We start from the raw sequence: 70,464 nt of genomic DNA on the forward strand, positions 1-70,464 counted from the left end.
TATAGCAACATTGATTTGGTTCATCAATTCCTCTTATTTAAATTTACTATTACTTGTATATTCACTAGTATTAGAATAAATCACATATCTTTAAAACCACAAATTATCTTTAATTATTACCCCATCTTTCGAGCTAAACAAACATATATACAACTAACAAGTTACATATTTTTTCTAGTGCATACAAGTTATATATAATTGTATGTAAATTGTAGTTTTTCCACTGAATTCTATACAAAAAAATTATATATAAGTTATATGTAATTGTAGATTTTGACCAGATTATGTACAACAAAAAATTATAGTAGCTTTTTACTGGATTTATATATATTCTATAATAAAATATTAGTTACTTTTACTAAATAGAAAAACTTTGCTAAATCGAGTAAATATTATTCCGTTTTTGTCTATGTACGAAAAATTCGTGAAAATAGCACGGTATAGTCAGTTTTTGGATTGGTCATTCAAAAATAGCCGGAGTTTACGAAGAATGAAAAATAGCCACTATTTTGCTGCAACAGAGACCGGTCCAACATAATATAGTGGAGTTCGGTGCACCTGTATATGAACTCCAGCATATTATGCTGGACCGGTATACTTTATTGACTCCAGTATAATATACTGGAGACTGGAGCACCGATGCTCCAAACTTCAGTATATTATACTGGACAATTATACTTGCTGAAATTCCAGTTTATTATGCTGGAGTTCTAGTGTACTTATGATGGAACTCCATCATATTATGCTGGAGGTCCAGCATACTTATCCTGGAGGTCCAGCATACTTATCCTGGAACTCCAGTATAATATGCTGGAGTTCAAGCATACTTATACTGGAACTCCAGTATAATATACTGACGTATTTTTCAGGTTTTGAACAGTGTTTTTGCTCGGATTTGTCTTTACATGAAAAGTGGCTAAATTTCGATTACTTTTGAAATTAGGCTATTTTTTAACGACCAGTTGTAAATTTGGTTATTTTTGAATTACTCCCAAAAGATCCCTAGATTCAGCTAATGTTGGGCCTAACAAGAAATTGGATGATGCTGGGTCGAAACAGTAGAGTTCAATAACAACAAAAAAGGGAGAATGACACAGTTACCCAAAAAACAGAACTATTTACCCTTGTCTATCCATTTATTTTTCTACCCACAAACTAATTACATTTCCTATCCATAGTAGGTTTTATGGGGAATTTTCTCTTTTTTCTCCAATTCTTTTTTATTTCTATGTTTCTTTTCCTTTTTTCTTTCTTTTCTCCTTTTTTTCTCTCATTTTCTTCTTATTTTTTTGTTTTTTTCTTTTCTAATTTCATTTAACTTCTTTTTATATATATTCTTTTCTCTTCATAATCTAATTTTTGTTCACCCTTTTTTAAATATAACTAGTATAATATACCTTTTGTCTTTTTTCTTATTTTTTAAATTCAATTGTTAAATTAAATAATATTAGTTGTCACTTGATCTAATTCACTTAATATCACACTAACTGCTGCTGGGCACCATAAATTACATAATCAGATTCTAAAAATCAACACGTGATTGCCATGTAATAAATTATAACATCATATTGTATATTATAATAATATATTATTGTAATAAACTATATACTATTGAGTTATATATTATATACCAAAATAGCATACAAATATATGAAAATGATATTTTATGTTTTTCATTCAACATTATACTATTACATTAAAATAGTATACTATAATGGCATATTGTATACTATTACAGCATACTGTTGCAATATACTGTTACAGTATATTATATACTATAATAGTATACAGTTGCATTATAGCTTTATACTCTTACAGTATATTGTATACTGTTAGGTAGCTGTATTCTTCTTCGATTATTATAGTATACCGTTGCAGTATATAGTATACTATAATAATATGTTGTTACAATATAGCTATATAATCCTACAACTTATTGTATGTCGTAGCAATATACTATTAAGTAATTGTGCTCTTCTTCGATTTTCAGTGAAAAGATTCGATCTCAATCATCTCAAATCAACTTCAAATGTGATCAAATTTCAGTATGAACTTTCAGAAGGTACTATAAGCAATATTTAATAACACCCACTTTGAATCAAATAAGAAATCTTCAAAAACAATGATTGAGATTCAAGCCAACAATGGTGGATAATCAAACACACATAAAAATTCAGATTTGGGAAGCTTACTCGAAGGTACTATAACCAATATTTTATAGCACCTACATCGAATCAAACAATAAATCTTCAAAATAAAATTTCAAATTTAGAAGCTTCAAACTCAACAATGATGGGTTTTCATACACACAAAAATCATAAGGAAATGAGGTAGAGCAATAGCTTGGTTTGACCATCTTAATGAAGGTCAATCTAACAGAGAAGAACTAAATTCATTCAAGTCCACTACTAGGTAATCTTGTAAAAATGAAGTCGAATGTTTTTAACATTCTGTACTTCAAATGAGAAGATGGGTGGGTCGGGTAAATAGTTTGGGCTGCATAGGTAGGAAAAGTAAATAGTTTAGGCTTGGGCATTAAAGGGTAAATAGTTTGGACTTAATGAGTATAAAGTGAGATTTTTCCAACAAAAAAATGGTGAAAATAGCACGGTCTAGCAAGTTTTTGGAGTGATAATTAAAAAATAACCAGCGTTTGCAAAGTTATTGAAAAACAGCCACTATTTTGATGCAACACAAAAAATTCCAGCATAATATACTGGAGATTGGTGCACCTATGTATGAACTTCCAGCATATTATGCTGGACCAATATATTATGCTGGAATATTTTTTGAATTTTGAAAAGTATTTTCTTTTAGATTTATCTTTACATAAAAATTGGCTAAATTTTGATTAATTTTGAAATTATGGCTATTTTTCAACTACCACATATAAATCTGGTTATTTTTGAATTTCAACCCAAAAAATGGTGCAGCCCACATCTAGACAATCTTATTTCAGCCCAAAAAGTCAGCGGGTCGTTCAAATAAGCCTTGTTCTTCTATAAATAACACTCTACTAGCGTCTTTTCTAGATCATTTATTTCTCTTTTTTTCCTTTTCTTTTTTTCTTTTTTTCTTCTTCTTCTTTGAGACACTTTCACCGTCCGGTTACCGGAAACTCTATCATCGTCCGATCTCGATCAAGTGGTTAAGAAAATGCTGAATCAGAGGTTAAAGCAAGAACAGCAAGCAGCCTTGATGCAACAAGCTCTGCTTCAACAACAGTCCCTTTATCATCCTGGCCTCTTAGCTGCTCCTCAGGTTCCTTTCTGGTTTTAAAATTTTCCACGTTTTCGTTTATTTGAGTGTTTTTTCGTTATTCTGTTCATATTTCGTTTATCACTACGTTGATCGTTCTAGCCGTCTAGGTTTTATTACCGTCGAATTAATGGGATTTGAGGTCTAGTGATTTTAGGTATTTTAGGGGTCAAGGTCATTGTGTATTATATTTTGTTGAACAAACTTGAAGCGGACCTTTTTGTTTCCTTAATATTATGTTGTTGTTTTGACATGATAGAAACTTAGGGTTCGGATGTATATTGTGCTATTAGCGGCTTTATAGATTTTTTTCCTTCCAATTTCGTTTTTTTAATGACAGTGGTGTCGGGCCTGTGTGAGCACCTCCACTATTTCACCGGCTACCTGCTAGTGGGCCCTAAACTAGCACAGGTACCGTAACTCAGCTCAACAAGGCTTAGGCATGGAATGAAATCACATATTATTATATTTTGCCTCCGTTGGTATTTGAACTCTTATGGTTCTCCTCCCACTTCATTGACCACTATACCACACCCTTGGGTGCTCAAAATTTTGTTTTATGAGAAAACCATCTGCAAGAGTGCAAGAAATCTATCATCTTTGGCAACAGGTGTTTATGTTCTATATTCTAGCTCTTTGACATTTTGTTCTACTCCTACCTAATAACTATATCAAAAGTATTAAAGAATTTCTTTTCTTATTTAATCACTTGCAGTTCTAAAGGTTTATCCTTATAGTTTTATTACAGTTTAGTGATTAACTGAGTTGGTTAATCTGACTTAATTTATCACACGCAGTCATTTATGACCCATGAGTTTACTTTCCTTATTTTAACAACTTTACACAGAGAAAATATAAAATAAGGTTGTCTTGAATTTAAACCTGGCTTCTTGGGGCATAAGAGTTTATGCATTTCATTATCAAGAGGGGTTGCTCTGATGGTAAGCAACCTCCACTTCCAACCAAGAGGTTGTGAGTTCGAGTCTCCCCAAGAGCAAGGTGGGAAGTTCTTGGAGGGAAGGATGCCGGGGGTCTATTTGGAAACAACCTCTTTACCCCAGGGTAGGGGTAAGGTCTGCGTACACACTACCCTCCCCAGACCCCACTAAATGGGATTATACTGGGTGGTTGTTGTTGTTGTTGTTTTCTTTTTCGAGTTGCATCTAGGGTATGTTCAAATAGATATTTTTAGTTGGGGAGCTATCCTTCTTTAGCAAAGCGGCTTGTTAGTGAAGTATGAAGCTTTTAAACAGCTCTTATGATAGTAGGGGAATTATGCAGCTTCAGAGAATGAAGCCAAAAAAGGGAAAAAGAAAAGGGGGGGTGGGGTAGGGGTGGGGGGTTAGTGGATGGGGTAGTCTGGGTATTTGAGGGTAACTGTCAGCAAAGATTGAAAGGATACAACAGCTTTTACTTGGAACGTTTATCTACTCTCTTTGCTTTTACTTGGTACTTTCCTGGGATGTTGTCCCTGGGATTTCTGACGTGGTTCTGTATTTTGTTTATTTAACTCTAATTTTATTTGTACATATTTTGGTGCAGATACCAAGTGGAAATCTACCTCCTGGGTTTGATCCAAGTACATGCCGCAGTGTGTGAGTGCTATTTTTTGTATCATCTCTTGTTTGCGTTCTCCTCTGCTAGACTACATGGAACTTGCGAAGCGTTTCTAATTAACTGATGTTTTTTATGTGCTTCAGTTAGCCACTATATTCTGCTATCGCTTTCACGTTTACATTTGCCTGTCTTGATTTTTGAATAATTACAGTCATGATTTGGCTATGTTGCTCGGGTTCTTTCAAAGTTCCTGGTGATTTGCGTGTGGGTGTGGGATCCACACTAGATTTTTTCAACCTAACTTGGGTGCTTTGACTACACCAGTAGCAAAGAAGAATAGGTCGATCGGGTATTTGGTTGGATTTTGTGTTGATGTCGTATGTGTTTGCATAAAGTACTAGTACACTTTGCTTTTATACAAGATAACTTATGAATAATATATTAAGTGTTCACAAAGAATTTAATTATACTAGTTTTAATTTAATAACTTCAATTAATAGTAATACCTACTTATATATGTGGCAATATACATTTATTAGTTGCATCTTAACACCCATAGCCTTACTCCTATCTGTGTCCCGGAATCATAAGATTTAGGTGATGAAGAATCCAACTTCTAGATCCACAACTGTGTTGGGTGCCCACACTCGTATCCAAGCAACATAGAATTTTGGTGACAAGTTAATATTCATACTGTTGGGATTTAATTACTGGAGGGGGTCCTTATAGTTTAAATTATTTCTTTTTTTGTTCTTTTTTCTTTTTTAAGATTTCTTAGTTTCCTCTTTTCTGATTAAATGCAGGTATGTCGGGAATATTCATCCACAGGTGGGTGAAACTCTTCTTCAGGAACTTTTTTCATGTACTGGTCCGGTTGAAGGGTGCAAACTTGTAAGGAAGGACAAGGTACATCTTTTCTCTTCATGCAACTTTGCCAACATTTTCTGTGGCTATGTTTACTATGTTCTATAGGTGCTTCCCTTTCTTCTCCTTGTGTTTTCTAGGCATTTTTCTATTCATATGATTCTGTAATTGACATGGATTTGTCTCGTGCAGTCATCTTATGGTTTTGTTCATTACTATGATCGAGGATCAGCTGAACTTGCTATAGCCACTCACAATGGAAGGCACCTGTGAGTAGGCTCGCTAGCTATGTGCTTTACTGTAGGCCTTTTTCCTTTTCACTGTGGCTCATACCTTTTTACTTTTAGGTTTGGGCAGCCTATCAAAGTTAACTGGGCCTATGCCAGTGGACAGAGGGAGGATACTTCAGGTGCGTTCAGTTTCTGTTTTTGTACAAGTGCAATTCTTGACTTTGCATTTAGCCCATTATGTTGTGTTGGAGTTTGTGAATATCTGTAGTATGATATTCTTCTTTTTGCAGGTCACTTCAATATATTTGTTGGCGATTTGAGCCCAGAAGTTACTGATGCCATGTTGTTTGCTTGCTTCTCTGTTTACCCTAGTTGCTCGTAAGTATCTCCTCCTCCTGAATGCCTCCCTAAGAAGGTGCTCTGTCATGGTTAATATATACTCCCCCTCTTTCAATTAAGATGACACACTTTTCTTATTAGTCCATCCAAAAAGAATGACACATTTCTACAATTGGAAATAATTCAACTTTAAACTCTTCATTTTACCTATTTTACCCTTAATGAGAAGCTTTTATTACCACACAAATATCATGGCCCCACAAAGTTTTTACCGCTTAAGCTTTTAAGACAACAAGTTTCAAAAGTCTTTTTTTTCTTCTTAAACTCCGTGCCGAGTCACACTATGTCATCTAAATTGAAACGGAGGGTGTATTTACTTAGAAAGTGTCAAATACACTTAACAGAAAATAATTATTGTGTACTCAAATGTGTATATATAGTGGCTAATTGTCCCTTCCTATTGATAGTGATGCTAAGGTAATGTGGGATCAAACTACTGGGCGTTCTAGGGGTTTTGGATTTGTTTCTTTCCGCAATCAACAGGTATCCTTTTATGTGCATTTATTTTCAAAATTCTCTCTCGGTTGATGCACCGCTTTGTTCCCATTTAATCTTATTGTTTTTATTCAGGATGCTCAAAGTGCAATCAATGATTTAACTGGTAAGCTAACACAGAAGTTCTCTGTATTCAGTTAACTTTTTACTGATTGATGCACAAGTTGGATTATTTCAGAGCAATTGAGAGCTAGAAGGTCTTATTTTGCCCTTTGTCTTTATGTTGCTATAAGGGAAATGGCTTGGTAGTAGACAGATACGTTGTAACTGGGCCACAAAAGGTGCCAATGCTAATGACGACAAGCAGGGATCAGATGCCAAAAGTATCGTGGAATTAACTCATGGATCATCAGGTGTGTACAATTTTCTGAACCTTAAAGACAAGTCCTTAATTTTGATAAAGAGAATTATCCAATAGCTTGTTTCCGGTTTTGTTTGGAAGGTGGCTGGATTCAGAGGGTTTAGTTCTTGAAATTGATTCTGGCCTTCTTAATGAATGCCTTTTCCTGTTGCAGAAGAGGGTAAAGAGCCAGAAAACGGCGATGCTCCTGAAAACAACCCACAATATACAACTGTTTATGTGGGTAATCTTGCTCCTCTGGTAAGATATTCTTACTCACTTTTCTGCCCGTATGGAAAATGATAATAGTGTAACTTTTTTGGAGTAAACCACAGGGTGTCTTTGCCCTTTGTCCCTGCTCAGGTCTTGAAGTGCCTTTGTGCTTTTGGAAGGACTTAGCCCCTTTACTTTCATTTGTTTCAGGTGACACAACTCGATCTCCATCGCCATTTTTATGCCCTTGGTGCAGGAGTGATAGAGGAAGTTCGGGTTCAACGTGATAAAGGATTTGGTTTTGTGAGATACAGCACCCATGATGAGGCAGCTTTGGCGATTCAAATTGGAAATGCTCAATCAATTCTGTGTGGTAGACAGATTAAGGTACATCATTCTACCTGAAGGTGGCCTTTTCTAGTCTTACAGTTGTTTTGCAAGTCACTGTATTGGATTCTGATATATTCTTCTGAATATAGGATGCTACTATTCTTACTAACCAATTTTATTTGAGCAAAATTTTTGAGCTTGACTTAATGATGTGTGTATTTCCAGTGTTCTTGGGGTAACAAACCAACTCCACCTGGAACAGCCTCGAATCCTCTCCCACCGCCAGCCGCTGCACCATTAGGCCTCTCTGCGACTGACCTTTTGGCTTATGAACGGCAGCTAGCTATTAGCAGGATGGCTGGTGTCCATTCCCTCATGCAACCCCAGGGTCAACATCCTCTGAAGCAAGCATCAATGGGAATGGGTGCCTCTGGAGCAAGCCAGGCTATTTATGATGGTGGTTTCCAGAATGTTGCTGCCCAGCAGCTCATGTATTATCAGTGATGTGTAGAAATTTGGCTTTTGGCATACCATTGCCTTTCTTTGGACTAGATGAATTCTTACGACGTCTAGGTTCTCTTATGCTTTGTTTTTAATTTTACGGGTTGGTAATGTGGTTCTCACGTGTATGAATACCCATAAACTGCGCATTTTGTGTATTTGATTTAGTAGGGTGAGTGTATACTGCAGCGTTTGCACCATTATTCTAGTTGTGTTATGGCATGTTTTTGGAACTTTGATGCAACTATTGGAGCAATCTCTTTTAGTCACAATTCTGTTAGAGATCTGCCTGCTAACTCGTTGTTTTCCATTTAGTGGTTACCCCTTAACAGATTGGTCACGCGTCCTATCTCTCTGAACTTTCAGTACTCGTAAGAGATGACTCTTAGTTATAGCCGTGATAGCATTATTGGCATACTGCATAATAAGTAGTTGCAAAAATGATCTTTGATTATACATGATTTGAGAAGCTGTGGAGAGAGAGGCCAAAAGGTCTCTTGTGGATTCGGCCAAGAACTTTCGCCTGTGGCTGATCCATCCTAGGAAGGAATGCAGCATCATTGCTTGGAATTGGGAAATTGAGGCTTTTTCTTATCCTTGCATATCCAAGATCGCTATTTTGCTGCAGGACTTAAGTTCGCAGTAGAAATGCAATGCATAATGTGTGGATGCACATTATGAGTTCAAACCTTGTCGTGGCCTAAAACTTACTCTATCCGTTCCAGTTTATATGGTGCTCATTTCTTTTTAGGGTTTCTAATAAACAACTTTTTGATTCATAATTTTAGAAATCGGCGTGTCTTTCTAAAACTCCATGCCAAGTCAAATAGTGCCACATAAATTGGGACGGAGAGAGTAACATTTAAGTGGGAAGGCTGATTTTTCATACCACAATTCTAGACTTGTGCTAATGTGCATAATGTGCACAAGGCGGAATGACTTCCTGACCAATTAGACTTGCAGGGCTTTTGAAAGCCGATACATGAACCTTAAATTTTCCCATTTGAACACTCAACTTGACAGAATGAGTACTAATAAATACATCCAGTAGTGTGTGTATATCAATTGCGCTGACATGTACAACACATCATATACTAGACTATTTTGTTACTTGACATGTGTTATTTGTGGGTCCTATTTTTAAATGCTAAATAAGCAAAAAAGAAATTACAAATTAAAAAAAGAAAAAAGAAAGAGAGAAAAAGACCTGAAGCTATTACTCCGTTCATACCACCTCTCCGTTCAATAGGAATCCATGGTTTTAGAGAGCTTCGAAAACCTCATATTTGGTAATATGATAGGACCTTGGATGCGAGAGCTACAAAAATCAAACTCCACCACTTCCGGTGCAACTCCCAGAGGAAATTCGGTGATAATATCTAATAACTTGCAGCACCATGCTTTAAAAGTTCAGGCGGCTCGGAAAAATAGACACCTCACCAGGACTTCTAAAACGTACCGTCGGTTATTTCTCCTTTAAACCCCTCATTGATACATTCTGTTCTAACTTCACCATTGCCCCGCCATTTTTGTTACAGTCGTGGATGTAATTTCAGCACCTGGATGTAATTTTCTTTTCTTTTTCATTTTTTAATTTTTTCCCTATTGATAAAATATTTTCTTTAATTAGAATATTGCATTCACGCACATTTTCTGTGTGACTGACACGCATTGTCCACATCACATTTGTCAGTTGTCACTGTCACATAGCATGGTCAACGGTCAAATGTGTTTATTAGTTAAGGGAATCATGAGTTCGAGTATTCAAATGGGAAAATACAAAGTTCATGTATCGGCTTTCAAAAGCCCTACAAGTCTAAGTGGCCAAGAAGCCATTACGCCTTCAATCGATACCAATTCTTGTGTGTTTTTTGCAATTCATATTAAAGACCCTCTCCTAAGGTTGAGAACCTTGCTCAGTTCTCCATGAGGGAAGGTCTAGTATACAATTTTCTTTCTACGTGATCGGAGCTTTATCAAAGTTTGTAGGCGTGAGTACTCGGATTGGACTTGGAAACCCCGCGGCGTTGAACTAAAACCTAATATTTAGGTGAGAAGGCTAGAATGGTGGGCTCATCATATACTGAGTATCGAACCGCCAACTGAGCACTCATACTTTTCAATGTTGAAGATGTAGATCTGCGTGGTAGCCAAACACGTGCGCTATCGTTCTTTAACTCTCTTCTCCTATTGAGTCTGAAAGCTTTGAAGCTATGAGGCCGTAGTAAGGTAACTTATGAACTGCATCACCTTCATTCTTTCTGAAGTTGTCTTTATGTCCAGCACTAGCAGCAAAGCATAAAGTCTGGGTACACATTTATTGTATTCAGAAAACTAGTTGAGTCGCTTGTATAGAATAATGATATATTTGTTGGTTTTTGATAAAAGAAACTAAGGGAAATAATACGGGAAGATGACAGAAAAATAAAAAGAATATACTGGAATAGATATAAAAGGAACTCTAAAGAACTGAAGCTGAAAATTCTATATTATTTCACTGAATTTGGATTACAATTTATAAGAGAAATACTAACTTAAAAAATTAGCACAAAATCTATTGAAAAAAACAAACTCCTAAAGACTAGTTCAAAATTATTTCAGATTCAAACTAAATTACTGTAGTAAATAACTCTTACGCTGAAACAGTAAAATAATTTTACTGAGAGCATCATATTTCTAACACTCCTCCTTGCTTTTGAAGCTGCAAATACTGAATTTATGCCTTGTAAACCTTTAATTGGAAGCGACTTTGTACGTAAATCTACCAACTTATTTTTGGACTTGCAGTAAATTGAGTTCACTTTTCTATTTTGCTACATCTCATGATTGTCAGTGAAATAAATTGGCTTTTTTTTCTATCTTCATTTGCATCTTGTCTCGAGGCTTGTCAACTTTCTTCCAGATTTGCATTTTTCCTTAAGGCTTGTCAACTTTCTTCCAGATTTTATTTTTTTGAGATATTGACAACTTCTTCTTTGCCTCATTTTCACATATGTCCTTAGTTGGAGGATTATCTGCAGTTTGTAGATTCTTTTGGCTCTATTTTTCATCTTCTGTTGGATCAAATGAGAAGTTTTTACCTCTTATTTTAACCCTTAAAATCTCAAGTCCAGTTACATCATAAATGAAACAATGTTTATCTTCAAAGGATACTAAATCCCTTTTTCATTAGTTGTCCAACACTCAATAAATTTTGATCAATAGCAGGAACATAAATAACATTTGAAAATTTCTTAGTACCTGAATTTGTTGCGATTGCAACAATTCCTTTTCCTTTAGCAAGAATATAATCACCATTCCCAATTCTGACTTTCTTATTTCCCATAAACGTGAATTCTTTGAAAAGATTTCTGTCATATGTCATGTGGTTTGTACAACCACTATCAATTATCCAAAAATCAGATTTCTTGGTCGAAGAAGAGTTTCCACAAACAAATGATCTTCTTCTTCTTCATTGGCGACTTGGGCATCTGCTTCATGCTTTTGAGATTTGCCTTTGCAAATTACAGCTTCATGACCAAGTTGGTTGCAAATTTTGCACTTTGCATTTGGCCTCTTCCAACATTTGAATGGTGGATGACCTTTTTTACCACAGTGCTGACAAGGTGGGTAATTTTTTTTTATTTTTTTTTTGCATTATTACCCTTGCTTTGAGTTTTGTGGTTGACTGCCGAGACTCCTTCAACCATACCATCTTGCCTCATAAGCCTCATTTGCTCTTGTGCCTGCAATGTATTTAACAATTCTGCCAAGGTAATCTTGGATAGATCCTTTGTGTTTTCCAAGGTAATTATAGATACTTCATATTTTTCAGGCACCGTAACAAGAATATTTTCAACAATTCTTGAATCTTTAAATTTAGTACCAAGCAATCTTACCTTGTTAACAATGCCAAGCAACCGATCTGAGTATTCTTTGACGGTCTCATATTCCTTCATTTTCTGTAACTCGAATTCCCTTACTAAATTCAACACCCTCATGCCTCGTGTTCTTTCATTTCCTGCATATTCTTCCTTCAGATAATCCCAAATTTCCTTTGCTGATTTGAGAGCCATAATTCTCGTAAAAATTGTTGCAGACACACCAGCAAACAAAGTTGCTTTCGCCTTTGATTTCCTGGGTTTTTTTCCTTATGACTCTTGATCTGGGCCACCGTGGGATTGTTAGGTAGTAGAAGAACATCATAATTCTCTTCCACGGCCTCCCAAAGATCTAAAGTCTCCAAGTAAATCTCTATTCTCACTGCCCGCAGTTGATAATTTTTACCATCAAAGACTGGAGGAGCCAATTGAGAAAAATTCGCTCACTCAAGATTTTTTTTTACTCAGGTCCCTTAAGAAGATGGCTCTAATACTAATTGTTGGTTTTTGATAAAAGAACCTAAGGGAAATAACACGGAAAGATGATAGGAAAATAAAAGGAATATACTGGAATAGATGTAAAAGGAACTCTAAAGAACTGAAGCTGAGTGGCTGCCCTTAAATACAGGGATATACTTGGCTGCTTCCACGACGAAACTACATCCTACAGCATATTTCTTTATCTGTTTTCACGTGGCTTCTGGTAATGTCGTTGATAGTACAGCAGCCAGAAAGGGTCATTGTCAACTCAAGTTCATTCTTGAGCATTTCAATAACTTGCTTTACCCCATGCTCCCCCTTTGCAGCCAGGCCATACACAACTGCTCGACCAATCTGCAGGTATATTGTTTTAGATTACAGGGAAGGGAAAATCTAAAGCTTAACAAACTGGAAAAATTGAGGTAAGAACTTTCAAATAAGTTTACCAGAACAGCTTTTGCGCCAAGTGCTAAGACCTTGAATATGTCTGTTCCTCGCCTCACTCCTCCATCAAAGAAAACTGGAACTTTATCTTGAATAGCATGGACCACCTGAAACCATTGGAGATTTTAGAACAATTATGTGATTCGCATTGTGTTTCAAATCTAAATTTACTTAGATATCGAAACAAATGCAAATGATTAGACTTGTAAATTTGAAACAAATAGGACCAAATCCCTCAATCCAAAATAGGCCATTTTATCAATTCAGATGACATAGATGACTCTCGCACGGCTAGCTTGATATAAAAGGGAAGCGCGGTGCACTAAGCTCTCGCTATGCGTAGGGTCCGGGGAAGGGCCGGACCACAAGGGTCTATACGCAACCTTACCTACATTTCTACAAGAGGCTATTTCCACGGCCCGAACCCGTGACCTCCTGGTCACATGGCAACAACTTTATCATGCACGACTAGCTTGATATAAGGACCCAATATCATGCTGTGGAGCTCAAACATGACAGGCAGCCCCATTCAACCATGTCCAAGAGTCCTTGCTATACATTTGACAGGCATACAACTTTTATAATTCCTCCAAAGCATGTTATATCTCTGGTTTAATTTTCACTAAGCAAGATCCAAAGCTTCCTTTCTTTTTGTTTTCTATTCAGAAGCTATAAACATAAAACTGAAAAGCCCGTGATAACAGGGGCGGAGCCAGTGTGTTGATTACGCGTTCAGCCGAACTAAGATACTTTGGTTCGAATCCTGTATTTATCTTAAAAAATTTATTGAATATATACAAATTATTAATTTAGAACCCAGTAACTCAAAAGAACTAGAATCTTGAACCCATAAGTTTCAAATTCTAGCTCCGCCTCTGCATGATATTCCATTTTACTTTGAATGTTCCATACTGAAAAAATTTGTGCTAAAATTGTTTACAATGGACTAATATATTTTATTCCATGTGCCACGTTAAAAGTCTAAAAATCTAAACCAGTGAACTTACCAACATTCAGTAAAAGATAACGTCAAATATACCAGGAAGATAGGGAATAACCTCTTCAAGAACAGAAATAGTAGCTGGAGCATAATCTAGTTGCCGAGCTCCATGGTTAGAGACAATAATTCCTGCAACTCCTACTTCAACTGCTTTTATTGCTGCAAAAAGTAGTAGTACATGCCAAGTCTTTAGCCGAAAGAGTCAAATAGTGAGACCTTACAACAACAGTTCGATCCCAAAGTAAGTCGGAGTCAGCTATTTGGATTTCACTATCATTTCATTCTGAAAATTTCTCCTTGAAAGATTTGTAACTATATTTCCTACGTTCTTCATGATGTCTGTACATCTATTGTTTTCTTCCCTGTTTACTTGACTGCACTTCCTAACAGATTTTTGCATCTTATCTTAACCAGTTCCCTTCTAAAGTTCTCATGTATGATTGACAAACACCAACCTTTTCCTTTCATGATCATTTACTTTGCCCATATCCTTATAGACATAATCAGTGAAGAAACCTAAACTATGCAGCTATCTAGGATTCAGTGATAAATACCATCTTCAGAAGTCAGAACGCCCTTAATCAGAATTGGCAAGTTGGTAATTGATTTCAACCACGCGATATCCTGAAAATATTTTGTAGCATAAAGGGATCAAAAGGGAGAACAGTTGATCGTATTTGTAGTTAGTAACAAATGACACTCCCATCCTTCTATAATGTACTTTTGTAGCTCCAGCAATTTTACTTCCTTTAACATACATTGACATCCTCAACCAAAATGTTCCTTCTAGGCTCAAGAGTTTAAATCATCCTTGAGGTATATCATGTGGTAATAAGGAACAAAAGAATAAACCTAAAATTCTGTACCTTCCAACACAAGGAAGCATCAAAAGTTACAGCAGCAAAGGCTTCAATATTTGAGCCGTCGTCCTGCAGAGTTTTATTAGTAGACGTAAGCAAAATCTACACCATTTTCAAGATTATGATGACTAATGGAATTTCTGCATATCAAACTAATGAACGAGAACATGAACCCATATAAACCAGTAGCACACAGATGAGTACAGAAGCATTGCTATTGTACACTATATTCAACAAACTGAAGCAGCAGACAGTGCGTCTAACAACTAGTTGTGATCAGCTAATTGGTAAGTCAAAGCAGGAGCCCCTTTAATGGAAACATAGGCTCTACACTACTTGGGAACAGAATTAATACTTTATAGTTTTTACTTTATAGCCAAAATTGACCATTTCAGTTTGGCATTACATGCACAAAACATGACCTTGTGTTTGGTACTCAAGGAACTTCCTTTTTAAGAGTAATAGTATGTAATTCAGGCATAGCGAATGTTGAAGCTAATCCCTAGCGTCAACCTCCCCAACTCCCAACAAATAGAAGGAGAAAGGAATGAGTCATTCAGAAAGAACAGCAGATTTAGTAGGAATAATCAGCCAACAAGAGACATTTTAGTCCTAGAAAATAAATTCTGTTTCTTAAAAGAGTTTCACAATTCGCCTCTTTCAGTTTAACAAGTGTTTTGTCTGTAAAGCCATAATGGTTTTACTTACAGAAACATATTCAGTTGATATAAGACCTTCAAAGTTCTTCAACTGAGGTGCGACCATCCTGCAATTGTAACTCCTCTCTTTCTAGATTAACACAGGATTACCAATACTGTAGGAATTCTTAAAATTTCTTAAATACTAAATGATAAAACTTATTTCTATCCAGATAAGATTGAAGAAGAACGGCGAAACGGAGTTTAGCTAGACTTGAATGACAGCAAAAAGATAAATAGGTTACTTATTCTTTATATCTGCCTCCCTTCTACCAAGCCTCGGGGTATCAGCAGTAAGAATAATAGCCTTAAACCCATTCCTCTCAGCTCTTTGTACCATAAATGCTGTTATATCCCTCCTTTTGTAAACCTATTGACAGAAGAACCTTCTGCTTCAAAACACCCCCCCAAAAAAAAGCAGTAAAGATACACGGAGATCTCGATGGTTAGGAAGAATAAAATCACATATATTTGGAAGAAGCGAACAGCATTGCAGCTCGATGTAACCTCCTCCACTGTGCAGGTTGACATATATGACAGTCCCTATAACCAAGAGAGTTCAGCACTATCCGCATACAAGAATTGGAAATTGATCTGGTTTAGAACAATATTACCATAATAACATCAGATGCTGCAGCGGCTCTAGCTGTAGCAACTTCTCCTGGCATAGGTATAACCGCTTTCTGGAATCAGAGCTACATAGTATATTCAGCTAACAGACTAGAGTGATAATTAATTTAATATAAACCTTCAGGATGTGCCAATTTATGCATGGCAGTTGGGGCAATCATAATAGGAGCGGATGTCTTGTAACCGAGTATAGCCGTTGACATGTCTATCCTGCTCACATCAACAAGTATTCTAGGTCGAATACTGAGTTTCTGAAAAGTTAGTGATAGATATCTCTGTCTGTTAACAACTATAGAGCAAGAAATTACAAACTTACGTGATTCTACGAAATGCTTCTACATTTTCTCTTAGGGTGTGCTGGTCCTCAGCTCCTCCAGTATAGTAGTTATAGTACATCTTCGGAAGGGCCTGCCTAGCAAGCACTTGGAATTCGTTCACATTAACTGGTTCTGCCATTTTAGCCTGCTTACACAAGCGTTCATATCTTACATTCCTTCATTCTAGAACTTTGATCTTCTGTCTACTTCATATTAAAAGAGACTCGAGAAATTGTCAACTATTTGTTCTCCAAATAACCAGGACTAGGTGGGTGGTAAAATCTCTACCCATTGAACTATTACATAGTGAGGCCAGAGCAGGGGCGAAGCCACACTTATTGACCACCCTATGTCGGAAAATTATACTGTGTATATAGATAAAATATCAGGTTTTAGAGGTACAAAACATATATTGAACACCCTTTGTTGAGAATTGTTTTTACTTTTTCAAGTTTGAACACCCTTAGAGGAAAATCCTGGCTTCGCCTGGGCCAGAGCATTTGCTGTCTTAGGATGTATTCCCTTATTTCATTTTATATGGCGGTATTTGACATGAGTTTAAGAGAAAAAGAAAGACTTGTGGCACATCTCAAAAGTAATTTTACAACTTGTGATCTTAAATATGTTATGCGAAAGTTTAAAGTTAAGGACTTCCCAAATATAGAAATATGCCGTTTATGGAAACAGATTAAAAAGAAAAAAAGGGTTGTATAATATGGAACTGAGGGCGTAATAGATTCCTATTTAAAATTGAAATGTTTGTATGTATACGATTTAATCACTCAAGTGTGTTTAGGTAAAGAACGAATCCTTTGTAACAGTGGTTTTAGGCCTTAAATACATATTAGAGCTTAGGAACTAAAGCATGTAATAATTCAGATTCAGAAATCACATCATGTGATCAGACGAGTTCAACTATCAGACATATCAAAATACTGCAGTAAAGCTCCATTTTTTAATTTTAATTTTAAAAAGAGACCTTTCCAACTAATTCAAACAGGAAAATGGAAGATGGTAAGAAACAATTTTAGTACCTGGACGATACAGAGAAGATTTAGGCAATTCTCCACTGCTTCTTCCTGCTGTTAAAACTTACTTAAACTCACAAGTAGCCTTTTCAAAAGCTTAAATTTTAACGCTTTTCACTTTGGACGAAAAGGGTTCAAAATGCACGGAGCTGAATTAAAAATAATTATTATTTTTTTTATAAAATTTAAAAAAATTATTTACAAAATATTTTTATATTTTAAACTAATGCACCAGTAGTACATTAATTTAGTAAAATCTTCTTCTTCTTCTTCTTTTCCAGTCTTTACAAAAAATAATTCAGTTTTTACAAAAAAATATTTTTTTCCAGTTTTCTTAAAGCATTTTTTGTAAAAACTAAAAAACAAATTTTGTAAAAACAAAAAAAAATGTTTTTAATAAAATATTTTCGTTTTTGAAAAATATATTTTTTTAGTTTTTTTTAAAAAGGAAATGTTTTTTCTTTAAAATAATGAAAAATATATTTTATTAAAAACATTTTTTTCTATTTTTACAATTTTTTTTAGTTTTTACAAAAAAAATGCTATAAAAAACTGAAAAATGAAATAAAAATTATGTAAAAACTGAATTGTTTTTGTAAAAATTTAAAAAAAATAAAAAAAGAAGACCTTACTAAATTAGTGGACTATTGGTGCATTAGTTTAAAAAATGAAAATATTTTGCAATTTTTTTTTTAAGTTTTACAAAAAGAATAATTATTTTAGCCCAATAGGTAGATAAAGGGTAGATAAAGGGTATTTTTAAACCTTTTTCAATAGTTTAGGGGCATTTTGAACCCTTTTCCGTTTAGAGAAACTATTTTTTTCCAGACACAAATTGTTATTGTTAATCTTTTAGAAATATTCTAGGAGCGATCCAATCATTTAGTAGTATTAGTGGGCGTTTGGACATAAGAATTGTAAAGTTACAAAAATAAAGTTGATTTTTTTTCCAAGTAAAAATGGTATTTGAAAATTAGTTAGGGTTTGACCATAAATTTTTAAATTTGTTTTGAAAAATCTGATTTGGGTGAAATTTGATTTGGAGATGAAAATGTGTTTGGACATACGTTTTCAAAACATATTTCCTAAATTTATATTATTAGGGATTTGGCCCAAAACTAACTATTGAACTGGTTTTCGGATTGACATTGTTACATTCTTATACACTATATGAAATTATATTACCCTCCCTACTCAAGTTTTACTATAATTACATTTTATATACACAATTACCATTTATGTACATTCTAACGTATCTTCTACTCCCCCACGTTTCTCTCTTCATATCCCACCCCCTCCCCCCACGTATCTTACACTCACACACAATTTTCTCTTCACAAAATTCAGAATCCCTCAATTAACGCATATTTCCTCTCTTCTTCCATAAGCATTCTTAATTTTTACTCTCTTCTTCAAAAAATCACCTCCATTAACATTTGTACTTTGCTTGATTTTCAATGAAGAAGAAAATAGCTTCAAAGAACAGCCCTAGAAGGGGCAAAAGAGTCGATATTCTTACATTTGATTTGAGTGTTTTCTTAGAGAATTTACCCCAAAAAAATTATTTGTTTGAATTGGATGTTGTTGCAAAGAATTGGGAATTCTCTTTACGTCTCTCTCTATCTCTCAATCCCTAATTTCAGTAATGTAAAGCAAAGGAAAAAGAGCAGCAATTTCATCATTGACAACCATTAAAAAGCTTTAAAGCTTTGAATTCGAATTTGGGTTTTGAAAAATCATTATTTATTTGGATTGGGTATTGTTGCAAACAATTGGGAATATAATTTGGAGTTTATATCTCAATTTTGAGAGTGTTTCGGTGAAGGTTAGACTTGATTTTGGCTGAATTTCAGATTGAAACTCGTCGAAGAAGAAGAAGAAGAAGAAGAAGAAGAAGAAGAAGAAGAAGACATGATATACATTATATTTACGAAATTGTAGAAAAAATATTTGATATATATATATATATATATATATATATATATATATATATATATATTGTATGAAAGTTGAACAATATTGTATAAAAATTATATTTAAGTTGTATGATATTGTAGTTGTATATAACTGAGTAGAAATGCAACAACAACAACCCAGTATAATCCCACTTAGTGCGGTCTGGGGAGAGTAGTGTGTATGCAGACCTTACCCCTAACCTGGGGTAGAGAGACTGTTTCCAAATAGACCCTCGCCATCATTCCCTCCAAGAACTTCCCACCTTGCTTTTAGGGAGACTCGAACTCACAACCTCTTAGTTAGAAATAATGTATGAAAATTGTAGATAAGTTATAAATAAGTTGTAGATAAGTTGCAGTATAATATATAATTAGTTGTATGAAATGTGTTTTTTAGTATGTATAAATCAGATACAAAATATACAAAAGATATATTGTATAAATTTTGTATATATTTTGTATAAAATTTGTAAAAAAGTTGTATGTTATTGTAGTTGTATTTAACTGGGTAGAAATAATGTGTGAAAGTTGTAAATAAGTTGTATAATATATAATTAGTTGTATGAAACTTGTTTTTACTATGTATAAATCAGATATAAAATATACAAAAGACATATTGTATAAAAATTGTGTTTAAGTTGTATGATATTGTAGTTGTATATAACTGAGTATAAATAATGTATGAAAGTTGTAAATAAGTTTTAGAAGCCTATGACATAAGCTTTGGGATTTTTTCGGTCTCTTTTAATTTAGACAATTTGGTATTCGAAATTCATCCAATATGAAATGGACCCAAGTTCATCTGTACGTTTTGGATTTCTGTCCACAGTTCTTGGTAGGTGAGAATTCAATACTAGAAAGCATGAGAGGACCTCAATTTGCAGTTGCATTTGGTGTTGGTGAAGAGAGGCTTAGGAGAATACTGGATGCTCAGCGGGAAGCTGCTACTTTGTCGTCGACGTCCGTTGCTCCAATAGAGCAGATAGATCCGAGAAAGGAGGAGGAAGAAAGAGGAGAAAGGGGGAGGGAGAAAGTGGTTGTAATGAAAATACCAGAAGTGATTAGGAGCTTTAGCAATGACATGATCATGGAATTTGCTTAGAACTAAGCACATGAGGCTATAAATTCAGTTAGGAGTTTTTATTTCTCTGTTCATCTTATGTTTGCTTCCTTGTCGTGTTAGACTTGTCTTTGCTTTTGTGAATAAGAACATGGATTTAGTTTTTCCTCTTGTCACTTTGTTTATTTGTCCTCTTCATTTTTTGTCAAATAAAATTTAGCTCGTCTTTCGCTCTCTGAATTTTATATGTACACAAATTCTAATTTTGTGGCATGAGTTCCTCTTTATACGGTGGTAATTTTCTCGGTTATAATGTATTTGCACCTGAAAGACTTTTGTTTTCATAATTTCTTTATCTCCTTTTCTCCATTCTTTTATGGTTTCTTTGACCCAGCGAACCGATTAGTATAGTGCATCAGAAAAATAAGGAAAGAGAAGAAGAGAGAAAAAAGGTAAAAGATATAGACGGGTTTACATGTTTTGACTACAAACAATTTCGAAAGAGCCCGTAATTTCTCAGATGTTGAGTTTATTGATGGGTTTCGACGAGGTTTTGGTTTTTTTAACTAAGGACTTTTATCTCCTGTTCTTGTCTTATATCCTATATGACCTGGGATGCATTTAAACTCAGCATTCCAAACTCCAATTAATTCATATGCTGAAATCTTCATTACCGTCAAGTTTATTGCTAGAATTTGATATCTGCACAAGAAAAGAAAACTGTATCAATCACGCGATTTACTCAAGTTCTCCCTTTCGTTCTCACCCTTCTTGATCTTTTCCTTGTCCTGTCCCTTTCACCTTTCATTTTCCCCTTTATCTCTCTGTTTCTTTTTCTTCACTTCTTTTGTCTTTTCTTTTCTGTCCGTTTTCTTCTTTTGATTTTTACAATTCTTAGGCAATCACATGAAATCGACAAAAGTAGCTCCACTTGTGGCACGGACATCATATCATATCAAGTGTTACCCTGTTGATGCTAGATCAAAATACTTACTACTATAATATTAAAAAGACAAACAGAAACTTCCAAAGCACAGAGCTAATCATTTACAAGTGTTAAAAAAAGTTATCCAAGTGGCTTGTGCTGTTGTGCACGCAGCGCAATTCAAGAAGGCTATCTTTAAGTTCAACTACAGCCATTAGCAAATTTGAGCTGTGAACTCTTCTCTGTATCCTACAGGTACTGTATGCTTTTACTTCAAAACCTCAAGTTCTGTTTAATCAATATGTCTTGTTTTTAGTGTCTCAAATTAGAGATATTTGACATAGGAATGCTGGTGTGTGCAGGCTAAAATGGCAGGTGAAGCAGTTAATGTGAATGAATTTCAAGAGCTAGCTAAGCAAGCTCTTCCAAAGATGTACTATGACTTCTTTGCTGGAGGAGCTGAAGATCAGTATACACTAAATGAAAATATAGAAGCATTTCGTAGAATCACGTAAGTTAGTATAATTTTTGCTCGTGATTTGGCAACGGAGATTGTAGCACTAACCTTTTCAGAAACTCAGTATTAGGCCAAGAATACTTGTTGATGTGAGCAGAATAGACATATCAACTGTTATACTCGGTCACAAGACGTCGGCTCCCATTATGGTTGCCCCAACTTCCTCACATCAATTGGCACATCCTGAAGGTTTGGATAAAATTAATTAGGGAAAAAGATTTATCCCTCTACTATGTGAAATATTTTAATTTACCATCTGTTATATATTTTACTTCCATTCATACCTTACCATTAGCGAATTAGTCTCCTATTTGCCCTTGACTTTAGTGAAGCTCAAATTGGAGCTATATTAGGGTCAAGGGCAAATATGAAACTGCTAATGGCAAGTGCGAATGTTCCCAATGTATAAAATTAAGATATTTCGTGCAGTCGAGGAGTATTTTTAACCATTTTCCTTATCAATTATAACTACCTAGTATGTTGTTAGCTGAATGTACTATGTATGTAGGTCTTATTCCATAAAGCTGTTGTATTTATGCCAGGGGAAGTTGCAACAGCTAGAGGTGCTGCAGCATGTAATGTTATCATGGTAATAGTTTTCCAAAATAGCATATCCATTCCGAATTCACGGTGTGTGAATATTGAGTTCTCTTGATTCATAGGGATTGTCATTTACGGCCACATGCACCATTGAGGAGGTTGCTTCAAGCTGCAACGCTGTTCGCTTCTTCCAAACATATGTAAATTATTATTCCTGTCTCTCATGATCATATATCATTACTGATTTTTGTGTTTTGTTAACAGATTGCGAATTTTTTCCTTGTTGATAGGTTTACAAAAGGAGAGATATAACCGAACTTATGGTACACAAAGCTGAGAGCAATGGATTCAGGGCTATAATTCTCACTGCTGATACTCCAAGGCTTGGCAGAAGGGAGGCTGATATAAAGAATAAGTAAGTTGTATATCCTTTTTACTGAATTCTTTTCATTGTTCATCTTATCTAGAAGATGTCGGTTCCATCATTTTAGTACTTTAAGAAATTTTATAAATTTTGGGTCCTGTGTTGATCAACTAAGAGTCAGAATTGCAGGATGATTTCACCTCGGTTGAGGAACTTTGAAGGTCTTATAACAACTGAAGTAGTTTCTGTAAGTTAAACCATATATAATAGCTTTTTACCAAAAGCAATTACTTAGATATCAACTTTGAAACTAGTGTAGACTGTGCTTATTAATCCACTAACAAATTTCTGCAGGACAAGGGCTCAAATCTTGAAGCATACGCTGCAGGAACTCTTGATCCTTCGCTTTGCTGGAAGGTACAAGATTTAAAAGTTACATATATCTGTTCCTTAATACCACATTAGAAGATACGATGAAATACAGTCTTGATCCATGAACTCAAAGTATTGATGCCAAAAAAAGGGCAACCCGGTGCATGAAGCATCCTTCGTTCATGCAGGGTCCAGGAAGGGCCGCATCCCAAGGGGTGTTATGTAGGCAGCCTACCCTGATGCTAGCATTAGTGGCTGATTCCACGGCTCGAAAACTCTTGATGCCAACATATGTTAAAATTTGTAAAATTGCTGAGCTACAAAGTATTGTTTTCCGAGTTCAACACAAATATGATCCACTATGTTCTTAAACACGCACATTCTCCAAAAATTTTGCAGGATATAGTGTGGTTAAAATCAGTTACCAAGTTGCCAATTCTGATTAAGGGCGTTCTCACTGGTGAAGATGGTATAATTTTTATCACCCAACCTTAGCTGTTTGCATAGAAAGCTTCAAATTTTCCTACCAAGTCTCACTGAGTGAGCATTTCTTCCTAAGATTTTTCTTATACTATCTTTTGCAGCAATAAAAGCAGTTGAAGCAGGAGTTGCAGGAATTATTGTCTCTAACCATGGAGCTCGGCAACTAGATTATACTCCAGCTACTATTTCTGTTCTTGAAGAGGCGATTTCCTTCCTTACATGATTGATGTCTTGCCACACAAAGCTCATTTGAATTCTTTTCAACTGAAAGTTGAAATAAGTTATTTGAATTCTTAAAAAATTTAAGATTTATGGATTTGAAATCTCCTCTTTAATCCAAATGTCTCCATCAAAAGCGAATCAAAATCCTTTAATGTATATATATTGGCTTCTATATATTCCTTCTTAATTTTCAATGGTTTTAGGTGGTCAATGCTGTTCAAGGCAAAGTTCCAGTTCTTCTTGATGGAGGAATTAGGCGAGGAACAGACATATTCAAGGCGTTAGCACTTGGCGCAAAAGCTGTTCTGGTAAACTTAATGATTTGAATAAGTGGATTTAACTTATATACACAGACAGTGTAAATAAGATTACACTACCAGTATAAATTTAACCTAATTCATATTCGTGCAGATTGGTCGACCGATTGTCTATGGACTGGCCACTAAGGGAGAGTCTGGGGTAAAGCAAGTCATTGAAATGCTGAAGAATGAACTTGAGCAGACCATGGCGCTTGCTGGCTGCTGCAATGTGAATGACATAACCAGAAGCCATGTTAAGACAGAGAAAGAAAGGTTCCTTTGTAGGATGTAGTTTCCATCCTCTATTTCTTAAATGAGTTTAAGTTCTTCGATGTAAAAAACTATTTATAGAATCAGGTAACTCTATTTAAGTAGCATTGATTAGTAACCTATGTCCTATAATAAGCGGTCATATTTCCGCGGACCTACTTAGCTTGTTGGACTCTAACTTCGATTTCCGAAGCAGATATAGGCCAACTGATCGATATGAGATGCTCCCTTTTGCTTAGCATTCTCGTACAACTAATCCACTTTCAGATGCTATGCTTTCCTTGTCACCATTGTAGGATAAAACTTGAAAGTGGAAATTAAAAGATTATGTATTGTCTGTATGAGAATTGGGTTTTTTAGTTACTTGTACTTGTTATTTTTTTACCTGAAAATTTTATTCAGCAAGATTTTAGAAGCCACTGAAATTTTACAGATTACACCCAGAAGATATGATGACTATGATCTGTAAGAGAACAGCAACAACAACAAACTCAGTTTGATCCCATAAATGGAGTCTGGGGAAGGTAGTATGTACGCAGACCTTATCCCTACCTCATAGAGAGGCTGCTTCCGATAGACCCTCGGCATGATCTGTAAGAGAATAACTACAAAAACAAAAATAATTAGAGTTCCTTTTTTTCATGAGCTAATTCAAGGCCACGTTTTCAGAGGGATCTAAGACGTTTTTGGATGAAGAAATCAATCATTTAACAAAGGATTTTCCAGTAGATCAGTGATTTAATATTATGTAAACAAGAAACTAATGATTTATTAATGTGTTAACAAGAAATAACTAAAGCAAATAACAGGAATGAGAGTACATGGATATGCTAAAGCAAATAACAGGAATAGTCCCTCAAACGGTCTTCGTTGATCAATAGACTCAGAGTAGATGAATCATCCAAGGCAATAACAGGTTTGAGTTCCTCAAATGGCCTTGATTGGTTCATAGACTCTAATAGCAGATGGATCAACCAAAGCAAATAACATGAATGAGTCTCTCAAATGACCGTGGTTGATCCATAGGCTCGTTTGGTACGAGCAATAAGGGATAATTAATCGCGGAATAAAATTTGAGATGAGTTTATCCTACATCTGGTTGGGATAAAATCGGGGTATAACTAATCTCGGGATTAGTTATCCGGGGATTGTAGTGTTATTTTTATCCCTATGGAAGGGTGGGATAATAATCCCGGGATAACTAATCCCAGAATAATTAATCGTGGGATAACTTGTTTCCCAACCAAACGACCTAAAAGTATCGCAATGTTTTATAGAACCTTCTGAAAATAAGCTCATAAGGCTTCACCTCCAAAAATATAGAAGGGCCAAATCATCAAAACCTCCTTGATAAAGTCTTCACCTGGATTGCATTTTAAAAAGTCAACATTGCAATCAATTCACACATTGAAATCTTCATTACCATCAAGCTACAGCTAGAATCATAAAAGCGTAATTACATTGCACCAATACGGAGATGATTTACACCACAAGTTCTCCCCCTTCTTTCTCAGTAGTTATGTTCCCTTCTTTCATTTCTTTGACCTGGTGCCTTTCACCTGCCAAGAATCATTTGCAGCCAAATGATTAGTGTATAGACACATGCCTATTTCCTTCACCTCCGGACCCCCACACTTTTGAGTTTTGACTATTGCATGGAAATGGAAACAGATAATCCTCTGATCATTTAAAAGCTGCACACAGCAATTCAAAAGGCTATCTCTAAGTTCAATTACAGCAAGGAGAGATACTGGAGAGTGTGTACTCTTCTCTGTATCCTACAGGTACTAAATTTTGTTGCTTCAACACCTCGAGTTCTGCTCTTAAAAGAAGACCAAAATTCTACAATGAGAGAATATTTAACATACGATTGCTCGTGTATGCTGGCTAAATGGCAGTTAAACCAGTTAATGTCAATGAATTTGAAGAGCTAGCTAGGCAAGCTCTTCCAAAGATGTACTATGACTTCTTTGCAGGAGGAACTGAGGATCAATATACACTAAAAGAAAATACAGAAGCATTTCATAGAATCACGTAAGTTTGTAATTCCTGCTCTTCAGTTGGCAACTGACAGATTTCTAGGACTAACTTTTCATAAAAATCAGTATTCGGCCAAGAATGCTTGTTGATGTGAGCAAAATAGACATGTCAACTGTTATACTTGGTAACAAGACGTCGGCTCCCATTATAGTTGCTCCAACTTCCTCACATCAATTGGCACATTCTGAAGGTTTGAATAAAAATCATTTTAACCTTAAGTCTGTTAGCTGAACGTACCATGTCGCTCTTGTTCCATAAAGCTGTTGTATCTATGACAGGAGAAGTTGCAACAGCTAGAGGTGCAGCAGCATGTAATGTAATCATGGTAATATTTTCCTTAAGATAAAAACATCAGCTTCGAATTCTGGTGTGTGGATTCTGAATTCTCTGGGTATAGGGATTGGCATTTACGTCTACATGCACAGTGGAGGAGGTTGCTTCAAGCTGCAATGCTGTTCGCTTCCTTCAAACTTCCGTAACTCATTATTCCTATCTCTCATGATCTTCATATATCTTCACTTGGTTTTGTGTTCTGCAATAGATAGGTAATTTATTCTTTTGTCAATAGGCTTTCAAGAGAGATATAATAGAACTTGTGGTAAGGAAAGCTGAGAGCAACGGATTCAGGGCTATAATTCTCACTGCCGATACTCCAAGGCTTGGAAAAAAGGAGGCTGATATAAAGAATAAGTAATGTGTATAATGTTTTGTTTGTCATTGAAGTCTAGCTAAAATCCTTTTCATAGTTTATCGGTTTCATCATTCAGAATTATATGATTTTGTGTTAATCTTACTAAGAGTCAGAATTGCAGGATGGTTGCACCTCGGTTCGGGAACTTTGAAGGTCTTGTATCAACTGAAGTTGTTTCTGTAAGTTAAACCATTAATATCCTGGATTTTTACTAAAACCAATTATTAGACAAATTACATGTAAGCTGAAACATGGGTAGCCCGGTGCACAAGGCATCCCGCGTTCACGCAGGGTCCGGGGAAGGGCCGCAGCCAAAGGGGTATGATGTAGACAACCTAATAACCTAATGCAAGCATTAGTGGTTGCTTCTACGGCTCGAACTTGAAACTCCTTGAAGAACAAGCTTATTTTGCAGGACTCCAATGTCACAATTAGTTGGTTCCTCCTACTATATGCATTAGTGTTCTCTTTTATTAGTTTACTACGCGGAAATTCCATAATTCGCCATCGATGTATCTACTTGCAAACATTATAGACTATGCTTGCTAATTAAAAAATAAAATTCTGCGGGCCAAAGGCTCCACAACTGAAGCATACGCTGAAGAAACTCTTGACCCTTCGTTTTGCTGGAAGGTACAAGATTTAAAAGTTAAATATATTGTTACTTAACCCACATTTGAAGATTATACAATGAAACATAGTCTTGGTCCTTGAATGCAAATTTTGCTGAGGATGTCAATGCATGTTAAAATATGTAAAATAGCTGAGCCACAAAATACTTTTGAGAATGATCAGAGTTCTCACAGTTTAATACAATATATGATTCACCATATTATTCAGTAATCCTCACACTCTCCAAAACTTTGCAGGATATAGCATGGTTAAAATCAGTTACCAAGTTGCCAATTCTGATAAAGGGCATTCTCACTAGTGAAGATGGTATAACATCTATCATAAACCTTAGCTGAAGTCAATAGAAACTCTATTGCCTCCATATGTCAATGTACTTGTTTCTCTAAATTCCATATAAGTTTCCATGGAACTGAATATTTGAGATATCGTTTTAACTTATACATACTTGTCAAAGTATATCTTCTAGCAAGCTTCTTTTGCATTTCTTTTTAGATGATAGGAAAAGTTTCAATATGTTTTAACATATATAAACTTTGATTTTTTTTTCTAAAGATTTTTCTTATACTATTTTTTCGCAGCAATTGAAGCAGGAGTTGCAGGAATTATTGTCTCAAATCATGGAGCTCGGCAACTAGATTATACTCCAGCTACTATTTCTGTTCTTGAAGAGGTGATTTCCTTCCTTACATGATTGATGTCTTGCTACACAAAGTTCCTCTTTAATCCGAATGTCTCCACCAAAATCGAACCAAAATCTTTCAATGTATATGTATATTCCATATGTTCCTCCTTAATTTCCAATGGTTTCAGGTGGTCCATGCTGTTCAAGATAAAGTTCCAGTGTTCTTTGATGGAGGAATTAGGCGAGGAACAGACATATTCAAGGCCTTAGCACTTGGTGCAAAAGCTGTTGTAAGGGTGAGTCTGGTGTAAAGCAAGTTATTGAAATGCTGAAGAATGAACTTGAGCAGACAATGGCTCTTGCTGGCTGCTGCAATGTGAATGACATAACCAGAAGCCATGTTAAGACAGAAAATGAAAGTTTCCTTAGTCGGATGTAGTTTCCATCCTCTCTACCTTAAATAAATGGACTGCCCCAACTCAACAATAATGTCACATCTTGCTTTGTAATAATCTTCTTTGTGCAGAGGTATTATCAATGTTTGTATATGATTTTTTATACTTTCCAATAATTAAATCCTTGTATTATTTCCTTATAATACCTGCACATCAGTTGAATGTTCCTTGATTTGCCCAACAATTCTCTGTTAATTGGGGAGTGTAGTGAACATTGGGAGAATTTTCAAGATTCAAAAAACATTTTGGTTGATGGTAAATTGAGTGGGAAATTCAGAACTGTCAAGTGGCTCAAGACTTTTTGTACCTAATTGTTACATAATAATAGGTTAAAAAAAGTTTGTTTGTAAACAAATTATACTTAAATTATAATGTGACGATTATAATACGGGTAATAACGACAAGATTATTCAGCTGATTTACTTTAATAGGATTAAGAAATAATATATACCATATATAATAGTATAGAATATGTGAATAAAACAAATTTGATAATCTTTTATTTGTAGTTTTAACCTTGACTTTCTCATAGGAGTTTGGGAGAAAGATTCGGTGAAGGCCATCTTTATATTTTATATTTTATCCTGAAATTAAGGACCAATTTGTCTATAGATATTCTTTCTTTCTTTTTTCGAAAATATTTTTCAAAAACGTGTTTGTCCATGAAATTTTGTAAGTTTTTTAAAAAATTCGAAAATGAGTTTTTCAAAAACCAACCACTTTTTCAAAAAATTTATAAATTTTTGTTTCCCCACTCATAAAACTGCAACATTTTGTTAAAAAGTGAAATGCATATCCAAACATAATTTCAAATTTCAAATATTATTTTTCAACTTAAATTCAAATATTACATTTTTTCAAACATTACAATTTTATGTCCAAACGCCTACTATAAGTATCCCGATTATTTTCACAAATGTTGCCCGACTTCCTTTATTCACTCTTCTTGCATTTTTGGATTGGAGATTATAAGAGCCCGTTTGGACATAAGAATTTTTTACTTTTTTTCGAAAGATTTTTATTTTTGAAATCAGTGTTTGGCCATAAAATTTTTAATTTTCACGTGAAAGTGAATTTTTGAATTTTTTGAAAATTTGAAAAACTCCAAAAAGTTGTTTTTCAAAATTTTCACTCAGATTGCTCACAAATATTCAAAAAACAACCCAAAATTCTATTCATGTCCAGATACAACTCTAAGCACCCGTTTGGCAATAGATTTTGCCAAAATAAACTTGGGTTTTATTTGGCAAACACATGTTTGGCCATAGATTTAGCTTATATTTTGGCAAAATCTCAAATCCCAAATCCCAATTTTTTCATTCCTATACACTATTGGAAACTTTATTACCCGAAATGTTCATGTTTAGTAAATTAACAGACCTACACAAGTTTTGTTTACAAAATATATACATTTCATCTTAAAAGTCTCCCAATCCATTATTAGTGCCTTCAATTAAGGGATTTAATTATATCTTTGGGAATTTTTCATAAAGCACCATCTTTTAAGTCTAATTAGCCATTTATACCATTTGCTATATTACGTGTTATAGATACATTTTATGTTTTTATACAATGTATTTTATGTATTTAAGCTGTTGTATTCATTAATACAACCAAAAAAAATAGGCGTAAAAACTGGAATTCCAGTTAAGTTTGACATGTATTTAGCTGTATTCCAGCGGCATTAACGTTAAATACAGAAGGTTAAACTGGTTAAAAACGGAAGGAAATCAAATCACATGATATTCTCCTAATTTAACTCCAAGAACTAAGGAAATCAAATCACATGATATTCTCCTAATTTAACTCCACGAACTAAGGAAATCAAATCACATGATATTCTCCTAATTTAACTCAACGAACTAAAACGATCCCTCATTAATCTGTATTTGAAAGATACATAATAAAGATTATAGCTGAATAAAGAGAAATACATATGAATAATACAGTTAAATAGAACTGTATACAGTTGAATACAACAAAATACAACTTAATTCATCTGAATAAAACACTTGAATACAACAAAATACAACTGAATACAGCTGAATAAAACTCTTGAATGTAACAAAATACAACTAACTTCTGCTGAATAAAATAGTTAAATACAACTGATTAAAACTGAATACAAGAGAATACACATAACTTTTTAATACATCTAAAATATATAAAATTAATGCTACTGAATACATGTGAATACAACTGAAATACATTCGAATACAACTGAATACAAATAGGCGATTTGGGCGATCTAGAGAGAGAAGCAGCCTGATGGCTTGGCCGGCCGGCGGCCAGCCATTAATTCCGGCTGGTCAGCCCCTTAACACATCTGCCCAACCTCCTACAACAACTACAAACAATCCCCAACCCTCAAATCCCACAAATGAAGCCATGAATTACGCAAAAGCTATGAACCCTACTTCAACGACCACTGCCAAGCAGAATCGAGCCGCTACAGTTGAACCAATTGCTCTTCATCTATCAAAATCAACGAATTAAACTTACCCTAGGCGATTGTAATGAAGTGATAATGGAGGAGAACTAGAGAATTTGGGTGGGAGGAGAGGTATGAATCGTGGGTTGAGGGAGAAAGAGTAAAGTGTATGCAAAAAGAGAGAGAACGTGGTTAGTCATATTTACTGTGATTATGTGAGAGAAAAGACTAAAAAGGAGAGAGAAAAATAATATTTAGCATATATGGTGCCTTAAATGTAGGATGTAACTATAATTAGATATTTGACTATAAAGTATAAAAGGTATCTATAGGATGTAATATTTTAAAATGATATTTATTTAAAATAAATAGGGTACTAAAGTTTTCTATAGGGTGTAAAAATTCCTTTGTATTTTGCTTTAAATTCTAGAAGTCGTGACCTTTCATCTCTGGAACTACAAATAACCTCAACGGAAGTGCTGAAGTTAACTAACAAGACCCAAGAAAAGGACCATATGTCAAATAGAATGAAAATTGATATCATTTCTGAAAATTTAGCAACATAGTCACGCTTCATTTCCTCTCTTTTACACTAAAAAACTGGCATGGCTCGACCGGCAACCACAGCTGGAAAGCACGCACTACACGTGCTGGACAACTGAACTCTCAGGTGGTCATCTGGGTGACAGAAGGGGCATATCAAAAGTATCTTCATCACTGATCTGCATCTTTATGGCAACATCACCAAATCTTTGTTCTAACCCAGAAGAGGAGAATGACAACTCCAAGGACAATAGCAACGGGTGCCCATTTCCGAATCAAAGCCTAAAGACGTCAAGAAATGAATCAGTAATTAGAGCAATGTCAAAGAACCAGATGCACATGCATAAAGAGAAAAAGTGAGCCGATAACCATCAGTTACATAGGTTGCTCATCTTTGCGTGTATCTGATAACAAGGTACCTAATGGAGAGCCAGAAAGAGAAACCATATATGATAAACTGAAGAGTACTTGCTGATTGAACCAGTCTAAGGCAAAACTAGTCCAGCCAACAACTAATCCTAGTGCAAGTAGAGCTAGAATGGAGTGATTTTCACGGGTGATATATCATGCAAAAGACTATTGTTCACATTCTTAAGCCAAGCTGTGTGATCAGCAAGAGAAAATTCATTCATACTAACAACTGCACAAGTCAAGCCCCATAAACTTCAACAAGGTTTTCATACATGACATTGCTGAAAATACTAATGAACATATGTTTAGCTTCTATCTGCATTTAATTCTTTCTGAAACATTGCAAATGCAGCATGACTAGTGCATTCTAAGGGAACCCAAAAAATGAACACCGAGCTTTATGTTCTTTCAGATCATTGTACAGCCTTACTGTTCCTACTAGCTAAAAGTGAAAGTTCAACTTTCAAACAAAATTATGAGGTCATCATCTAGTGAAGCCAATGAAACTAACCTGACGATTCAAATCTTTCGCTTTATCAGCATATATCCGGGATTCAGATGTCAAGCGACTAGACATCTGACTAACCTCTGCAAAAATTGATACATAGACAAGCTAGTCACCTACTACGATCATAAAGTTTATAGTGAATAGGACAATGAACATGGGAAGGGTGAAAATAGAGGGAGAACCAAGTAGATAAAAAAACCAAACATCATCATAAGTGTCTGATCAATGTCAAAGCTACAAATCCTACAACTGACTAATGCCATGTGCCTTTCGGATCTAGAAAAAAACAAATATTGTCAGAACTGATGCAACTCTTAATTCTATTTGCACAAAGTTGGATTTGGGTCCACTACTTTTACACCAAAACCATCATAATTTTTCTCAAAAGTATAGCCAAAACCCACTTTTCTTTAGCATGGACTTATTGATTCCATAATAAAATCTCATCGAACAAGTTCAGAACCATTCTTACTTCATATTAAATTAGCACAACACTATAACCAAAAATTGTTATTTTCTGTCTTCAATAAAGCATATAACCTGCAGCCTACACAATTATAACTTAAGGGGTCATTTTGTTCACATACTAGTTTTACGGGGATTATAACGCTGGATTATTTATGCGGGATTAATAAAGAAGGATTGTTATGCAGTGATTAAGAATGAGGAGACTGTTATACATGGATTATTTACTTTAAAAGGGCAGTTTTGTCTTTAAACAATTTAATCCCTACACTGCTAATACACGTATTCATATATCCCCCATATGTTAATACATAGATTCTTATAAAACGTAATGCATGTATTATTTAATACCGCTAACCAAACATTGCATTAGTCACATCAAGACATATAAACTGTGTCTTAGAGTTGTGATGATACACTACCAAATAGACACTTGAAGTTCTGGCAGGTAATTCTAGGAGGCATCCATATTTTAAAATTTATAGAGGTTACTATGTGAAATTAAACAAAAAAGTCCATCATTAACTGGTAAATTAGGATAACAATATCAACCAACTATGTCCTACTCGCGAATTAGTATAAGAATCTTTTGTATCCGCTCTCCTCTGTTCAGGTTCATTTCATTCCAATAACAATTTAAAAAAATTAAGACAAATTAAGTTGAAAGAATAGATTCTCTAATTCTCACACTTATCATACATGGACATACAAGTCTCTAACCAGACTAGAAATACTCCTTACAAACACCAGAAATAATGCAAGTGTAATGACACAAACTCAATGTTGATATCAACTGATTGGTATTGCTTATATAATAAACTGAAAAAAACAAATTAACAGCACAATGCTTTTGAGATTATCAAATTGAAGAAATCCAGAACAACGAGCTAATGTTAATATAAGGTACTGAAGATCAGGAAAATGTTAGAATAAGAAACTTACGATCCAACTTTTCACCAACACCAAGAACTTCTTGTACATTTCGAGTCATTATCTGATGAACTTCGTAAAGCTCATCATTCAACTTAGAAATATTGCGTTGAGTTCTAGTATCCTGGTACAGTTTCTTCGTCTTCTGTATGAATGTATCTTTTTACAACAGGTAAAAAATCACATAATGCAAGTATTAGAAAATCCGTGTCAACGAAATATAGTTCGAATGCAAAAGCGTAAAAAGAAAATAATTTCTTACCAAATTTAATAAAAGCATATGGTCTAGCAGCAGTTTCAATTTGACTCCCATTTATACGCTCAAACTCATTCTTAAGGTCCTCCAGATATTGAAAGGCAAGTTTCTTGGGATAAGAGCGATCACACATTGTCAGATAACAAACATGTCCTTCAATGATATAACTGAGAACATGGGTTAAGAGAATACTAGATACATGGAAGGGACTCATTCAATAGGGAGCATAAGAGACAGTAGATCAAATATTACAGGTAGTTCAGAAAGTACACATGACTAAAGAAGTAGTAAAGGCAACAATAGTTACTCCAAAAGATCACATATACTCAGGATTACGTTAATGATTAAGATGCCAAAACATCCTTTAGATTTCATATTCAGTCAGTCATGTTAATGATGAAATTGATGCTACTCATAAATCCAGGAAAAAACTAAAAATACAATGTTTTAGCTGTGAAATCTTATCAGGTGGAAAAACTATTAACCAGACCAAAAGAATGAATGTGCAAAATGGGACCAAGAGTATTTAACAGCTCCTACACATCCAAGGCAAAATCTCATTCATCAAAAGCACTAAGCCAGCCACACTGATCATTTCGGGAAAAAATTCAGAAAACTCCTTGTCTGTTAAATTGCAACCGAAAAAAGAAGTTAAGGACTATGAATGCTGAACATTCCATCAACTACTAGAATTTTCCTTCTAATTGGTATTGTGACTTGGTAAGGTTTTCAAATTGAAATCCCCACAATAACCAGTACCGACAAGGAGCAGAATGATTATTAAAAATGTTAAATATTCATTAAAAGTCTCTAACGAATACCACCCCCTCCCCTCGCAAAACCCTATCACAAGAAATAACTTGTCAAGCTCAGACAGGAAGTTGCCGAATTCTCTTGTGCTTCGAGAGTGAAATCAAAACACATCATAATGTACATCGGAAAGTACATGAATAAAAGGATACTGGAAGATATAAGGTCCAGTTTCAATAGACATCCTTGAAGCGTCATTTTGGCGCATTGACAGGTTCTTGAATAAGGCCTTCACCTGCTGTTTGTAGAAATCTGCATCTGGAACATCACGACTGTCATCCAGGCCCTCCGCTAACGGAAGGCCATCAGTCACACGAGCAATCAGAGTCAACTTCACCATTTTTCTTCCGCAAGCATATAACTACAAGCGAACACAAAAGGTGAGAGTTGAACTTTTTGCCGTCTTAATTTCTAATAGGATCATCTATGTCAAACACACTCCCACGGATGACAATGCATTTACTTTGTCAATGCAAATGTTTGCTTTCTAGGAGTATCGAATAAAGTAAAACACCAACTACGTACAACTTAACAATAGAAGTCAAATTCTATAAATTAAGAGGAGCTAACCCTAACATTTCAAACCTACGACATTCAATTTCTAATGTAAAATAAATAAATTAAATTGAATAAACACAAAATCAGGCAAACAAGTTGCATTAACAGCATAGATCGAGATTACCGATCGATCATATGCGTGCGTGACCCCTTAAATTGCAGTTCCCGATCCGCTTGTTTTGATAAATTTGTTAAGAATTTAAATCGCTAGTTCTGTAATTCTCGAATTTTTCAGAGAAATGAACAGTATATAGTACTGTCGTTCAATATAGCTGTAATAAGTGGGATGGGAGAAAAGATTTCGCAGAGATGGGGGGAGGGGGTGGATAAATGTAAACGGCGTTTCTACATTTGACATAAGCTGTGCTGAGTTGTTCGATTTTGATTGGGAGACAGACGTGTAGTGGGCCCTATGTCTGGGGGTAAGGATGACGGCGTATTCACATTTGACATAACCAATTCGTTATTCGTTAAGTCCATAAACGATTTACCAACCGGGACTAATGCTGCTCGGTGGGCCGGGCCTGAACCGGACCGGACCGGGCCCGCGGTCCTAACGGGCCTGGTGGGCCGGTCCTGGTGGGCCGGTTTTGGTGGGCCTCTGAGCCCGTCACGGGCTGGTCTCCATGGTTGAGCCCACGAGCCCGGGACCGTTTGGCCCGGGACCGGCAGGCGGGCCTGGGCCGGTCCTGGCGGGCCTGGCGGGCCCAACGGCTATTTTTCAAAAAAAAAAAAAAAAAATCAAACGGCCATATTTAAAATCTAGCCGTTTGGGCTGAAAATATGACCGTTTTTTAAGTTAAAAAAATGGCCATTTGGCCCCCAAACTTTATTTTAACCCCAAACTTTATATAATTACACTTTTCCCCATTTCTCAACTATAAATACCCCCTCATTCTTTCATTTTTATTCACCAATTCATCAATATCTCTCAATATCTCTCAATCTCTCTCAATCTCTCTACTACAATTACTTAATTTATTGTTGAAATTTCGTGAAAAATTGTGAAGTTGTTGAATTGAAGTTTTCAAGTGTTCAACGATTTTCAATTTTCAAGAAGTTGTTCGGCAATCCGGTAAACTCGTTTCAACTCTTACGTTTTTAGAATATATTTTTGTGTGGTTTAGTTTGCATAATTATAATTAATATGGCATTTACTTTGAAAAAAATGTTTGGTAAAGGAAAAGATAAAACCGGTGAAAGTAGTGGCCAACCAACTACCCTTCCCCCGGCTCCCCGACCTAGAAAAGATAAGCCTGCATTTACTAATATTTTCCATGTTAGATGTATTTGTCATATTTATCATTTAATTGTCGGTGATGGTATGCGAATATTAAACATAGAAATTGAAAAGGTTAGAATGGCTCTTAATTGGCTTTTTTATTCAAACCGTAGAAGTAGACTTAGAGAGTATTTTAAAAAATGTGATGAATATGGCCTTAGAGAAAGAAAGGTTCCTAAACCTTGCCCGACTAGATGGAATTGTATGTACGAAAGTTTAGTAGTAGCATATGAATATAGAAACCCAATTAATGCAACGTTTAATTCTCGGGTAGGTGGTGAAGATGATGATGAAATGCTTACCACTCAAGATTGGACTAATGTTAAAATTCTTTTAGATTTTTTAGAACATTTTCAAATTGCAACAAATGCATTTTCTGGGCAATATTATCCTACTATTTCAAACTGTTTAGTTTATATTGCAGCACTATCTGATTTGTTTGTTGAATTTAGTGAGGGTGGGGATATTTATGAACTTGCTATAAATGAAATGAAACAAAAGTTTAAAAAATATTTTTTTCCTATCCCTCCTATTTATGGTCTTGCTGCAATGCTAAATCCTACAATGAAATTGGGAGGTCCTCATTTTTGGTATTCAAATATTTATAAGGCTTTAGATCTTTCAAATGAGGAAATTGCGACACTTGCAGATGCAAAAGCTTCAATTAAGATTAACGCTCAAACAGTTTATAATGCTTATCAACTTGCCTTAGAGCATGCTAGGCCAACTATTCCAACCCCTACTTCGTCTAGCTCACAATCCTCTAAAAGAGTTGCGGGCTTAAAAGCTCTTAAATCTTGGACGGAGTTCAGGGGGTCTCAAGGTGAAAATTATGATGAAACTTCACATCTAAATGAGCTTCAAGTTTATTTGTCTCAGGGACTTGAAAAGGAGAATCCAGACGGCTCTTTTGATCTTTTGGAATGGTGGAAGGCAAGGGAAAAACATTTTCCTGTTCTTGCAAGGATGGCTCGGGATATTTTATCAATTCAAGCTTCAACTGTTGCATCAGAGAGCGCTTTCAGTCAAGCAAGACTGCAAATAGGTGATCATAGAGCGTCTATGAGGGATAGCTTGGAAAAATCAGTATTGTTTAGAGATTGGATCCGCTCGGAAAGAAGAAACTTTGGAATTGCAGAAGCACAACCGGCGATAGATGAAGCTTATGAAGAAATGATAGCGGAACTTACGGAGGATTCGGCTTCGCCCGGAAGTGGTGATGAACAAGCTTCTTTTCCACCACCACCAACGCAACCTCCTCCGAACCTTGAAGGATTTATGAGATTTGTTAGAGATAATACATAGAATAATATGTAACTTGTATTTTGGCACATCTTCCTTAGTTTTTTTCCTTCTAATGGTGGTATTAGTACCTTGTTGTGCTCATTCCATTGGGGGAAGGATGACTAAGAAAGATATGTCATTTTTTGGTAATAAAATTTATTGCTTCTACCCATGAGCTTCTTTTCGCAATATTTCTTTGTCTATACTTAGAATTATTTATATGCTACAATATATACATAATATACAATATATATACTACAAGAAAATATATTTATAAGATACAATATATACATAAGATACAATATATATACTACAAGAAAATATATAAGAGAATATATATACATAAGATACAATATAATATACTACAAGAAAATATATTATGCTACAATATATACATAATATACAATATATATACTACAAGAAAATATATAAGAGAATATATATACATAAGATACAATATAATATACTACAAGAAAATATATTATGCTACAATATATACATAATATACAATATATATACTACAAGAAAATATATTTATAAGCTACAATATATACATAAGATACAATATATATACTACAAGAAAATATATAAGAGAATATATATACATAAGATACAATATAATATACTACAAGCAAATATATAAGAGAATATATATACATAAGATACAATATAATATACTACAAGCAAATATATTATGCTACAATATATACATAATATACAATATATATACTACAAGAAAATATATTTATAAGCTACAATATATACATAAGATACAATATATATACTACAAGAAAATATATAAGAGAATATATATACATAAGATACAATATAATATACTACAAGAAAATATATTATGCTACAATATATACATAAGATACAATATATATACTACAAGAAAATATATTATGCGAATATATATACATAAGATACAATATATATACTACAAGAAAATATATAAGAGAATATATATACATAAGATACAATATAATATACTACAAGAAAATATATTATGCTACAATATATACATAATATACAATATATATACTACAAGAAAATATATTATTATGCGAATATATATACATAAGATACAATACATATACTAAAAGAAAATATATAAGAGAATATATATACATAAGATACAATATAATATACTTCAAGAAGTGATATTTATGCATGACAATTTAGTGTTTTACTATTGTTTTGTTATTTTCTTTTTCGTCAAGCACTTTAATAATTAGATATACATATATACTACATATTAATATAGCCATGATACTACAAGAAATTGTCTTAAAAAAAAAAAAAAAAAGCCCGCTAGGCCCGCGAAGCCCACGAGCCCGGCCCGTTAAGCACATGACCATGTGGGCTTAGGCCCGTCACGGGCCGGTTCCACCCATTAGGCCCACGAAGACCGGGACCGCCAGAGCCCGGGACCACGAAGCCCGGGACCGCGAGGCCCGGCCCGTTAGGCCCACTAAGGCCCGGGCCCGGGACAAAATACAGCATTAACCGGGACACACACCAACAAAAAAAAACAAATTATCGACGTGCTGAAGAAATGCCTTGATACTCCGGTGATGAGGTGTGAGTGGTTGGCCGTGGTAAGTATGAGAAGAGGTAGAGGGAGGCCTAAGAAGTAGCGGAGAAAGATGATCAGGACATGGTACGACTGCAGATTTTCGAGGACATGACCCTCGATAGGAAGTTCTGGAGGTCAAGCATTAGGGTTGTAGGTTAGGGTATAATAGAGCTTTCCTTACGTCATATCGGGGGTGAAGCGAGGTTGGATTAGAGTTGATCTTAGATGGCTTGTAGTTTATGTTGAATCCACACTATCCTTGTTGTTTATCTTAGCCCCGAGCCTTAGTTACTGGTTACTGTTATTGCATGTTATTTATCTTTTGGTTGTTATGCTTTTGTTACTATTACGGTTTCTACTGGAGTTACTAATGAATTGTCTTTTCTTGTTTTTCTGTTTTCCGTCTTTCTGAGGTGAGGGTCTATCGGAAACAGCCTCTATGTCCTATCGGGGTAGGGGTAAGGTCTGCGTACGCATTACCCTCCCCAGACCCCACTTTGTGAGATTTTACTGGGTAGTTGTTATTATTATTATTGTTACAATGTCGCATGTACATAAAATTAGGTGTCCGCCGATATTAATTGTATTTGTTAGTCAAAAAGTATATAAAATATATATACAAAATATATATATATATTATCGATTATTAGTTTTAGGAACAACTAAAAATAAACGTTTTCTTAAAAAGAAGAGACATGTCTAACTAATCATTAAAAGAAAAGGAAAAGGAACTGAAAAGAAGAAAGTTCTTCTTAGGTGATCGAAAACATTTCCATTTTCCCACAAGTTTCTCGTCTATTCCCTTCCTCTAATTTTCCTCCTCTCTACAAACCCCCTCCAACAATAATTTTCCAAGGCCAATGATTGGCGGCGGATTTAAGATTTAAAATTTATAAACTTTTATAGAGATTTCAAGTTAATATACAAAAATAATTGAGTTTATAATTAAATATTTATACATATATTTAATAATTTTTTAATACAAATACAGAATATGAGTAAAAGTTATTGCGTGTACTCATACATTATGAGCTAAGTCGGCCCCTGCTTCCACCGGACCAACTTATGAAGCAGCAAAAAAGTCTATGCATTGTATCCGCTTAACAATTTCAAATTTTAGTTAATTTAAATAAATTTTACCAAAATTAAACATACTCTACGTACAAAAGCTAAAAAATCTTTAAGACATTTAGTTCTGATATATTAAAAGTACTTTTCAAGAGACCATTTGGTACCTAGGGTACTTTGGTGGATCTAATCTAGAATTCTATTGTATCCATGGTGTTTAACTCAAAAGATATTGAAATTTTTTTAAATAAATCAATCAAAGATGAATGGGTAAATCTTAGCTGAGAATAATAATCTCTAGAAAGAATGACAGATAAAGAGAAGACGGATCACGAGACTTTATGATCTACTTCCCCCCCCTCTTACAAGGTTATTGTCCTTTATATATATAAAGAGCGAGACTCTTCTAAATAATAAAAGACAAATTACAAGGAATATTCCTAATGTCCCCTAATGAGCCTACATTATTACAAGGGTCGTCCACTCTCTTGTTTGTCTTAAGGTCGTCATCCTCAGGACATCGATTCAAGGAGACCCCCTCAATCGTCGTACTCGTCGTGGTTGGTCAAATTTGGACCCATACACATGGAAATCTGTGAGGACATAAAACTCAATAGATGATCAATAATTCAACCATAAAACTGCTGTTTTATTCTATTTGGTCAGCATAGCTAAGTTGTGCAACAACTAGTAATATATGCTCAACCATTCAACCATAAATCTTTTGTTTTAATCTATTTGGTCAGCAAAGCTAAATTATGCAGCAAAAATGATAGATGTTCAAAAGTTCAACCATAAATTAAACTTTTGCGTTATTCTATTTGGTCAGCAAAACTAAGTTATGCAACAAATAATAGTAATGTCTTTGTTTTCTGTGAATGGAGCGGCTCCAAAGGTGCTGCCGTAGGCGCTAGCACTGACATAACATGAAACTTCAAAAGAACATTTACACTTTGACGGACAAGTCAAAACTATGAGAATGGCACGATAAATTTTGTGAAGGAAGAGACATTTTCAAATCTGACTTCACATTTTTGTATCGCGTGTAAGAAGGCAAAGACTGCCTCAGACTTCAACAGGAAAATCATTTCAATCCAGTCCATTCTTGAGGTCAAATAAAGACAAAAAAACATATGTCATGATCTATCACGACAAAGCACCCTACGAGGGCATGGAGGGGCATGAATGTCTAATTTTTGGGTCATGTCTAACATGTAGATGTAGTTAACTAACATGCACTTTGTTACAAGGAAATCGTTTCTTTTAGTCTTAATAGTTATTTAGTTTCATTCTTTCAATTTAATAAGCAAATTGGCAGACCTAATTAATTTGAGCTGAAAGTAATTAACTGAATAAAGCCTTAGGAATTGGTGAATGTTTTTCCTATACCTAAGTTTTTTTAAGTTTTGAAGTTTTAATTAATAGGCCATAAGGGTGGGTGGCCTGTCTTTATATATTTAGGTTGCATTTGGTAGAATATCTCCTTCTTCCCTTAAATAGTAGACGTCCGGTTTTATGCATTTCCTTTTTGGCTGCCAAACTTCAACAGTCGCCAAAGCAAAATTGGTTTTTATTGCTTGGCTTTTACTGTATTAGAAAACAGAACAAATAATTTGTAAAGAAAAAAACACAAGATCAACTACCAATCTAACCTGAAAAGTACTACCAAGTATTCTTGGTGCAATTCATTTTTTCGAACAGCTTAGTGTTATATATATATATATACAAGCAACATGTACTCTTTCCAGTAAAATTTTTTTATTCAAGCTTACTAAAAGCTAATTAAAGACATCAAAGTTTGCTTGATCATCCACATTCCTTGGTCAAAGGCCTAATGTTTAACTGAAGAACGCAGCAGGTATCTGGCGGATTAGTCGAAATAACGATTTACAGGTGACGGGTTATTTAAGCTGGAGAAGCAGGGCACATGCTAGATTACTCGTAGTTGTATCCTCGGAAAATTTTGCATGTGCCCTCGCCCTCCAGCTTAAACCCCCGCCAATAGTGGCATTCAAATCTTAACCCGGTCTCGAGTATATGGCTACCAAAAAGATTAGACAATATAATGAGCAATGCAGGTAAGTCCTCATTAATTTACTATAGCCACTATTCTTTTTTAAATACATGAAATAATTGCATATAGAATTACTAACATCAGCTAATTGACCACCTTTAAATATATAGCTTATTGCATAATGTTTATCTAAATAGAATATGAAGAACACATCCATTATCATTGAATGGCTGAATCCACGTAAAGCGGTAAACAAGTGTAGATTTTTTGCTTCAGTCGATCAACTTTCTCAACCACACTGTTTTTGCGTCTGAGCTCTTAAGGTACTCCTTAGCTTGTCCAACCATTTAAATGCAAGCTTAAGCTGTGATAATGTAAGAGCTATTTGTTTTTCTGGTTCCCTTTGGCTATGAGCACTTACTTTTATACATATTCAATAGATTTCTTAAAATGAATATAAGGTTTGGACCAAAAATACTGGGTTAAGCCAAACCTATATATATATATATATATAAACTATACTGTGGCTCCGCCCCTCTGGTAGCCAGGACTACCGGGGCATGAATAATGTTTCTAAAGATTTACTGTTTTCTCTGACAGTTTCTTGTTGTGCATTTCAGAGTTGAGAATCTTGGAGATAGTTTGGTAGCATTTGCGTTAAATCCTTTGGATTACTTACCTACAAATGGATGTCGCTCTGGAAGTGGGCTCACCCCTAGTCCCTATTAAAACTGGAACTGGAGTTCGAGGCTCCATTCTCATTCTGTTAACATAACTCAGTAGATGTGTCAAATGAGCTGGGTTGGGTTGATTTTGGACATGTCAAAATGGGTTAAGTCAATAAATGAGTGGGTCAAAAGTAGCTTGTGTTGAGATGGGTTGGATCAAGTTGGGCTAAAATTTGAGTCATAGATCAACACGCCCAACTTTTACCAAGCTTTAATTAATGTGTATGATTTTTTTATGAATTATTTAATTATCAAATAAGACTTTTTTTTCTTTTGTTATGGTCATATATAGCATATCAAACAAAAAAAATATTTTAAAGATAATTTAGTAAAGTTACTATGGATCAATTTGGGCCAAAAATTAGCCCAACTTTTGATGGGTTGAAATGTGTTGGATCAAGATGATCTGAGTTCAACAAATAGGGGGTCAATAACCAGCCCAACTTTGGGCGGGTCAAATAGATTTGAACTCAAATTGCATAAAAATAGCACAGGCTAGCCAGTTTTCGGATTGGTCATTGAAAAATATCCGGCATTTGCAAAGTTATTGAAAAATAGCCACTATTTCGCTGCAACACGGAAAGTTCCAGCACAATATACTGGAGATTGGTGCACCTGTGTATGAATTTCCAGCATATTATGCTGGAACTCCAACACGCGGAATGTTCTAGCATAATATTCTGGAGATTGGAACACTTGTGTATGAATTTCCAGCATATTATGCTGGACCGGTATATTATACTGGAACTCCAGTATATTATACTAGAACTCCAGTATATTAAGTATATTACGTTGGAACTCCAGTATAATATACTTATGTTGGTACTCCAGTATATTATACTGGAATTCCAGTATATTATGCTGGAGTATTTTTCGTATTTTGAATAGTGTATTCGTTCAGATTTATCTTCACATGAAAAGTGGCTAAATTTCGATTACTTTTGAAATTGTAGCTATTTTTAAATAACCACTTGTAAATCTGGCTATTTTAAATTTCTCCCCCAAATTGCCACCTCCAAATTACTAAAAGTGTTTATGAAAATAAGTTCATTGATTGATACTACCATAATTCTTTGATCATAAATTGCATTATCTTCTTTCCAAGTAGTCTATAGAAGTGGAGTTTGTATGGGTCCAAATTTGGACGACCACGACCATTGACGAATACGACAAACGACGAGATCTTCGTAGCTCGACATCCTATGGATGACGACAAACAAGCGAACAAAGACTGTATGACTTTTATAGTAGTGTAGGCCCAACAGGGGGCATTAGGAATATTCTTTCGAATATTCCCTATGATATGTCTTTTAGGGTTTAGAAGGGGTTCGTCCCTTATATATAGCGGAAAAATAACCTTGTAAAGAGGGCTTTTGACTTTTTTAGCTAAGAACAATAATTGTAATACTTTTCTGCATAACGATTAGCATCATTAATGTTCGATCACTCATCTTCGCAAGATCAAGAAATATTATCCATTGTGTTCATCTTTTATACCTTTGGTTCTAGACTTTATTATACTTAGCTAAGATTTACCCCTTCATTTTCTTTAATTGATTTATTCAAAAAAGGTTCCAATATCTTTTGAGTCAAACAATTTGGCGCCGTCTGTGGGGATTTCTATAGCTGAGATTTAGTTTCATCTAGATCCTTGAAAGGGATAATCACCTCTTCTTAGCCTCGCAAAGACCAACAATGGCAGGAAAGGGGGAAGCAAGATTAAAGGCAATAGTAGGTGTCATGAACAACCTTCTGGATTCCACCAACGAAGCCGGTAGGGAAGACAATGAAAACGCAATGCCAAACGCTACACCTGACGGAGATATCCTCCCTCCCCCTCTCCCCCCCCCCCCCCGCACGAAAGCTTGACTGTCTCGCGCTAGAGGGAAACCTCAACATCCGCAGCAGGAAAAGCACCACCGGCTGTGAAAAGGTTATTAGAAGAGTGGTTGACAAACACCTTGAGCAGCATACTCGACAAACCCGTTCAAAGGGATATCGGGGGCACAATATACGCATAAACCGCAATTGTCGCTGATGAGCCAAAAACTCCACGCACAGGTAACACTCATACTGTCCTTGATGCATGTAACAATGCACTTGCAGCCATCTTAAAGAAAATGGAAGAAATGAAAAACGAGAACAAAACACTCCGTGATCAGATGAAGGAGCATCAGGAAAGGGTCGATAAAATACCGGGCGCTCCAAAGTTGCTACCAAAACGTGACGCAGATTGATTCGTCGAGCAACCATACAGTGAAGGGGCAGCTCCCCACTCTATTCCAAAAACCTTCAAAATGCCGCCATACTTGAAAATATGTGATGGCACCACGGACCCGGAAGATCACATATTACGGCAGTGAAAGGCAACGATCTATCAAAAGAACAAGTGTCATCGGTGCTGCTGAAAATGTTCGGCGAAACCCTAATAGGGGGAGCACTGACGTGGTATTCCTAACTACCGGCACGGTCAATATCATCGTTCGAAGAAATGGCATATATATTCGTCACCAATTATGTGGGACCGAAAAAGGCAGAAGCCAGAGTAAATGACATCTTCGCCGTTAGGCAGACAATAGGCGAAGGACTTCGCGATTTCCTATCCCGATTCAATAGGGTAAGAATGAGCCTACCGAACGTATCAGAAGGGATAGCGGTAGCAACCTTCCAAAATGGGTTAAATAGAAACAGGTCGAAAGCAACTAAGAAACTGATAAGTAGACTCATGAAGTACCCCCCTCCCACCATGTGGGACGAAATCCATAATGCACATTGTGCCGAAGTAAGGGCAGACGAGGACGACCTAAATGGTCTGATCTAACGGCTAACATCGGTCCAAACCGAAACAAGGAGAGATCACTGTAATGATGGTCGAAGGGATCAACTATCCCGTTTCAATCGAGAAAGGCATCAGACCTACATCCGGACATCCATCTCACCTCCTCCACGACATGCAGACGTCACGCCTCGACACACTGTGCCATACCGAAATGAAAGAGGTATGCCTCCACTGTTATCTGCTCATAACTTTTGCGTTTCTCCTTCAGAAATAGTGTATGCACTAGAAAAGCTCGACACAAAGGTACAGTGGCCGCAAAAGATGAAGTCGGATCCAAACACCCGGAGATCGAACGTTCTATGTGAATTCCACCAGGAAAGGGGACATAAGACCGAAGACTGCATAGGTCTGCGACAAGAAGTGGTAAGCATGCTAAACCAGGGACACCTAAAAGAACTGTTGAGCGATCGAGGACGGGTTAACTTCGCTCGTGGATGCGATCAACCTCAAGGACCCCCAAAACCACCTTCACCAGCTCGCACCATACAAATGATAATTGGCAGCGACGATGATACGGTAATCAACCATGTGAAATTCACCACCATACACAAACTCAAGCGGACAGTCGCTCATGAATGGTATGATGACCTCGAAGATAGTATTATCTTTGATAAATCAGATACCAACGGTTTGTCTTTCCCTCACTATGATGCTTTGGTTATAACTTTACATATTGTAGATACTGATGTAAAAAGAATAATGGTGGATGACGGAAGCAGCGCGTGTACTATTCACCCACAAGTCTTCATACAGATGAGACTTGAGGATAAGATAGTACCACATTGCATAATAGTAACGGGTTTTAATAATGCAGTGGAATGAACCTCTAGAGAGATAGTGCTGTCCATTCTGGCAAGAGGAGTCACTCTGGAAATTACGTTTCACGTCATGAACCAGGAAACAACCTACAACGCTATCATAAGGCATCCATGGATACACACCATGCGAGCCGTCCCGTCAAGTTTCTATCAAGTAATCAAATTTCCTACCCCATAGGGAGTATTCAGCCTTCGGGGCGAGCAACGCACTGCCCAAGAATGCTACAGAATCGCCCAAGATTGCACACACACCCAACAACTAAAGGGGGCAAGTGCGGAAGCATAGCAATCATCCATATCAGGAACCAAACCCGATATACAAATAGAGGCCATCAAAGACCTAGATGTCGTAGAAGCCTGCAAGGCAACCGTAGAAGACATCGACCCCGTTCAATTGGACAACACCGACAGCACAAAAAAGCTTATATCTGACAGAACCTCTCAGAACCAGGTAAGTTCCATGAGTTCTTAACTAACAATGCCAATTTGTTTTCCTTTTCCCATTTAGATATGCTGGGAATCCCAAGGGACATCGCCACACACGGGCTGAATGTCCACTCTCTTTACCCGCTGTAAGCACGTGATTTTTACTTCACAGACAATCGCTCCAAAAGAAAATAAAAATAGTGGCAAAAGGCTTCGCTGTACAATTTTTCGGTCTTTCCATGACATGTTTTGTTAGTCGTTTGTGAGTCTGTCCATTTTACATCTAGTCATTATCAAACAAAAATACAAAAAATATATGTGGCGTTAAAAGAAAATTCAAAAATATAAATATATGTGCATCGTCCGTTTTAGGTTGTGATTTAACTTACTTGGTATGATAATTATGTTGAAATGCCATATTGTTATTTGTTTTAATTTCATTTTGTTTTATTAGTTATTTTTATTTTTTATTTTTCTTTAAATTGGAAAACAAAAGAAAGTTGAAATCAATTTGGGCCAAAAAAATAAGACAAAAACAAGCCCAAACCAACGATCTGACCCGGTCCAGACCAGGCCTGCCCAGGCACCTCCTGAAACGACGTCGTTTCAGGCAAATCAATCTGAGCCGTCCGTCCCAGCCGATCCAACGGTTCAGGACCTCTTTCAGCGACCCATGTTCAAACCCGACCCAAATAACCAGCCTGACCCAACCCCTCACTTAAACCAAACGACCCCGTTTAACTACCAAACGACCCCGTCTCATTTCTCAGCATCAGATCCAAGCCGTTGAGATCATCTGATCTAACGGCTCAGATCCAATCCCATAGACCATATATAAACCTTCCCTTATACCCACGCCCCCTATACCAACACCCCACCCCTTCGTCCCCAAGTCGAACCCGGACCTCCCATTAGAAACCCTAGCCGCCCTCGTCTCCCTCGCCATTAAAGCCGGCGGCACGAACGCCGGTGACCACCTCCTGAACACCCTAAGACCCCCTCACTCTCCTGAACATGGATCTGTTACCCTCTTGCCTCGAATCACCTTCCCTCGTCTCGAATCTTCGTTTGAAGATTTGAGTCGAACCCGGACCTATGCCAAACCACCCCATCTTCATACCAGACATTCCCCTGACCTTCCTCGTGACCAAACCAAGCTTGGTTTGGTCCGAATCTACCCACAACTCCTAAAAATCCAGATCTGGAAATCCAGAACTTGAAACACATGCACCTGGGGAACCCGGCCAGTTTTGACAAGGGTTTGAGGTCTAATAGACCTTAATCAAGGTGTTCTCATGTGAGAACACCCTGATTAAAGTTTGTTCGGCCTCAAAAGTTCGAAGATGAATCAGATTTGGGTCTGTTTGATTTAAACATTTTCGGTACGTTTTCCTTTCTTTTGTGTTAGTTTTAATTAAGTGGTCAGCATGTTTCGTTGGGTTTGTTTGTTATTTTTGTTATTTTTCATTCGGATTTCTTTCATCTCTTTAAAGACCTTTTTCTTTGGTCGGTTGATTTTCTATGTGTGTATTCTGAATGTACTCTGTGATAAACATGATCGTCGATTAGTTTAATCGTCAGATAAGTTAACTCATATAGGCCCCAGTAATTGAACAAAAATTGTCTGATGCCCTTTAGGTCCCTAAACATATTGTTTATGTGAGCGATTGATTATTACCTGTTATAATTAGTATAGTCGACTCGATAAATATCGTCGATTAGCTTTCTATAACTAATAAATCGAATGAGCTAATAATGTCGCATGACTAATTGAGCTTTGTCACTGACTGTATGCCCCAGCATTGTTTGGAATGGTTTGTTTGCACTGTAAAACTGACTGAAAAGGTTCAGCCCAGGCAGTCTTGAGTTCGAACTTTCATCAGTTCAAAAAATGCCCTGATGCTGCAATAGGCAGGGGCAGTAATAATCAAGGTTGACAGGGGTATTCTGGGGTGTTAAAAAGAACAGAAGTAATTAGTTTAAGTGAGCTGACAAATGGGGTACTAATTTGGGATTAAACTAATACCAATGGGGAACAAGACACAAGGGTATGAGGCTTAAATTGAATAATAAAATGATACCCATAACTCCTGATTAAACAAAACCAGGCGTGGGGAATAAAGGGGGCTGACACCAAAAGATGCTTAGGCATGGGCTTTAAAGAGTATGGGCAGGCTGCACGTTGCAGCATGAGGGCAGCCTAGCTGCACTGAGTCATTTGGCTTATAAATAGGCCATTTGAGAACTGAAAAAGGGCTGGACATTTCTTAGTCTTCAGAAAAGAAAAACAAGAAACATAAAGTCTCGGAATATTGTAACCAAACACTCTCTGAAAATTACATAAGAGTTTATGTTGGTTTAGCTGTCTTGGCCAATTACTGTTAGTGGCCTGTTTGAGCTGTTTGTGGTTGTTGAATTGCTGGGGTGTTTACATTGAATACTCTGCTGTCTCTGCTGGTTCATACTCTGTTTCTGGGATTGTTGTTTGTTGCTCGACTACTCGGGAGCTTCATCTTTGTTGGTTGATTTTGTTGCTGTGTTGTTGCTGTGTATCTGCTGTTGCTGTGTTTACTGCATACTGCCCAGCTGATCATTCCTTTCTTCTTTGTCTTCTATACCAGGTACACAACCAATGCACTGTCAAATGTAATTGGGAAATTTGAGCATGAATATAAGTGAAAGTCCTGAAGAATGTCTTTATACATAGATGGTTACATTAAATATTCATGTAATATGTAATAGTTTGCATCCTTGTTTAAATACTGAAGGTAGCCTGTGTGCCCAATAGGTGGCAATATGTGGTGATTGAATGCTAGTTTGTATATGTAGGTTGATAGATAAAAGGGTCTCAAATGCAGTAGGTTGTATCTTAGGTTTTTATGGTTGGCATGTCCTTAAAACATAGAACTATCCATGTTAGTTAATTTCATGTCCTTTTGATAAATTGTCTCCTTATAATTGACAAACCATTGCTTTAAAATAAACGGCGCAAGGCTGCACTTCTCAACCTCACGAAGGTCGAGCCCGAATCAAACGAACCCAGCAGCCTTTCATCAGAAAGGCATTGGCCCAGGTCCAGCCAATACCGTGTGGGCTGGGTTTGGGCCCACGGTGCTCGATTAGCTGCCCATGGGCATGGTCATGTTTTCTTATTCTGCAAAGGCACTCGGGATTCCGTTATAATAACCTGCAAGCATGTAATTGAATAAGGTCACTTTTAACCTCAACTAGTAGAGACAAACGCGACAAGAAACGTAGTTGCTATAGGATATCCTGTTAAAACAAAGACGAGATGAGCTTCGACGAACAGAAACGCGCAGATGCGGGGCCCTTGTTAAATGTATATTATTGAAGCATTTAGTTTCCAGGACGGGTTGCTTAGCAAATCTCACAACCCTCCTAAAATAACAACACGATAGTCTCTTTAGGATACGCTTTAATAAACCTTACCTTCTTAAACTCGGGTGCACATTTATGTGACCCAAATCCAAATCTCGACGGATTCGAAATGTATTTCTAATCACGGGTACATTGATTGTGACGTGATCCGAGAGGCATATCCATGACGTCGCGAATTCCTTTTAAAAGTAGAACGAGACGAGCCTCGTCAAATAAAAATATACACAGCTGCGGGGCCCTCTAACTGTATATACATTAAAACACTCAGAATTCGGGAAAGGCCATTTAGCGAATTTTTCGGCCTTACCCAAAACCACAATACGCTAGTTGCTTTAGGCACGTCTTAATAATTTATTCTCCTTAATTCGGGTGCACATTTATGTGACCCAAATCTAAATCTCAACCGAGTCGAAATATGTCAACAACCATGGGTGCATTGATGTAACGTGGTTCGAGATATGTTTTCACGACGTTGCAATTCTTGATAAAATAACAATAAATGACAAAAGCGGTTTAAAAGTTAAATTTTGCACATAAGTTCACACTTGTATAAAATCAGATAATCAAGCCGAATATAACAGTTGAGCAACCGTGCTAGAACCACGGAACTCGGGAATGCCTAACACCTTCTCCCGGGTTAACAGAATTCCTTATCCGGATTTCTGGTACGCAGACTGTAATATGGAGTCATTATTTTCCTCGCTTCGGGATTAAAATTGGTGACTTGGGACACCCTAAATCTCCCAAGTGGCGACTCTGAAATAAATAAATAAATCCCGTTTCGATTGTCCTTTAATTGGAAAAACTCCCTTGCGCCCTCGCGGGTGCAGAAAAAGGAGGTGTGACAGCTCTGGCGACTCTGCTGGGGATCAGACCCAGAACCACTGGTTCAGGGTTAAGAATTCGAGCTTAAAATAATTGTTATTATTTGGCTTTATTTATTATCTGATTTTTACATGTTTGAGCCTAATGTGCTAAATGCTGCTGTTACCGCTTTGATATTATTTGGACTGTATATAAACTGTGCCGAAACCCTTCTCTTCTTACCTCCGGGGAGAAGCTCGCTGGTCGAGACTCCCTATTCTGTTAGTGTCAATACCCGAAATAAGAAAGAGGACGGATAAGTTACGAAGCCGGACGGCCTTTTGGTTCCCGGTAAGTTGCCCCTCCTCGGCTCGAGTTGTCCGCTCGGGTACACTGTCTAGAACACTGACCCAGGTTTTGAACATAGAATAACGTGACTTCATGCCGGATCCCTAGTAGGAACGCTTATTTGCATCATGTTGCATATGACTTAGGGGACTCAACACAGGGGTTGGGTCCGTCTAGGACTAGCGACCTGATATGAAAAGACCATTCTGATGCATCCTATCGTTTTTCGTGCATTTATTTGTCTCATGCCCGCATGCTGACCGGTGTTTGAATATTTGGAAAATTATGAAAAAAAGGGGAAGGAATAGCGGTTAAGGAGTTAATTGTTTATTTTTGAAAAAAAGCCAATGCCAAAATACCGTCAAAACTCTGCCGAAATTTTGAGAAAATGAAAAGAAAATGTCTTATTAGTTTTGTTTTATTGAATGCAAAGGGAAAATAGAAAAGGAAGAGAAAAAAAAGGGGGTCGTCGTTCTGCTTTTATATACTTTTTATATATAAAAAAAAAAAGAAAAAAAAGGGGTTTTCATAAAGTTTTATAAAAAGTATACGTCTAAATAAAGTTTTATTTTTTATTCACTTGGCATAATCACCCTAATAAATGTGCAGGATGAGCACGGTACAAAACGAACCTTTTTCAGTAATGACCAAGATCCCGTTTGAGTTGCGGTTATGGTGGAACGACTTAGGCAAAGAAGGGCAAGACAAAGTAAGGAAATATCTGAAAGGTCTCCCGGACCTACTAAACGTTCAGCCTCGGGGTGATATCATCAGATCATTGGTCACTTGTTGGGATTCCGCACACAACGTGTTCCATTTTTCGGACTTCGAGCTCACCCCGACGTTGGAAGAAATAGCAGGGTACATCGGGATTGATGAAGCCCCTTTTAGGTTCAAATACTTGATTGCACCTAGAGCTATCACGGTACACAGGTTTCTGGATTTCCTAAAAATACCTCGGACGTTCCACCATCCAGATCTTGCCAAAGGATTCTGCAGTCTCCACCTCATATATGCTAGATACGGCCAAGTGGGCGGGTTCAATAAGCCGGATTTCAAATTATGCAGAAGAGGCAACCGACAAAAGTGGGACGAACACAGGCTAGTGGCTTTTATGACAGCCTTTCTGGGTCTTATAGTGTTCCCTAGGAAAGATGGAAACATTGATCTAAGGATAACCGGGGTCGTCAATACTTTGCTTACCCAAGATAAAAGTACTCTGGCGCCTATGATTATGGCTGACATTTTCCGGGCTCTCACCGCTTGTCGAGCCAGGGGCGACTTTTTCGAAGGATGTAACCTACTGTTGCAAATGTGGATGACCGATCATTTATGCCATCGCTCCTCACTTTTGGGTTATGGTTCGCCAGAGAAAACTTGTATTGGAGAATTCTACACGAGAATCAAAGGGCTCAATTTACCTGAGGGAGTCACATCATGGACCTCATTTCTCCGAACTCTCACTGACAGCCAAATCCAATGGACACTCGGATGGTCACCTATCGAGGAAATCATATACATGCCGGCAACCCGGCCTCACTTTCTGTTGATGGGACTGAAAAGTATCCAACCCTATGCACCGTATCGGGTTTTGAGGCAACTTGGGAGGTACCAAGTGGTACCGAAAGATGAAGATTTGAGTACCCAAGTGATTGAAATCAGTCCGAACGGTCATTTCCCTGAAGAAGAAGTTCGCCAAATCTGGAGTGAATGCCAACATCTGACACAGCAGACACTTGTGTGATTGATACGGCAAAAGGGGAAGTCGCCCCGGGATATCACGCTTGGTTTAGAGGTAGCCTGTCCTACGAAAGACCGGCTAAGAGGCCGCATCTCAAAGATTTCGTAGAATCATCCCAAGGACAATGGAACTGGTTAGCAAAAGAGAAGGGTTATCGGGCAGAGATTGGCGATTTGAAGCTACAAATGGACAGTCTGAAATTCGATAACAGCGTACAAATCGCGGCGGATCGAAGCGAAAAGAATAGATTGATCCAAGAGAATGAAGAGCTTAAGGCCCAAGTCCAAAAATTGAGATTGTCTCTCGATGAGCAGCCCAGAAGTCGATCAGACCAGCGGTTGATAAAGGGTTTGAAAAGAGAGATCACGGAATGGCGAGACAGGTTAGAAGAATCCGAAAAGGTCATGACAGAGTTCAAGGCACGGTGGGGAACAAGAGTAGATAAGCATCGCCGATGTTTGAACCAATTGAAACGTGACCACGAGAAGACTGTGGCCAAAATAAAGAGGGAGATGGCTACACTTGAGTTTAAAGCAGTTAAGCAGGCCGGGGATTTCCAATCGGAGAGTAGATACTGTTACGACTTGTTGGCCCAAATGAAGGAAGAAGTGCGGCAGCTAAGGGATCAGCATATACAGGACTCACAGGTATTCAAGACGTGCAGTGATCAGATAAGACACCTACTCATAGAGAGGAAACAAACCAGAGACAAGATCAGGGCCATTGCCCATGCCATCATCAGAAGGTGTCGGCGGTGTGAAAACATGACCTGCGTTACCGTTCTCCCAGCAGTGATGGGTTATGTCAAACAGACCATGCACGAGTTGGAGCAGCTCGAAAGGGATCTCGCACCTAGAACCGCGAAAAGGCCGAACGACGCCTCGCGGGTCCCTAAGTTGGAAAATTAACCTCTGGTCGAGTCTTGTTTTAGTTGAGCTTTGATGTTTTCCCATATGTTGTTTTCCACTTTTCCTTCAATCAAATAGGGTCAAAGAACCGTGGAGTCTGTACTGTTGCTATTTTGTTTGAAGCAATGTGTAATAGCAAATTTTGATAATGAAATTAAGTGACTCCGGAAGAATTTCTATGTGTCTTTACTTTGAGGCAGAACTACGCCTGGTCTGATTCACGCGGGGACGTGATACGTAGGCAATCCCCATAAGATTCGACCGCTTTTAATAAATAAAGAAAAGAAAATGTAAATAAAATAAAACGCGGGGTTTCGCAGAATACTCTAAAAAGAGACGAATGAACAAACCGGGATGACGCATGTGGTTTGAAGCAAAGCATGTAGAAACGGTTAACTGCCTAGGTGCATTGCATCCTCTATGTGTTATGATCAAATCTGTTAAGCTCTAACACTAACAAAGTTTGTTGTTGTCTGATACCAGACAGTTAGTTGTTAAAGAATTCTGGCAACACATTCATACCAAACCAGATCCAAAGGACCGGTAGCAACAAGCATGACTACTTCAGAGAATAGTAATGAGGAAGAAAGGCCGATGAGCCAGTTGCTAAAAGAGGCAATGGAAAAGATTGAAAGGATGGGACTAGAGATGCATGCAATGCAGCTAGCCCTGGCCAAAACACAAAAGAGCCCTGAGACACTGGGACACATGCCGGAGTACCCTCACTCTGGCCCTTCCACAAGCCGCCCAAATCCCCTCTATCATCAAGAAAGAAGCCCTCATGATTCCCAAGCTCCACCACCCCATCAACCTCTCCCAACACCCAACATTCCCATTTTTGTGGGACCTACATCAGCCCCTTTGCAGAGAACGACTAGTGAGCCATTGTTTCAGGCTCACGATACCCAATACTATCCCCCTGAGCCTACATTCCATGCACCCGAACCACAGGCTTACAATCCCCATTTGGAAGTACCGGCAGAGGTTGAGAAGCCGGTTAAGGCCCCTGAACAGGATGAAGTGTTGAGAAAGTTCAAAAGCCTGGAGCAATCCTTCAGGAACTTGCACGGGCTGGGCAATCAAGTCAGCGTGGCATACAAAGATCTGTGCCCTTTCCCAGATGTCCAACTCCCGGCTGGGTTCAAGATGCCCAAGTTTGATTTATATGAAGGGCACGGTGATCCCATGGCACATTTGCGGGGATTCTGTAGCAAAATGAGAGGGGCAGGAGGCAAGGATGAGCTTTTGATAGCTTATTTCGGCCAAAGTCTGAGCGGATCTGCACTGGAATGGTATACCAGGCAGGATTTCAGCAGGTGGTACACGTGGGATGATCTGGCACAGGCTTTTGCAGGTCATTTCCAATACAATCTGGAGATAGTCCCTGACCGTCTCACGTTATTGAGAACTGGGAAGAAACCCGGGGAAAGTTTTCGCGAGTTCGGGTTCCGCTGGAGAGAACAAGCAGCTAGGGTCGATCCTCCCATGAGAGAGGGAGAGATGGTAGACTACTTTTTGCAGACATTGGATCCAACCTACTTTGGTCACTTGGTGACAACGGTTGGAAAATCTTTCAACGAGGTGGTCAAAATAGGGGTCATGATAGAAGAAGGTTTGAGGTCGGACAAGATCTTAAACTATTCGGCACTTAAGGCCACAACCCAGGCTATTCAAAGCGGCACGGGAGGTGCGCTAAGAAGAAAGAAAGAAGAGGTTGCCACGATCGAGGCAGGCAGTTGGTCCAGGGCTGGCAGGCCGCACTACAACCAACCCAGGCCTCACAGGTCAAACTACCCATACAACCCACCACAAAATTTCTATCCACCTCGAGAACCACATTGTTCCGTACACCAAGCCCAGGTATACACTCAGCCTCCGATTCGCCCACAATGGCGCGCACCGGCTCCCCAGAACATATATGCACCACCACAAAACACCTACCCTCCACCAAGGGCATATAGAAATCCTTCAGGGGCAGGTTTCCGGGGAAATCCAGATGCCAGGAATGACAGGTTGCGGAAGCAAAGAACCTTCACCGAACTGGGAGAAACCTACACCGCTGTGTTCCACAAGCTGCGGCAATTGGGTTTGGTTAGTCCTGTCCATACTCGGGAACCAAATCCCCCGCCTCAGAATTTGGATCGTTCAATCAGTTGTGAATACTGTTCAGGGATGCTCGGGCACGATACCGAGAAGTGCTGGAAGTTAAGGCATGCCATACAGGATCTTATTGACACCAATAAGATCGAGGTCCAGACACCGGAGGCTCCTAACATCAACCAAAACCCACTGCCAGCGCACCACGAAACTCACATGATTGAGTTGGTGTGTGAGGGAGGAGAATTAAGAAAACCCTCACAAACAGTGATGATGATCCAAGCCGCCCCGAAAGAAGTCTTAACCAGTGGAGGAACGAGTGTACAGTCGCAGGGAGAAGGCGTCAAGCCGGTAGTGATATTGGGGAAGAGCCCGTCCGTCATAGCAAGCAAACCCGAGCCAAGTAAGTTGGTAATACCAGGGATCCTGCCCACACCGGCAGTCGTGTTGAAAGGGGTATGTAGAGAACGGGTGACCATAAAGCCTGTGGTCCAACTGCCGATGATTGACAGTAGGGCTGTGCCTTGGAAATATGAAAAGGCAGTGGTGACGTACCAAGGAAAACAGGTGGAAGAAGTCAGTTGTGAAGCGCAAGGGCTGACTCGATCAGGTCGATGTTTTGCTCCGGTGGAGTTAAGAAAAACCAACCCAGTGGCAACCAAGAAGCCAGTGTCAGAAGAAGAGGCTGAAGAATTCCTGAGGAAGATGAAAGTACAAGACTATTCTGTGGTTGAGCAGCTGAGAAAAACACCTGCCCAGATCTCACTATTGTCATTACTCCTCCATTCCGAGGAACATCGTCGGGCCCTGTTAAAGATATTGAACGAGGCCCATGTACCCAGTGAGATTTCTGTAAACCACCTGGAAACCATTGCCAGCAAGATTTTCGAGGTGAACAGGGTAACATTCTCAGATGATGACCTGCCGGTGGAAGGTACGGAGCATAACAAAGCTCTATACCTAGCTGTCAAATGTGAAGACTCGGTGGTAACTCGAGTATTGGTGGATAACGGCTCAAGCGCCAATATTTGTCCATTATCCACCCTGGACCAGTTAAAGATTGACCGTGGAAGAATCCGGGAGAATAGCATCTGTGTCCGGGGGTTTGACGGAAACGGAACAGCCACTGTGGGGGATGTTGTACTTGAACTGACCATTGGTCCGGTCCTGTTTACCATGGAATTCCAGGTATTGGACGCCACGGTATCTTACAACTTGCTGTTAGGACGACCCTGGATTCATGCAGCTAAAGCGGTGCCTTCCACCCTACATCAGACAGTGAAGTTCGAGTGGGAAAGACAAGAGGTCGTGTTGCACGGCGAGGATACAACATGCACCATGGGCGGAACCATTGTGCCTTTCATAGAGACCACTGATGACAAGGGTCCCTGGGTCTACCAGATTCTCGATACAGGGTCGGCCAACAAAATTTCTGAAGGAGAAATCATCCCGCACCCTAGGGTGGCTGCCGCAACAGTCATGATGGTATCAGAAATGCTGGGTAATGGGTTTGTGCCGGGAAAAGGCCTGGGAGTTGAACTTCAAGGGATAGTCCAACCTGTCTCCCTTCCTAAGAATCTGGAAACTTTCGGGTTGGGGTTCAAACCAACCACAGCAGACAGGAAGCAAGCGCGAAAAATGAAGAAGAGGGTCTGGTTTCTGCCTAAACCAGTGCCACGCCTCTCAAGGTCTTTTGTTAAAGCAAGTGCCAAGGGGTCAGCGATCCCAAAGATTCGAGGACCTTTGATCGGTATAAATGAAGACCTGAATCAGAGTTTTGAGAGGCTATTCACCGGATGTCAGTATGGTGGAAGCTGGAGAAGGTTCCAGCAGAGCAGAGATACAATTTGTGGGGCCTGAGGCCAAGACCAACAATTGGACGGTTACTCCTCTTCCTGTCCGAGGGGAGTCTTGGTAGTAGGCTTTGATTAATGTTTTGTTTGTTTGTTTGTTTGATCGGATTATTCAAGGGTGTAATCCCAATTTTACTTTCGTTTTGTAAAAGTGTGAACCCTTTTTATCCCGCAAATTTAATAAAGTTCTTTTCTTTTGTCCCATTTTAATTTTGTTTTGTTCTTTTTCTTTCTGAACAGTTCTCTTTTTACTGGTTCTAATGACATGGCATGCACAGCGGATCTTCGACCTAGTCTAATAAATCAATCTGAATCTGACTCAATGATGCAAGAGGTCGTTTGCAATGATGAATCTGAATGTGATGAAGGAGAAGCCTTCGAAGAGATAAACCGGGAACTGTGCCAATTTGAAGAGAAACCCAAGCCTAACCTAAATGACACTGAGGCTGTGAATCTAGGAGACGCTGACAACGTCCAAGAGACCAAAATTAGCATCCACATTGAGCCGAATGTCAGAGAAGAATTGATCAAAACCCTCATGGAATTTAAAGATGTTTTTGCATGGTCATATGATGATATGCCTGGATTAAGCACCAATCTATTGGTTCACAAATTACCCACTGACCCGGCATGCCCTCCGGTCAAGCAAAAACTAAGGAAATTTAAAACAGAAATGAGTGTAAAGATCAAAGAAGAAGTGATCAAGCAATTACAATCGAAGGTCATTCGGGTCACTCGGTATCCCGAATGGTTGGCCAATGTGGTACCAGTCCCAAAGAAGGATGGAAAAATCAGGGTGTGCGTCGACTACCGCAACCTCAACAAAGCAAGTCCCAAGGACAATTTCCCGTTACCCAACATTCATATCCTGATCGATAATTGCGCTGGGCGCGAGATCGGATCCTTTGTGGATTGCTATGCGGGTTATCATCAGATCCTAATGGACGAAGAGGATGCTGAGAAGACAGCGTTTATTACGCCATGGGGAACCTACTGCTATCGGGTAATGCCGTTCGGGTTAAAGAACGCCGGGGCAACGTACATGCGAGCAATGACTGCTGTGTTTCATGACATGATACACAAAGAAATAGAGGTGTACGTCGATGATGTGATCATCAAATCTTGGCGTCAGGAGGACCATGTAGCAGACCTAAGGATATTTTTCCAAAGACTCCGGAGGTATGATATCAAGCTTAACCCGGCCAAATGCGCATTCGGGGTCCCATCAGGAAAGTTGCTAGGATTCATCGTCAGTCGACGGGGGATTGAGTTAGACCCATCCAAAATTGAATCCATCCGAGATTTGCCACCGCCAAGGAACAAAACAGAGGTAATGAGTTTGCTGGGTAGACTCAATTACATCAGCCGGTTCATCGCTCAACTCACAGCAACTTGTGAGCCCATATTTCGGCTGCTGAGAAAGGACGCTGCAGTAGGTTGGACAGCAGAGTGTCAGGAGGCCTTCGACCAAATCAAAGGGTATCTGTCTAATCCACCCGTATTGGTCCCGCCTAAGCCCGGGAAACCCCTAATCCTTTACCTGACGGTCTTGGAAAATTCATTTGGTTGTGTACTGGGGCAACATGATGACACAGGGAGGAAGGAGCAGGCCATCTACTATCTTAGCAAGAAATTCACAGTGCATGAGGTCAAGTACACTCAACTCGAGAAAACGTGCTGCGCCCTAACTTGGGTAGCTCAGAAGTTGAAGCACTACCTGTCTTCATATACTACTTATCTCATATCCCGCTTGGACCCATTGAAGTATATCTTTCAGAAACCTATGCCCACGGGAAGGTTGGCAAAATGGCAAATTCTGCTCACAGAGTTTGATATCATCTACGTAACAAGGACGGCCATGAAAGCCCAGGCACTGGCAGACCATTTGGCAGAGAATCCCGTTGATGAAAAATACGAGCCCTTAAGAACGTATTTTCCTGACGAAGAGGTGATGCATACGAATGAGTTGGAATTACCTGAGGAACCGGGTTGGAAGCTTTTCTTCGATGGAGCTGCAAACGCAAAAGGGGTTGGAATAGGAGCAGTACTCATTTCTGAAACAGGACGGCATTATCCTGTTACGGCTCAACTGCGCTTCTATTGCACCAACAATATGGCCGAATATGAGGCTTGCATTCTGGGTCTGCGCTTGGCTGCTGACATGGATGTCCAAGACGTCTTGGTCTTGGGAGACTCGGACCTCTTGGTACATCAAATTCAGGGTGAATGGGAAACACGAGATCTAAAGCTCATACCATACCGACAATGCTTGCATGATCTGAGCAAGCAATTTCGATCGGTAAAGTTCAAACACATCCCGAGAGTTCACAATGAGGTTGCGGATGCCTTAGCCACCTTAGCATCAATGCTGCACCACCCTGACAAAATGTATGTTGATCCTCTGCACATCCAAGTCCGTGATCAGCACGCCTACTGCAATACCATAGAAGAAGAAGCGGATGGCGAACCCTGGTTTCATGATATCAAGGAATACCTCAGGATGGGGATATATCCAGAACATGCCTCTGGAGACCAAAAAAGAGCCCTTCGGCGTTTGTCGAATGGTTTCTTCCTCAGTGGAGGAGTATTGTACAAAAGAACCCCGGATTTGGGATTGTTGAGATGCATAGATGCCGGGCAGGCAACGACGGTTATGGCGGAAGTACATGCCGGAGTTTGTGGGCCGCACATGAGCGGATATGTATTGGCAAGAAAGATCCTTCGAACAGGATGTTATTGGCTAACCATGGAACACGACTGTATCACTTTCGTAAGGAAATGCCATCAGTGCCAGATACATGGAGATTTGATTCATTCTCCGCCAACAGAGTTACATACGATGTCAGCACCCTGGCCGTTTGTAGCATGGGGCATGGATGTCATTGGGCCCATCGAGCCAGCAGCGTCCAACGGTCATAGGTTCATTCTAGTGACCATTGATTACTTCACCAAATGGGTTGAGGCTAAAACCTTCAAATCAGTAACCAAGAAGGCAGTGGTGGACTTTGTTCACTCCCATATCATCTGCAGATTTGGGATCCCAAAAGTGATCATCATGGATAACGGTGCGAATCTTAATAGCAGCCTGATGAGAGAGGTATGCCAACAATTCAAGATTACACACCGCAATTCCACCCCATATCGTCCTAAGGCAAATGGAGCAGTCGAAGCAGCCAATAAGAATATCAAGAAGATACTACGAAAAATGGTGGAAGGGTCCAGACAATGGCACGAGAAATTACCCTTTGCTTTGTTGGGTTACCGCACTACCGTCCGGACTTCTATAGGCACAACTCCTTATTTGTTGGTGTATGGAACTGAGGCCGTGATACCAGCGGAGGTCGAAATTCCGTCCCTCCGAATTGTCACTGAAGCCGGAATTGATGATGATGAATGGATCAAAGCTCGCTTGGAATAGTTGAGCCTGATAGATGAGAAAAGATTGACAGCAGTGTGCCATGGTCAGCTGTACCAGAAGAGAATGGCAAGAGCGTATAATAAGAAGGTGCGCTCTAGGAAATTTGAAGTAGGGCAGCAGGTATTAAAGAAGATCCTCCCACATCAGGTCGAGGCAAAAGGCAAATTCGCCCCAAATTGGCAAGGGCCTTATATCGTGACCAGAATATTGTCCAACGGTGCTTTGTGTTTGACAGATGTCGAAGGTAGATGTGTCGACATGGCTATCAATTCAGATGCAGTCAAGAGATATTATGCGTAATTTCTTTAATTATGGCAATTATTCGGTTTGTTTGTTTGTATTTGGCATTTATTGGATAATGAGATGACGGAGGCAATTCTTTCTTCTACCCAAACACTGTTTAACCCTTGCTTCCCCCTTTGAGCCTTAAGCAAATTCTTTCAATACCCCTCTTTTGGAATCACTAATGGGAAAGATACGAAAAAAAAAGAAAAGAAAAGAAAAGAAAAAGAAAAGAAAAGAAAAGAAAAAGACATGAAAAAATGAAAAGAAGGAAAAGAAAAAAAGAAGAAGATAAAATCAAGGAATATAAAACCGTGGGAACTACGTTTGACCTGATTCCTCAAAGAGGATACGTAGGCGCCTCACGGCTCGGTCATAGTATGCATCATAGCAAATATAGGATGCATAATGTACATAGTGTGCACAATATAGCACAATGTGCGTAACGCACGTAACTCAACATAAGCGTATAAGCATAAAAAATAAATTCCCCAAGCAAGAAAACTGGGGCAGAGGTTATGTTTTAAGTTCCAACAAAGGTTTGATTCCAAAAGTTGTAGCACATCACCCTTCAAATTGTTTTCATTTTTGTAGCCTTTCTTCAATCCCACACCAAAACCAACGTCAACATCCAAAAGACCTCCCGATCAATGTTCGAGAGATGCCAAATCCGGCAAATAAGGCCGAGAATAATACACTGATCCCCAGCAAAGAAGAGGATCGTAAGACTGGGAATGAGTTGATAGTCAAAAGAATCCCCGGAAGAGAGGGTCGTATCTACAACACCCCGGATCCTCGAAAGAAATAAAATGAGAGAGCCTTATCGGTGAAAACCTTCACAGGCACCGAGAGGCGATGTAAGATGAGGGATATGAAATGAGAGAGTCTTATTGGTGAAAACCTTCACAGGCACCATAAGGCGCCGGGAGATGAGAGAAAAGAGAGAGTCTCATTAGTGAAAACCCCTCGAAGGGCACTATGAGGCGACAAGACGAATCAACAAAAGCTACCACATTTGCAACAGCATGGACAGTCATTTATCATCCCCAGCAAGTCAGACCATCCGGCAAATCGATTGATACAAATAGACTGGGTCGGGAATCTATGGTGCACGTCATGATCACGGGGACCAGTCATGTCCTCCAGATAAGTTCCTTTGATTGTCTCCTCCCACAAAAATATTGGTTCAGAAAGATTTTCTCCTTTCCATATCTTTATTTCTTTTCCTAAAATGTGTCTTGAAAGGATTTTTCAAAGCTTACTACCAGAAACCGAAGGGGAATTCATCCAATGCAGGATAATACAAACAGTCTTAAAGGCCGGCCCCAGGCAATGCAGGGATTGTGCTCGGAAATGTTGGAAGAAGTAAGCTCCAAAAGGGAGTGGTTTCGGGAGTTAGAAGCAGACTCCCACATCATGTGTTTTAAAAGAAAGCAGAAAAGGGGATAAATTGAAAACCAATCCCCAGCAGGCTAGAGACCCCCAACAGGCAACTTTGCCCGCCAACCAATTATGGGGACAAAGAGCAAGAAAAGGGAAGAGAGAAAAATTGCTCGCCAGAAAGGCACCCTCTACCACCACGATTAAAACTGATTAAATCCTTTTGTCTGCTGCAGGAAAACAAAGGATTGATGATGGCAGCAAGATGCACCGCCATGGAAGTCACCAAAAACCGGGGCAGAAAATTTTCTGCCGATTGTCGAAAATTTTCTCGGAAGAACGGGGAAACAATTTCAATACATTTAAGTTCTAGGTCGCCCACCAGTATAATGCGGGAATACATTTAAGTTCTAGGTCGCCCACCAGTATAATGCGGGAATACTTTTAAGTTCTAGGTCGCCCACCAGTATAATGCGGGAATACTTTTAAGTTCTAGGTCGCCCACCAGTATAATGCGGGAATACATTTAAGTTCTAGGTCGCCCACCAGTATAATGCGGGAATACTTTTAAGTTCTAGGTCGCCCACCAGTATAATGCGGGAATACATTTAAGTTCTAGGTCGCCCACCAGTATAATGCGGGAATACATTTAAGTTCTAGGTCGCCCACCAGTATAATGCGGGAATACTTTTAAGTTCTAGGTCGCCCACCAGTATAATGCGGGAATACTTTTAAGTTCTAGGTCGCCCACCAGTATAATGCGGGAATACTTTTAAGTTCTAGGTCGCCCACCAGTATAATACGGGAATACATTTAAGTTCTAGGTCGCCCACCAGTATAACGCGGGAATACTTTTAAGTTCTAGGTCGCCCACCAGTATAATGCGGGAATACTTTTAAGTTCTAGGTCGCCCACCAGTATAATGCGGGAATACTTTTAAGTTCTAGGTCGCCCACCAGTATAATGCGGGAATACATTTAAGTTCTAGGTCGCCCACCAGTATAATGCGGGAATACTTTTAAGTTCTAGGTCGTCCACCAGTATAATGCGGGAATACTTTTAAGTTCTAGGTCGCCCACCAGTATAATGCGGGAATACTTTTAAGTTCTAGGTCGCCCACCAGTATAATGCGGGAATACATTTAAGTTCTAGGTCGCCCACCAGTATAACGCGGGAATACTTTTAAGTTCTAGGTCGCCCACCAGTATAATGCGGGAATACTTTTAAGTTCTAGGTCGCCCACCAGTATAATGCGGGAATACTTTTAAGTTCTAGGTCGCCCACCAGTATAATGCGGGAATACTTTTAAGTTCTAGGTCGCCCACCAGTATAATGCGGGAATACATTTAAGTTCTAGGTCGCCCACCAGTATAATGCGGGAATACTTTTAAGTTCTAGGTCGCCCACCAGTATAATGCGGGAATAATTTTAAGTTCTAGGTCGCCCACCAGTATAATGCGGGAATACTTTTAAGTTCTAGGTCGCCCACCAGTATAATGCGGGAATACATTTAAGTTCTAGGTCGCCCACCAGTATAACGCGGGAATACTTTTAAGTTCTAGGTCGCCCACCAGTATAATGCGGGAATACTTTTAAGTTCTAGGTCGCCCACCAGTATAATGCGGGAATACATTTAAGTTCTAGGTCGCCCACCAGTATAATGCGGGAATACTTTTAAGTTCTAGGTCGCCCACCAGTATAATGCGGGAATACATTAAGTTCTAGGTCGCCCACCAGTATAATGCGGGATACTTTTAAGTTCTAGGTCGCCCACCAGTATAATGCGGGAATACATTTAAGTTCTAGGTCGCCCACCAGTATAATGCGGGAATACTTTTAAGTTCTAGGTCGCCCACCAGTATAATGCGGGAATACATTAAGTTCTAGGTCGCCCACCAGTATAATACGGGAATACTTTTAAGTTCTAGGTCGCCCACCAGTATAATGCGGGAATACTTTTAAGTTCTAGGTCGCCCACCAGTATAATGCGGGAATACATTTAAGTTCTAGGTCGCCCACCAGTATAATGCGGGAATACATTTAAGTTCTAGGTTGCCCACCAGTATAATGCGGGAATACATTTAGGTTCTAGGTCGCCCACCAGTATAATGCGGGAATACTTTTAAGTTCTAGGTCGCCCACCAGTATAATGCGGGAATACATTCAGCTCTAGATTTTGGAATCAGTCACCCCACCTGAAGACGGAAGGGTACAACAGAGATCCCCAAACGGGAAACAATGAAATCCCCAGCACCAAGAAGCAGACAACTGCAGAGGCAAGCGCGCAATTCAAAAGGAAAAAGGAACGCGTCTCAAAAGAAGTAGTTTGGGAACGGTGTAGCATGCCCAGTATAATAATTCTGATGAAAAGCCATACCACTGAAGAAACCATTGGAAGATTTAAAGAAGAAAGCCGTATCCCCAGCAAATCAAGTAAAGTGATGAGAACTGACATTCAAAAAAGGTGAAGGACCAGCATCATCTCCAAGTTCACAAAATAAAGGCGTCAGAGGAAAGCGTTAGCCGACAAGAAAGCAAGGCAGCAAGAACAAGTTGAAGATGGATGAGATTTCAGGATCCTCAGTTTAGCTTAGCTTCTTGTTTTCCTTTTAGAGCAATGTAATAGGGAGATCGGTTGAGCAGTAGCATCCTACAGCAGCATACAACAGCGCACAACAACAGCAAACACTACAGTCACACGGTAGTCCCAGCTACCAAAATTTCCCGAACTACATTGACCTGATTCCTGTTTCAGCCCAGGATATGTAGGAAACCTCTGAAGCAAAGGTTCGGTCAAATCTTTTTCAAAAAATGCTTCACACGGAGTATTCGGACGGGCAAAAATCGCTCGCTTATCTTTGCGCGAAAACCCTTCGTGTCTTCGTGCAAAGAGGGGCAGCTGTAAGCACGTGATTTTTACTTCACGGACAATCGCTCCAAAAGAAAATAAAAATAGTGGCAAAAGGCTTCGCTGTACAATTTTTCGGTCTTTCCGTGACATGTTTTGTTAGTCGTTTGTGAGTCTGTCCATTTTGCATCTAGTCATTATCAAACAAAAATACAAAAAATATATGTGGCGTTAAAAGAAAATTCAAAAATATAAATATATGTGCATCGTCCGTTTTAGGTTGTGATTTAACTTACTTGGTATGATAATTATGTTGAAATGCCATATTGTTATTTGTTTTAATTTCATTTTGTTTTATTAGTTATTTTTATTTTTTATTTTTCTTTAAATTGGAAAACAAAAGAAAGTTGAAATCAATTTGGGCCAAAAAAATAAGACAAAAACAAGCCCAAACCAACGATCTGACCCGGTCCAGACCAGGCCTGCCCAGGCACCTCCTGAAACGACGTCGTTTCAGGCAAATCAATCTGAGCCGTCCGTCCCAGCCGATCCAACGGTTCAGGACCTCTTTCAGCGACCCATGTTCAAACCCGACCCAAATAACCAGCCTGACCCAACCCCTCACTTAAACCAAACGACCCCGTTTAACTGCCAAACGACCCCGTCTCATTTCTCAGCATCAGATCCAAGCCGTTGAGATCATCTGATCTAACGGCTCAGATCCAATCCCATAGACCATATATAAACCTTCCCTTATACCCACGCCCCCTATACCAACACCCCACCCCTTCGTCCCCAAGTCGAACCCGGACCTCCCATTAGAAACCCTAGCCGCCCTCGTCTCCCTCGCCATTAAAGCCGGCGGCACGAACGCCGGTGACCACCTCCTGAACACCCTAAGACCCCCTCACTCTCCTGAACATGGATCTGTTACCCTCTTGCCTCGAATCACCTTCCCTCGTCTCGAATCTTCGTTTGAAGATTTGAGTCGAACCCGGACCTATGCCAAACCACCCCATCTTCATACCAGACATTCCCCTGACCTTCCTCGTGACCAAACCAAGCTTGGTTTGGTCCGAATCTACCCACAACTCCTAAAAATCCAGATCTGGAAATCCAGAACTTGAAACACATGCACCTGGGGAACCCGGCCAGTTTTGACAAGGGTTTGAGGTCTAATAGACCTTAATCAAGGTGTTCTCATGTGAGAACACCCTGATTAAAGTTTGTTCGGCCTCAAAAGTTCGAAGATGAATCAGATTTGGGTCTGTTTGATTTAAACATTTTCGGTACGTTTTCCTTTCTTTTGTGTTAGTTTTAATTAAGTGGTCAGCATGTTTCGTTGGGTTTGTTTGTTATTTTTGTTATTTTTCATTCGGATTTCTTTCATCTCTTTAAAGACCTTTTTCTTTGGTCGGTTGATTTTCTATGTGTGTATTCTGAATGTACTCTGTGATAAACATGATCGTCGATTAGTTTAATCGTCAGATAAGTTAACTCATATAGGCCCCAGTAATTGAACAAAAATTGTCTGATGCCCTTTAGGTCCCTAAACATATTGTTTATGTGAGCGATTGATTATTACCTGTTATAATTAGTATAGTCGACTCGATAAATATCGTCGATTAGCTTTCTATAACTAATAAATCGAATGAGCTAATAATGTCGCATGACTAATTGAGCTTTGTCACTGACTGTATGCCCCAGCATTGTTTGGAATGGTTTGTTTGCACTGTAAAACTGACTGAAAAGGTTCAGCCCAGGCAGTCTTGAGTTCGAACTTTCATCAGTTCAAAAAATGCCCTGATGCTGCAATAGGCAGGGGCAGTAATAATCAAGGTTGACAGGGGTATTCTGGGGTGTTAAAAAGAACAGAAGTAATTAGTTTAAGTGAGCTGACAAATGGGGTACTAATTTGGGATTAAACTAATACCAATGGGGAACAAGACACAAGGGTATGAGGCTTAAATTGAATAATAAAATGATACCCATAACTCCTGATTAAACAAAACCAGGCGTGGGGAATAAAGGGGGCTGACACCAAAAGATGCTTAGGCATGGGCTTTAAAGAGTATGGGCAGGCTGCACGTTGCAGCATGAGGGCAGCCTAGCTGCACTGAGTCATTTGGCTTATAAATAGGCCATTTGAGAACTGAAAAAGGGCTGGACATTTCTTAGTCTTCAGAAAAGAAAAACAAGAAACATAAAGTCTCGGAATATTGTAACCAAACACTCTCTGAAAATTACATAAGAGTTTATGTTGGTTTAGCTGTCTTGGCCAATTACTGTTAGTGGCCTGTTTGAGCTGTTTGTGGTTGTTGAATTGCTGGGGTGTTTACATTGAATACTCTGCTGTCTCTGCTGGTTCATACTCTATTTCTGGGATTGTTGTTTGTTGCTCGACTACTCGGGAGCTTCATCTTTGTTGGTTGATTTTGTTGCTGTGTTGTTGCTGTGTATCTGCTGTTGCTGTGTTTACTGCATACTGCCCAGCTGATCATTCCTTTCTTCTTTGTCTTCTATACCAGGTACACAACCAATGCACTGTCAAATGTAATTGGGAAATTTGAGCATGAATATAAGTGAAAGTCCTGAAGAATGTCTTTATACATAGATGGTTACATTAAATATTCATGTAATATGTAATAGTTTGCATCCTTGTTTAAATACTGAAGGTAGCCTGTGTGCCCAATAGGTGGCAATATGTGGTGATTGAATGCTAGTTTGTATATGTAGGTTGATAGATAAAAGGGTCTCAAATGCAGTAGGTTGTATCTTAGGTTTTTATGGTTGGCATGTCCTTAAAACATAGAACTATCCATGTTAGTTAATTTCATGTCCTTTTGATAAATTGTCTCCTTATAATTGACAAACCATTGCTTTAAAATAAACGGCGCAAGGCTGCACTTCTCAACCTCACGAAGGTCGAGCCCGAATCAAACGAACCCAGCAGCCTTTCATCAGAAAGGCATTGGCCCAGGTCCAGCCAATACCGTGTGGGCTGGGTTTGGGCCCACGGTGCTCGATTAGCTGCCCATGGGCATGGTCATGTTTTCTTATTCTGCAAAGGCACTCGGGATTCCGTTATAATAACCTACAAGCATGTAATTGAATAAGGTCACTTTTAACCTCAACTAGTAGAGACAAACGCGACAAGAAACGTAGTTGCTATAGGATATCCTGTTAAAACAAAGACGAGATGAGCTTCGACGAACAGAAACGCGCAGATGCGGGGCCCTTGTTAAATGTATATTATTGAAGCATTTAGTTTCCAGGACGGGTTGCTTAGCAAATCTCACAACCCTCCTAAAATAACAACACGATAGTCTCTTTAGGATACGCTTTAATAAACCTTACCTTCTTAAACTCGGGTGCACATTTATGTGACCCAAATCCAAATCTCGACGGATTCGAAATGTATTTCTAATCACGGGTACATTGATTGTGACGTGATCCGAGAGGCATATCCATGACGTCGCGAATT

The 70,464-nt window shown here is 38.2% G+C and overlaps 6 protein-coding genes and 1 pseudogene across 9 annotated transcripts; 4 read left to right on the forward strand and 3 right to left on the reverse strand.

The window, feature by feature from the left end:
- Window positions 1–3,030: 3,030 nt before the first annotated feature.
- LOC104249672 (oligouridylate-binding protein 1B-like) lies at window positions 3,031–8,459 on the forward strand. The gene is made up of 12 exons (XM_009806147.2): window positions 3,031–3,261; window positions 4,801–4,853; window positions 5,619–5,721; window positions 5,872–5,948; window positions 6,027–6,088; window positions 6,200–6,287; window positions 6,716–6,791; window positions 6,879–6,909; window positions 7,037–7,156; window positions 7,319–7,404; window positions 7,567–7,743; window positions 7,912–8,459. Exons 1-12 carry the CDS (start codon window positions 3,157–3,159, stop codon window positions 8,188–8,190), a joined length of 1,257 nt encoding a protein of 418 aa, XP_009804449.1. The 5' UTR covers window positions 3,031–3,156; the 3' UTR covers window positions 8,191–8,459.
- A 2,863-nt stretch (window positions 8,460–11,322) lies between these two features.
- Window positions 11,323–17,596, reverse strand: LOC104249671 (peroxisomal (S)-2-hydroxyacid oxidase GLO4-like). Of its 4 annotated transcripts, none has more exons than XM_009806146.2 (13): window positions 17,511–17,596; window positions 16,476–16,621; window positions 16,278–16,369; window positions 16,144–16,190; window positions 15,995–16,072; window positions 15,775–15,899; window positions 15,540–15,597; window positions 14,838–14,900; window positions 14,526–14,595; window positions 14,030–14,130; window positions 12,974–13,078; window positions 12,066–12,881; window positions 11,475–11,912 (listed from the first exon to the last, which is right to left on the reverse strand). In XM_009806146.2, exons 2-12 carry the CDS (start codon window positions 16,613–16,615, stop codon window positions 12,705–12,707), a joined length of 1,056 nt encoding a protein of 351 aa, XP_009804448.1. In that variant the 5' UTR covers window positions 16,616–16,621; window positions 17,511–17,596; the 3' UTR covers window positions 11,475–11,912; window positions 12,066–12,704. The 4 variants fall into 4 exon arrangements, with proteins under 4 accessions (XP_009804447.1, XP_009804448.1, XP_009804446.1 ...); XM_009806144.2 differs by having other exon boundaries at window positions 16,278–16,402; XM_009806145.2 differs by having other exon boundaries at window positions 11,323–12,881; window positions 16,278–16,402.
- LOC138888493 (uncharacterized) lies at window positions 11,330–12,242 on the reverse strand. The gene is made up of 3 exons (XM_070170362.1): window positions 11,879–12,242; window positions 11,621–11,768; window positions 11,330–11,537 (listed from the first exon to the last, which is right to left on the reverse strand). The coding sequence occupies exons 1-3, from the start codon at window positions 12,240–12,242 to the stop codon at window positions 11,330–11,332; spliced, it is 720 nt and encodes a 239-aa protein (XP_070026463.1).
- Window positions 17,597–21,554: 3,958 nt separating the features above from the next.
- On the forward strand, window positions 21,555–24,874 carry LOC104249669 (peroxisomal (S)-2-hydroxyacid oxidase GLO4-like). Its single transcript, XM_009806143.2, has 12 exons — window positions 21,555–21,699; window positions 21,807–21,955; window positions 22,026–22,150; window positions 22,504–22,550; window positions 22,624–22,701; window positions 22,792–22,916; window positions 23,055–23,112; window positions 23,220–23,282; window positions 23,637–23,706; window positions 23,822–23,922; window positions 24,146–24,250; window positions 24,354–24,874. The coding sequence occupies exons 2-12, from the start codon at window positions 21,813–21,815 to the stop codon at window positions 24,531–24,533; spliced, it is 1,095 nt and encodes a 364-aa protein (XP_009804445.1). The 5' UTR covers window positions 21,555–21,699; window positions 21,807–21,812; the 3' UTR covers window positions 24,534–24,874.
- A 1,355-nt stretch (window positions 24,875–26,229) lies between these two features.
- Window positions 26,230–29,119, forward strand: LOC104249670 (peroxisomal (S)-2-hydroxyacid oxidase GLO4-like; annotated as a pseudogene).
- Window positions 29,120–31,899: 2,780 nt separating this feature from the next.
- On the reverse strand, window positions 31,900–36,180 carry LOC104249668 (25.3 kDa vesicle transport protein SEC22-1). The gene is made up of 6 exons (XM_009806142.2): window positions 35,989–36,180; window positions 35,459–35,667; window positions 34,503–34,663; window positions 34,253–34,399; window positions 32,849–32,925; window positions 31,900–32,208 (listed from the first exon to the last, which is right to left on the reverse strand). The coding sequence occupies exons 2-6, from the start codon at window positions 35,644–35,646 to the stop codon at window positions 32,125–32,127; spliced, it is 657 nt and encodes a 218-aa protein (XP_009804444.1). The 5' UTR covers window positions 35,647–35,667; window positions 35,989–36,180; the 3' UTR covers window positions 31,900–32,124.
- Window positions 36,181–45,514: 9,334 nt separating this feature from the next.
- LOC138888494 (uncharacterized) lies at window positions 45,515–47,480 on the forward strand. The gene is made up of 2 exons (XM_070170363.1): window positions 45,515–45,593; window positions 46,867–47,480. The coding sequence occupies exons 1-2, from the start codon at window positions 45,515–45,517 to the stop codon at window positions 47,478–47,480; spliced, it is 693 nt and encodes a 230-aa protein (XP_070026464.1).
- The last annotated feature ends 22,984 nt before the right edge of the window (window positions 47,481–70,464 follow it).

Source organism: Nicotiana sylvestris, chromosome 3, assembly GCF_000393655.2.
Source record: "Nicotiana sylvestris chromosome 3, ASM39365v2, whole genome shotgun sequence".
NCBI lineage: Eukaryota > Viridiplantae > Streptophyta > Magnoliopsida > Solanales > Solanaceae > Nicotiana > Nicotiana sylvestris.

What these genes read in the sequence shown, in the direction of transcription:
- LOC104249672 (XM_009806147.2), top strand. Translation starts at nt 3,157, where the DNA reads ATGCTGAATCAGAGGTTAAAGCAAGAACAGCAAGCAGCCTTGATGCAA. An exon ending in GCCTCTTAGCTGCTCCTCAG is followed by an intron (nt 3,262 to 4,800) that starts GTTCCTTTCTGG and finishes ATTTTGGTGCAG; the next exon opens with ATACCAAGTGGAAATCTACC. An exon ending in TGCAATCAATGATTTAACTG is followed by an intron (nt 6,910 to 7,036) that starts GTAAGCTAACAC and finishes TGTTGCTATAAG; the next exon opens with GGAAATGGCTTGGTAGTAGA.
- LOC138888493 (XM_070170362.1), bottom strand. Translation starts at nt 12,242, where the DNA reads ATGGCTCTCAAATCAGCAAAGGAAATTTGGGATTATCTGAAGGAAGAA. An exon ending in GAGGCTTATGAGGCAAGATG is followed by an intron (nt 11,769 to 11,878) that starts GTATGGTTGAAG and finishes GTGGTAAAAAAG; the next exon opens with GTCATCCACCATTCAAATGT. An exon ending in GAAGAAGAAGAAGATCATTT is followed by an intron (nt 11,538 to 11,620) that starts GTTTGTGGAAAC and finishes GACATATGACAG; the next exon opens with AAATCTTTTCAAAGAATTCA.
- LOC104249671 (XM_009806145.2), bottom strand. Translation starts at nt 16,615, where the DNA reads ATGGCAGAACCAGTTAATGTGAACGAATTCCAAGTGCTTGCTAGGCAG. An exon ending in GAAGCATTTCGTAGAATCAC is followed by an intron (nt 16,403 to 16,475) that starts GTAAGTTTGTAA and finishes TCAGAAACTCAG; the next exon opens with TATTCGACCTAGAATACTTG. An exon ending in GAGGCAGATATAAAGAATAA is followed by an intron (nt 15,598 to 15,774) that starts GTAACCTATTTA and finishes TTACAATTGCAG; the next exon opens with GATGGTCGCACCTCAGTTGA.
- LOC104249669 (XM_009806143.2), top strand. Translation starts at nt 21,813, where the DNA reads ATGGCAGGTGAAGCAGTTAATGTGAATGAATTTCAAGAGCTAGCTAAG. An exon ending in CAGCATGTAATGTTATCATG is followed by an intron (nt 22,551 to 22,623) that starts GTAATAGTTTTC and finishes CTTGATTCATAG; the next exon opens with GGATTGTCATTTACGGCCAC. An exon ending in TTGGCGCAAAAGCTGTTCTG is followed by an intron (nt 24,251 to 24,353) that starts GTAAACTTAATG and finishes ATATTCGTGCAG; the next exon opens with ATTGGTCGACCGATTGTCTA.
- LOC104249668 (XM_009806142.2), bottom strand. Translation starts at nt 35,646, where the DNA reads ATGGTGAAGTTGACTCTGATTGCTCGTGTGACTGATGGCCTTCCGTTA. An exon ending in TGTTGGTGAAAAGTTGGATC is followed by an intron (nt 32,926 to 34,252) that starts GTAAGTTTCTTA and finishes CAATTTTTGCAG; the next exon opens with AGGTTAGTCAGATGTCTAGT. An exon ending in CGAAAGATTTGAATCGTCAG is followed by an intron (nt 32,209 to 32,848) that starts GTTAGTTTCATT and finishes TGACGTCTTTAG; the next exon opens with GCTTTGATTCGGAAATGGGC.
- LOC138888494 (XM_070170363.1), top strand. Translation starts at nt 45,515, where the DNA reads ATGGCAGGAAAGGGGGAAGCAAGATTAAAGGCAATAGTAGGTGTCATG. An exon ending in GGATTCCACCAACGAAGCCG is followed by an intron (nt 45,594 to 46,866) that starts GTAGGGAAGACA and finishes TTTCTCCTTCAG; the next exon opens with AAATAGTGTATGCACTAGAA.